The sequence below is a fragment of the Dermacentor andersoni genome, chromosome 3 (genome assembly GCF_023375885.2).
Source record: "Dermacentor andersoni chromosome 3, qqDerAnde1_hic_scaffold, whole genome shotgun sequence".
Lineage (NCBI taxonomy): Eukaryota > Metazoa > Arthropoda > Arachnida > Ixodida > Ixodidae > Dermacentor > Dermacentor andersoni.
In genome coordinates, this window is record NC_092816.1 from 108,669,717 (window position 1) to 108,728,192 (window position 58,476).

Below are 58,476 nucleotides of genomic sequence, written 5' to 3' on the forward strand. Positions count from 1 at the left end.
TTATCCCTATTGACCCGTTTCACGGCGATCCCGTTGTTGCTGCCACGTTTAAGCACGTGGTGACACATACATTCCTTGCCTTCACCGGCTCCGTTTGCCTCCGCTTTAACAATGGGTGTGTATGACGCCAATGCGACTAAGCAAACCTCTGTTTCGAGAGATATCGTAGAGGGTGACGGGGTGGACGACACGAACCTTTGGCCACAGCTTCAGACAACATTCGAAACAGCTTTGGAAACTGAATAAGTTATGTCCAAACGGCTTGAGCACCGTATAGGGTGCTTGTTTTAGAAGCGAGGCTAAAAATGTATTTCCAAACTTTCTGCTCATGAATTGAGTCAGGTTTAGTATGTTTTGCTTTTTCTTCCTTATTTGGCAAATATTTTGAAGCAGCGGCTTGTCACTTACTTTTCTGACACAGTAAATATCCTTGGTGCGGTCACTGTCTGATTATTTCTGCGTAATCCTTCACGGGTGTGCACATTTCCGACATATTTGTTTTTGCTGCGCGCAAGGCTTCAAACGTAGCCGTTTTGTACATTGTAATACCGTTTAGCAAAGCGATATTATCGCTAGCCACTCGCTTACTCTTGTGGACCGTCACGAAACATTCAGCTTCGACCATTCGTGTGTTATCGGTGTAGTTCATCATTTATTGTACGTTTATTGCGTTTATTTATTGTATTGTTTATGGTGCGCATACATTCAAGTGTACGCCCATTCACTTAATGACACGTTGGCGATAGAGTGGGCGCAAGATAGAGTGGGCGCAAGTGCCAGTTGGGGTAGATGTGTGTAGATACTGTGCGCAATACGTACTATGACAGGAAGCGGCGCTGCTCCCTTTGTCACTGTTTAACGAGCGACACTCACTCTTGCCGACGTTCCGAGGCTGAAGCGCTTTCTTTGAAGGTTAGCGAAACAACGCTGGCTGATGCGGAAATTTCTGTCTATTCGAAGAAAACCGTACATCTCGAAGTGCCGGTAACACGTACAGACCATTGCAGCAACGGTCCGCGAACTTGGCTACACAGATTCATTCCATTCCTTAATATGCCAATCACTATCTTTGAAGCCAACTGCTGCACACATACTCAATCCGCATGATTTAATCCGGCATGAATGGAGCGCAGTGCGTTAACGCAAACTCAGTTGCATTTACGGCAGCTGATCGCACAGAGCAAGGTGGAAGGGCTAATGGTTTCGTATTCGTATGATGTCGCCGAGGCGACGTGCGGCGCGCCGCCGAAAGCGCCATCTCGTTTCCTTAGAAGAAACTTGTCCGCGAAAAGGGTCAAAAATGTTTTTTATTGCGATAACCATTATATGGAGACTCCAGGCGCATTTCTGCCGTCCGCGTGTTGTTCCGTACAACGATCAAAGACGATAAAATCATCGCCATGCGCCGTTTGCTGCATGTGCGAGTGAAAGCGCACGAGAGTGAGCCGGCGATCGCGGCTCAATCTCGCGCACGCTTCGTGGGCAGGGTGGTGAGGTAGGGCGCGTTCCGGCCGGCAAGCTGAATCGTAAAAGCCATTTGCAACGCTGCAGCAGCAGCACGAAGGTCAATGCCCTAGCTGGTGCTGCAGCGTTTCTTCCCTGCATCTAGGGAAATATGTCATGTTTGCTTGTGCGAGCGTGACACCGCGCTTGTTAATTTTTCTGGTGGGCCTATGTTTACTAGTTTATACGGCCAATAAAGCTGCTAGCCTTACTTTGTGTAGCTGCCTACTAAATTCCTATCGTAAACGATGCTTCGCCTTTGGGGCGAAAGTGTGACTTTTTTATGTGCAATACAGATTTTTGACATAGCAGTGAACGTGCCGTGTTCGCAGACGAGGTTCTAGATGAGGCGGCCATACTTTGCAGCTATTAACGTGAGCTTTAAACGAATAGCTATCACAAATTGATTAATTAACTATTTTATTAGTGCCTTAGAGGCAATTGTTTAAATGGTGAAATTGAAGGCAGTCCCATTGTATATTGCACCCTCATTTTTAAATGTGCTGAATGTTGTGGCTGCGTTGGGGATACTTGTAATCGAATTTCAACGGTAAATCCCGGCAATATTGAAACCGAACGCCACGGTAGCGCGGAAAAGGCGGCCCCGCTATGATATCATACTGAAACGCCCCGTGACGGCAAGGGCGAGGATACCGAACGTCTCGGCCAGTAGTGGACGTTGCCGGTACATAACGACCTCAGACTGCTACAACAGGATAAAGAAGAAGGGTTTGTGGTAATGCCGTCGGGGCTTTTCTACGAGAAGGCGACGGCTGCTGTGAAAAAGAACTTCAAGCCTGTGCCAGTGAAAGCCGCAAGGATAAAGGCGAAGGCCGTTTCTATGTGCAAGGAGATGGAACTGCACAAACTGGCCACCTCAGTCAACAAACGCAAAGGTGATGGCTTGATCGTGTTTTTTACGGCCAAGACGCACAAAGAAGATATCCCTTTCCGGTCTATCGTGAGTGAAAGAGGAACTTGGCAGAACGAAGTAAGCAAGTCTTTGCAGAAATGTTTATCGCACCTGAAAGCGGACGACCCGTTTGAAACAAAGAACTCGGAAGCTGTTACTAGCTTTATAGAGTCGAATGACGATATTGGCCATGCTTTTTCCATTGACATAGAAGATTTGTTTTATTCTATTCCTCACGCTGCATTGTTTCAGGCTGTTCAGAAATGTATAGAAGTTAATGGCGAAGTGTCTTTTCAGAATTCTACCGGGTTGACTGTTAATAGGTTTTTAGCGTTGCTTGAGTTTTACCTCAAATCTACCTTCATCCAGTTTAAAGAAGACTATTACGTGCAGAAACAAAGTATATGTATAGGATCTTGCGTTGCTCCTATCTTGTGCAATGTTTACTTATCGGAATTTGACAGAGCGGTAAACGAAGGGATCGATCGTGAACAGGTTGTTACCGTGTTCCGTTATGTTGACGATTTTCTTGTACTTTTAAAAAGCAATATATGACGACGCCATCGCAGGTGTACTACAAATTTTTCAGCGCCTTGGCAAACGTTTAACATTCACCCATGAACTAACAAAGGATAATAATATTCAGTTTTTAGACAACGCTATAAGCTTCTGTGACGACCATGTGTGCTGGAAATATAACCCAAGAACCCAAAAGAAATTGTTGCCCTACGATTCGGCTCATTCGAAAACAGTAAAGCGGGCAATAGCCACCCAGTGTATCATATCAGCCTTAAGAAAGTCCTGCGCGCACAAAATACAGGATAGCTTTGACAGGCAGATTGTAAGGTTGGAAGAAGCCAGTTTCCCGCAATCAGTCATTTCAGCAGTAGTGGAGGCAGTGCTTAAGAAGATAACGACGGAAGACAATGTTACTGAAGACGCAAGGGAGCGCAAAAATAAGAAACGTACAGTTGTGCCTTATGTTCACAAGACTTCCCACAACTTAAAAAAGGTTGTGAAACGGTATGGAGTTGAGATTGCGTTCTCGGCTCCCGGCAAGCTCGCTGGGCTATGCTCGCGCATACGAAGAAGTACAAATAACTACCAAGGGTGCGGAACAAAGCACTCCATTTTCCAAGTAGATTGCAGTGTTGGAGTAGTTTATCAGATACCTCTATCATGCGGCAAAGTTTACATAGGCCAAACAGGAAGGTGTGTGAATGTGCACTTGCGTGAGCATGAATTGTCAATTAGAAATAAAACGAATGGGCACCTGCCTGTCCACTGTTTGGCGTGCACGTGCAGAAGAAGATTCATAGGAGGGGATGCAACTGGCTGACATAACTGCACAGTTTCGATTTACTTTTCTTTAAAAGGTCGTCTTCGACCGTTTCATCTACAAAAGAACAGGTTGTTTGCCTGCTTTTCAAATTGTTGCACGAGTTTTACATGACGGGGCCGGAGGGTGCGTTGTCACTGTGCCACAATAGCACGCCAATAATTTACTAACTGTAGAGTTAACTACTGTTCAAAGCAAATAATACAAGTGCTGTAAGGATACAGAGTCCACAGCATATTCATGACTTATTGGTTTCTGTGCAGGAAAAAAAGTATACATCAGGGACGAAATGGAACTTAACGTGCAAGAAATACTCGAAAACAATATGACGACGCTGTTTCTTCGAGCCACAGAGTTAATGTTGTCGTAGAAAATTAATTACGATAGCCTGTACCTTTGCCATATCAAGTTTCATAAGGGAGGTAAGATAACCTTTCAAGATGCATCGGGAAATTCACGCTTGGAAACAGACCAGAAAGAATGCATCTAAACGGCACCGCGTTCAGCACAACGTTAGAACTTCGGGTACGTTGCAGTCTTGTGATTTGCCCTTCCCGAGGTGGAAATTACTTACGAGCTCCGTACGCGGGTGTCTTTTGTATACTACTCAGCAAAAGAAAATTGTGACGACCCCAAAGGGCCATGTGGTCTCGTTGGGATCGAACACGTCGCAGTATGGACAACTCGCAAAGGTGTACGGAGCAAACGTGAAAACGCACTTCATTTGCTGCGTAGCGCGTCGACGAATGCATAGAAATTGGAGAATGGAAGCTGCGGTGCAAGTTCTTCATTCTCCCTTCGGGTACCAACCGAATTTGGCAATCCACTTTTCCGCGCGTTGCACTTGCTGAACGAGACGCTCTTTCCCAAAACAAACCGCAAAATGGCTCTCGGTGCAATTTCGACGGAAATCGCACTTCCGCGGTTCCATGAAAATCGCATCATGTGAAAGAGACGTGACACGTAATCTATAGACATGATATCGTCAGATTGTAACTCTAATACACGAGAAAACATATTGCCGCTACGCGGAAACAAAAACACAAACCAAAAACACGACCGGCCACGGCGTCCGAGTGTGGACGCGCTAACACGCGCAAATCTCGGAGGCCACGGAGCGGTGCGCCCGGCTATTTGCAATACCTCCAGATGGCGCTTGCCTCCACCGCATCGTAGGAAGCCTACATGCAAACGATGTTTTAGGGTGGTGACAAGACCAATATTTTGACGCTATTTACCGCCAAATTTAGTGAGTGTATTTTAGTGCGCATTTTTGTCCCCAATCTCGCTAGAAGTAGCTGCTTTTTTGTCACGCTCTGATTTACCCATGTTGGCACGTGATCTATTAAATTTCTTTAAATTTGTTTTGTGATATTGTGAACATGAAACCTGATGCATCTTTAAATACTAGCTGTATTTTCCTATTATTTTAACACACCAAACTTTTTTTCTATTGCATGTCGTGCGACACGCATAAACAACAGGTTATACGGCAAGGTGGCATGCTCGTGGTAGTATTATCTCAAGCCAAGAATGGGAACTGCATTAAGCATTGTCGTCACCTTCCACTTGTACGTAATATATAAATGATATTTTTTGAAGTGTGTTCTAATAAAGACTGTGCTGACCAGCCTGTTCAACCAAAACGTAGACGTGCCATGTACTGCTCTCAGACACGCTTGATGTCTGTGGCTGTGGAGGCCACAGTTTATTAAAAAGGTTAAATAGTTTCACGTCGCCAACGGTTGTGCGAAACCTGGTTTGTCGGCTGGTCTTGCGTCATTTGTGTCCCACACGTTCTAATTTGTCGGAACATTTAGCTCACCAATTTAGCAGGCGGCAGCAAGTACCCTTACAGAGGCTGTCAGCACCCTAAAATGGCGCTTGCATGGCGCTTGCATGTAGAGACGGAGAGAAAGAGCCCTCGTTCTATTGGCCTCTTTTTCTTCCAGTTACCCTTTGCGCCTCGAGGACTGACAGTGGTGCATCAACTAGTTTAACATAGTACTTTGCAGAAAGAGATAGTTGTATAGTGGCCTACCTGTGTTCTTCATTAACTAAGCAACAGAAAAATTATGTTCAGAGAACGAGAAACTGACAGTAGTAACATAAAACTTCTGTGTAGCGATGTCAAGAACAACCATTGCGCTTCTAATTTCTCGTGTAAGCACCGTTCTCACTGCATGATCATGAATGTATCTTACCAAGAAAGAACTAGTCGCATAAAGTGAGCCATTCAACCAACAAAGCCATCGCAGAACGCAGTACCGACACGCTTAATGTGGTCATGAGCGCACTGACACCCAGCTTGGCTTAATTTTATTTTATTTCTTTATTTTATTTTCACTTTTATGAAAAGGGAGCCGCTGGGCACCGTTTTGTTATAAAACAGCGGTAAGCTGTACTTAGGAAGTTTCAATGGCTTTTACTGCCCCACAATGAAGAAAACATGAAAAAAGTTGTTTGAAATTCGTGAAGTCAGATTCGCGTTTTAACGTTGTGGTTTGGGTGCAATATTCAAGGAGTAAAATCTGACCTTGATATTGCTCTATTATTAAACAATCTATTACCTTGAAACTGAATAAATAGAACCTCTACCATAAAATTTTTTCAGTCTAAATTGATTTCGCGTTTCTCTTCAGTGTCCCCTTATAAGGCTTTAAAAATCGTTTGCTGTGCAAAACAAGAAGCTAGCGCAACAGCTCCAACGAAAGAAGCTATAGTTGGAAACTGTGCACTAATTTTGTCCGCCTTGCGCGCACCGAAATATCAGACACAGTATTTTCAGCATGATAGCTATGAATGTTTATTTCATACAATTTTCGTGTCGTATGGTTGTTTTGTGTTTGCTCTTACTTCTAATATCACTGTTCTTATAAAAAGAAAGTCCGTAAAATCTAACCGCTTGGAAGTGAGATTTTTGAAGTCAGATTAGTATTGCTTTGATGTATACCTAAGATACACCGTGCAAGGTGCTGAGTTAGAGCATATGAAATGATGTAAATTTATTATACGACAGCAGTTGTGTGGACACTCCAGGTTCATTTCCGCCTCGTCGTCACCGTCGTCGGCGTCGGCGTCGCCGTCATGTTCCGTATAGAGTTAAAGTGGGATAAATCGTGGCCGTGCGCCGTATATCGTAGCTGCAAGCGAAATCGTGCTAAGGAGTTTTAAAATTTCTGTTTTCAGTGTAAGCTGTCACGAGCTCATTCTAAAAGCCGTTTCGATTGGCGATGGTGTCCGCCACCGCCTATGCCGCCTGTGTCCGGTGTCCATCGCAGTTATCGCCGGGAGTGAAATTCGGAGGTTATCGAAAAACCCTTTAATACTTACTTTCTGTAGCCGTATTAAATGAGTATGTGAAAAACGCGAGAATGATGTCCTAGTTTGGATGATCCAATGAAACGTACGTGGCGAGCAGGTCACCAGGGGTTCGATTGAAACGTTCCGCAAACCCATTAGATTGAGCGTGGCAAGGCGTGGTGATTCGGTGAACAACGCGGAATTGAGCAATCTGGGCCTCAACCACCTGCGACAAAAACATACGGCTTCTATCGCTCAGCAGTTCCTGAGGTGAACCATGACGAAGAATGAAACGATGGAGCCAAAAAGATGCAACGTCACCGTCGGTGACTGCAGATAGAGCGGCCGTTTCAGCATACCATGTGGGAAAATGATCCATCATTTGCAAGCGGGCGGCAGCTGTGGCGCCGGGCCCGTACAGGTCAATTCCAATACGGTCGAAGGCACGAGCAGGTCCCAGAAGCGGCTTTAACAAACCGTGGGCCGGATGATGCAGGGATTTGTGGAGTTCGTATTGCTGGCATGAGAAAACAAACTTTTGGACAAATCGAAACATTCCTCGCAAGTGGTGACAGCACCGCAGGCATTCATTCATACGTAAGGCGCCTCCGTGCGTACATTGTGCGTCGATGGGGAAAGTCGTGTAGATACGAGAACGCAAAGTCCGCGGGATAACAACCATGGAACAACGACCATCGGGCTGGTAGTTGCTTCGATAGGAGAAATTATCCCGAACGGCGAAATTGGAAGCTTGGCGACTTAGGGAACGGAAAATGGGGGACACAGCCGAGCAGGGAGGGTGATCCAAAAGAGATGCGACCCAACGATCTCAGCGCTGTTCTGACGCGAAGGTGTCGATGTCTACCGAGGAGACCGCCTCAAAGGTGGAAGGGAGACAGTGTCGGCTGGCAGTGGAGAGCGTTACACAGGATCTGCGTCAGTGTGCTTACAGCGTGAGGGTTGCGGCCTGAGACTACGCGTATGTCGCAGTCGTGAATTCGAAAAACCCAGCGAGCAAGGCGTCCAGGCGGGTCTTTTGTAGAGGATAACCAATAGAGTATGTGATTGTCAGTTACCACGTTAAAGGGTGGTCGGCCGTATAAGTAAGTGCGAAGCATTTTAAGTGCCCAAATGATGGCGCGGCATTCTTTTTCTGTAACGGCATAGTTGTGCTCCGCTTTGGCCGGTCTACGACTGACGTAAGCAACGACGTGTTCGCAGTAGCCATGTTTGCGCTGCGCAAGTACGGTGCCAAGGCCAATACCGCTGGCATCGGTATGCACTTCACATGGCGGTATGGGGTCGCAGTGTCGCAGTACAGGCAGAGAAGTGAGAACAAGGCGTAAAGTCACGAATGTGGTGCCGCATTCAAAACACCATGAGGATAGGTCGTTGCCGCCATTTAGGAGTTGTGTCAGAGGTTATATAATGGAGGAAAAATTGCAAATGAAACGTCTGAAGTAAGTGAAGAGGCCGATCAATGCGCAGAATTCTTTGAGTGTCGTAGTGTTTCGGAAACTCTGCCACAGCGCGAAGTTTCACTGTGCCTGAAAAGATTCCATCATGGGATACGACTTCACGTAACATGATGAGCTTGCGCGTGGCGAACTCGCACTTTTTTTCAGTGTGAGTTGAGGCTCTGCGTTCTTCAAGCACATCAACAATTGCCAAACGCCGCGAAGATGCATAACTAAATCGGGGGCGAACACCGCGATGTCATCGAGGTAACACAAACAAGTACTCCATTTTAGGGGAGCGCTGCCGGTCATGAGCCAATGTTCTTCCCCGTGTTTACCGTCGTATGGTCTTGCTAGGGCTGGCCTGGTTGTACTGTCTGAAGCTCTTCAATAACTTGCCAGAGTGCCGTAGCGAGCTGTGTTGGAGTCAGTTGGGTCAACACAGCGTAGGGTGGTAGAGGAAGCTGACGTGCTACTTCCTCCAGAACGAATGTTTGGAGTTGTGAGAGTAGGGGAGAGTAAGTTGTCAGGACGGTCATGGTAGAGAGGGACTCGTCCGCCACTGAGAAGGGCCTGGTCAAATCTCCCTCCTTCTGAACTCGTCGTAGCTTTGGCTCAAGCTCATGAGCTCTGCTACCCTGCGCGGACTCTTGGCGATCAACCTGTGGAAGTGACATCGGCGATGTCTTTCAATATATGTTGCACCTGGTTAAACACGCGTTTAGACAGGTCTAGCACCTCGTCAATATAAAGCGCAACTTGCGGATGACGGGGCGATTGCAAACTTCAGCGAAACTGGTCTTGAACTCTGACCAGCACTGAGTCAGCTGCGTGATTTTTATACCACAGGTGAGCCAAGTCTGCAAGGTAGAAGATAACGTTATTTAACTTCAAGTTATCGTGCCATCGATCGTGCAAGCTCACCCGTTCGTATGAATACAGGCAGTCGTTGACGTCATGCTCATCCGTCTGTGGAGAAGAGTGACACAGCTGGCCACGGACGATGTTGGCGACGTCTGCTGGATAGAGTCAGGCATGACTGGTGGTATAATCAGACACTGAAGTTCCAGGGTGAAGATGTTCCTCACATCCGGGCCCTTCCAGCAATTGTAAACGGGTGTATTCGTCACTTTAGCAGGTAGTGTCAAGAGTAAGCTGGCAGTCAAACGACACAGAGCAGGAATAGCTGGAAGCCCGAACGGCTCACAAATCCCGCCAAGCACTGGCGATTCAGCTGGCTCAGTGGCTGCACTGTTGGCACCGATGCGACGATTTGAGTTCGTGCGCTGCTGCCGCTCGTCGCACCCGTCGTTGTTCCGCTTCACGCTTCTCCAATATGGGTATCCCCCTTTCTTCGGCACCGGGCTCACGCAGACGCAGCGGCACGCGCTCCTGCCGCAGTGGCGTACTTGCGCAGCCTTCCTCGCGAGCCGCAAGAGCGTGCACGCTCCTCCATCGCTGGCGGCCGCCGCTTCGGCTGAGACGTAAATGGGCAGAGTGCGCGCGCTCACTTTTCTGCGCAACAACACCTCGCGCGATAGCATTTACTAAACTTAAAATTCGGCAGACACTGAAGGCTGCTTATGTTAGGCAATGCGAAAGCATTATATCATTGTAGAACTCGGAACGTCATCAACGCGCTCATTTTATACACTCATGACGTGGTGCCACCACCTCCGCACCGTCACGTGCGCCACCCTGTGACGCACGCACTAGTCAACAAGATGGCTGCGATGTGACGTGTGCAATCATGCACGCACTAGACACACCTTTAGACAAACCTTTAGTGAGCCATGGAGCAGCTGTGGCTTCAAGGAAGCGTGCCCATCTCGCACCACGGACCCGAGTTTGATTCCGACCGAGACCGAAACATACTAGAGTTTCTTATCAAAGGCAATAATTTACTTTGTTTACAGGAATCTCCTTGAGAAATGTGACGTGAATCCGAGCATTTTTTGACGTGTTTTGCTCCTAGAGGCCGCGTCGGGCCGCGTCAACGGGCCACATAGACACCTAAGGCTTTCGCCTCAAAATATTTCTCTCTCTCTCTCTCTCTCTCTCTCTCTCTCTCTCTCTTGTTTCTCCTTTTCATTTAGCACAGAGCAACTCGGTTGCAGAGCAATACTCTTGGCCTCACCCAACGCGGTCGTTCCAATAAGGTAGCAAACAGACATCATTAAAATAAAAGGCGTTTGCTATTCTGTACCAATTTTCTCGCAGATGTCACAAAATTCGCACGCGATGATGTCACGATGATGTTAAAATGCCAGTAGATGCCATGAGTAATCTTGACACCCAACTGCAGCGGAATTTCACTAGGCTAAGTTGGCTATAAATACATAGCATATTCAATCAAGGTAATCTTGGCAAAGCCGTAGTGCTGTTAAATGTCTCATTTTTATATAAGCTGCCTTCAAATAGTGCCCAAGCAGACGACGCGAACAGCTGGCCGTGAGCGGTAGTGCTGCGGATATGCCGAAAGTCACCGAACCGTACGCGACTACTGGTGCAGATCTCTCACTGGCGTCAGCTTATCGTTACTGGACAGCCGTTGCTGGTGCCCGTAGAGAACCAGCGACCGTGTTGGTCTGCCTCCCTTGCTCGTACTGTTCCCGCGTATCAGCGAACTTTTAATGTGAAGCCTTCTGTTCCGAGTCGAGCTGGTGCTCTGTATCTAGCTGTCTGCGTTCAACAAGCAGAGCCGCGCGGGTTCCGTCTCCGCACAGAGACGAAAAGCGCATTGAGGTGACCAAGCATAGGTGTACTTTGACCAAGACACCCTTAGCCACAGAACACCTATCTAAACTTTCTGACCTATCTTAGACCGAGCGGACAACTACCGCATTCTGTAGTAAAAGGTAGAAAGTAGCTGGAGCTCGGCCCGAACTGCGCCTGCAGTTTGCCTCCACTCGTGCTTCAAACGTAAAATCTTGCTCGAAGATTGCCGTATCTATTCATTGTCTGAAACTACGCTTTTACGCGGTTAAAAATTTCGTTTTAGTAGGCATTTAACACATGCAGTACTTTTAGTCCACGTGAAGCCATTTTACTATGGTAGAATTCTGAAAAGCATCATAAGATAGAGCTCGAAATACCACCAGAAAGTACCCAAGATCCAATGGCGAATACTGATTTGTGAAAGTTTTCTTAGATGCCAAAATACCAAGGAAAGTTTTGAAAAGTATAGTATTTCAGTAGGAGATCTCATATACGTACAAGTCCGAAAGAAAGCTTGCGTGAGGACTCAGGCTGTATAAAATAATGCATGTTGTTTCTTTCACGGGATGTTTTAAGCAGTGTACCTTTTTTATTGAGCCTTTATTTCTTTTAATGGCGTTCGATTAAACAAAGTAATTATTACCGCTTGCTTTTCTCTCCTGAACAGGTAGTACAAGCCGTTTGCGAGTTTCACGACGAGTGCTACGATGGAATACCGGACAAACAAGATGTAAGAGCACGGACCATTTCACAAATTACTCTGTGGCCGGCGCACTGCTCACTACAGGGCTTCTATAAGATGCGCTACTAAACCAGACGCTAGAGAGGCGCAAGACACCCATGCGCGTTGGCGCAGCCCGAAACTGCCAATCATTCACTTTACTACAGTGCAAATACAGTGCCTTCACTTTACTACAGTGCAAATATTTCTAGACCATTTACAAATTTCATTTTAGGAAGCACTCTAGATTAAGGGAAGACGCTCTTCGAAAGAACATTTTCTGAATATTTTTACTAGAGATTTGAAAATCCGCCCACTTGTAGAGCATTAGAGGCGGATTTAAAATAGCTGAGTAGTTTCTGTATAGCCACTATATTCTTATACTTATTCTATAGTTATGTCCTATACGATGACAAAATAGAGTGATTTTGTGGGCATTTTATTGCGTAATAAGTTTTCGTAAAAATCTTTGTTTGGTAACTTACTTAGCTCTGTGTAGGCAGCTAAGTGCCGATATATGTTCAAACAGCATCTACAACTACAACTAGGAAAAAAACATTAGGACACCTCAAAAATTAGTTTTGCAGTCACATGAAAATAACCTTGTACATTTGGAATTGTCTTATACTAACGAAATTTGGCATACATACTTTTGCATATATGTACAGTGCTCATACCTACTTGAAATTGCAATATCTCCCAGCAGTATTTGCGAAAGTACAAGATTATATTTCAGAGATTCGAGGAACAAAATTAGTTGGAATGCTCTAATCTTTTTGCACAGTTCTAGTAAGTACACGCTGTTTCGCTAGATATCGTCAATTTGTGACCTACGAAGAGCTAAACAAGCTACAGCACAATGTTTTTTGTCAAAGTGCAGTACATAAAAAATGCCCACCAAGGTTACTATAGTTTGGCAATGTGCATCACATAACTCAAACACGATAACAGCTTCACAGAAAGTAATGGAATATTTGAAACGTACACAGAAATCCTATAATTTCCTGTATTTTGAAAGCTGTACTGCAAGTAATAGAAAAAAAGTTGTTTCGAGGAGCACATCCGCTTAAACGCCAAATTTTTTAAAGCAAAATATCACTTTATGTCGTTATTTTCAACAGCAGAAGGCAAAGCCGTTACAATGCAGTTCAGAGCCAGCGAAAATCGCACAAAGTGTTCGAGACAGTGGTGACTGAGAAGCTACGATATATACAATATATACACAATACAATAACGTATATACAATATATACAAGATCTAAGCACGCAATTGCTTAATTAAAGTCTCGAGTCTTGTCCAGAGCTCTTCAGATAGTCCAGAACAGACATTGTAGCTGCTGTTCTTGCTGCGTGGTCCTAATTGGGGACAATGTTGCCCTGCCAATGCCTAGTAACATAGAAGCCAGCGTCTTCTGCTGTGACGTTAGAGAGGGCAGTCGCAAAACAGTTGTAGGTCTTCAGACAATTGGCAGTGTTTACAGGTGGGGCTGTCCGCACGGTAGATAAGATGGGCGTAGCGTCGATCAAAGACGACGCTGAGGTGGATCCAGTGAAGTATACCTCCTTGGCTTATGCTAATTTTAGCCGGGAGGAGAAAATTCCTGCCAAAGTCTGTTACTCGTCGGCGCCTCTACCGATGATCTGCTGGACCGCAATAATCTACTGTGCAATATCCCATGAACGAAGCCAACAAAGAGTCTACTTCGCGAGTATGCTATCTTCACGTCGGTGGCTTTAGAAACAGCGGTTCGTGCTCCCGCATAACCTAGCTCCTTGTTAGCCAAGACAGTGTTCAGGTGCACATTTGAAGGTAACTGAGTTACTGCGCCTCTGCGCAAGCTCGAATACCTGAATGAAGTCTAATGCTAACACATAATTTTAGCCTCTTCTCGAAAAATACTCATTTTTTTGAAGGGCTGATTTTGCATGAGAAAGTATTGTTCATTTATTTACACGATGTCAGGCAGGAAACAAAGCAAACAGCTTTTCGTATCGTAATAAGTTCTGCAATTGTTAAAGACGACTTTCACTACAATTTGTATTGGTGGCAGGTCTCCAGCTAAGTACCCACAATGGCCGCGGCCGAAGCTCATGAAGCCATGGATCCGTCTTTGTCTATCTGCATAGAGCAGTCGCATAGTGGAGGCCAAATGTACCAAAGTGAGTTGCTTGAGGCCATCTCAAGGGGCACGTAACTTCGTAGAAATCACAGGTATTTGAAGGTGTGGTATTGGTCAGTACAGTGCGCATGGTGGCACTTCATACATTAGGGTAGGTGCGAATCCCGGGGAAATTATCTGTTATCTGGTCTTTAATGAAACATCTTGAGTAAGTGCATTCTGGGTGGTTTGCTTGAACTGAAGACAAGGGGTGGTGTGCGTATCGAATCAGCAGCCGAAGGTCAAATCCCGGATGCTCACAAGACACGTAAATTATAATTGTATACTCCTGTGATTCATCTTTGTTGCACATCGAATAAAACTAGAGGATCGTGGAACCTGAGGCCATGAGTGTCGCAAAAACAATGAAATTAATAATCAGCAGGTGTACAACTAGTCAGCAATTGGCCGACAGTCATATAGCCTGCTCGACTATCGCGAACACAACGTTCCATGCTCCCTTCCAAAGCCCTCCAGCTGACGCTTTTTCTGCCGGTGTTAACTCGGTATGTCGAACTAGTTACCTTTGATAGCCCTCCTGCCTTTCCTTGAGTTTCATGCATATAGTTTCATATTAGTATAACTAGAGGTAAATCTGTCGCTGCGATCGTTCAACCATCATAGAAATGATGGGAAGTACAGGCTTCGGATTGGCATTCTGTTGACTGGCGAACTAGTTTGCAAGTATTTTTGGCAGTTTTGGTTTCGCTCCAAACGCAATTGCTATTATTGCAGTGGGACAGTGCAACGCAAAGCTCTCTGCCTTTGTTCGGTTGGTCCGAGTGGCGATAGCGCGCTGGGCCAGCGGCTGGGACGACGTTTGTGTCGCGGTGTGGTGTCGGAGCCCTGAGGAGAAAGCGACGGCATCGTAAGCGTTGAAAGAACGTGTTTTGACCATTTGGACCTTGGTTTGTAAAGTGTGTTAGGTTGGCGCTGTAGCGTTACATGCGTTATGAAACTTCAGAATAGGAAAAAGAAGGCACTACTGACACAAGACATACAGTTTTGCTTCCAGTGGCTTGACAATGAAATTTCAAATTTTATTGAGGGCTTTATTACGCATTGCTTGTTTATGTGCTCATTTAAATGTGTGTTTTAGGCGTTTGAGAACACAAACTTACTTGTGGTAGGAAAGATTGCTGCTTGCTGGCTGTAGTCTGCTGTCGCAAAATGGGTAAGTGCAAAGCCACGCCATAACGCTTCAGAAGCGGTACGTAAATATAAAATATAATGAAGCATACTCATAGGCGACAACAAGCGCCCTAGCTAGCACTGCAGCACATTTGCTTGAGACGTTCAGCAATCGTGACAGCCGACGCAGCCTTTCGAAAGAGCGAGAGAGGTCGCAAGTGCCTGTCCTCTGCAAGAAAAATATTGCGTTCGCAGTGAGCAGGCATCCTATTAGACGACACCTGTAGCATTCCTCTCAAAGGCGCAACACTTTCTCATAATACATCTTTTTTTACTTCCATAAACACTTTATGAGCATTTTATATAAGTACATGCACGGTTGTTATTGCTGTTGCAAAAATAATTAAATAACTATTCTGTGGCGTTAAATCGGGTACAGAATCGCACAAGAATGCATACCCTGGTGTGCCCTGGTGATAAACCATAGTAAACCATGCTTCCATCTCAGAGTCTTAGAAAGTTTGTGTAAGGTGTTGTACATTATATAACATACTGCAGAAACAAAGTTAGATTTTACGCAATAATATTTGAGTATAGCTTCGTTTACTGCACCGCAAGCAAGCGCCACCAGTTTAAAGATCGAAGTCAATCCGAAGCCTGTACTTCCCATCATTCCCATGTAGGTATAGGCAACGCTCATGAGAGCCACCGTAGACACTAGCGCCACATTTCCCTCTAGGGTATTTATTTAGAAACTCTATGGTTTCGTGTCTCTTTTGTATCACTCTTTCTTTCTTTACTTTGATGGGGCGCCTTCTCATGGTGGATCGTTGGCGTATTGTGGTGAAATACCACTAAATCAGGTGCCTCCATGTGGCTTAGAAATCAGAAATCGGAACTGGCACTGCAAGGCTTCTCAAGCCCCCAGGTGATCGCCGTCGATTGCAAGAGGCAGGTAGCGTTTAGCAGTCAAGAAAGTTGCACAAAAGCGTATTGACGCATTCGTGCGTTTGTGAACAGAGTTCGAATTTAACGATTCATCTAACTTAACAGCTCGTGTCTCGAGTCACCTCGAGACACGAGCTTCGGCGAGCAGGAGGGAGATAGACAAAAATTTATTTAATATTGTAATTGGGTTTTCAGCGGCCCCAAGTACAGAGCCTCACTGGCGCATATTGTCAAAGCCGACTGAAATTAATTCCTGCAGGTACCCTCGAGCTTCCGGTGTCGTGACTTGAGTAAGCCACCAGTAAATTGGGGGCAAGGCGTCTTGGCAGCTTGGTGGGAGGGGTGCAGGTGGGGTATTGCACTCTCAAAGTGTATGTGGCACAATGAAGTATTCTCAGCGCAATGTGCATTGTACTTGAGGTTCACTTGTAAAGCCCCATATCACATGGAGTCGACCCGGTGTTCGTAAACAGTTTGCCTACTCTTCTCAGATAATTGAACCCTGTCTTCGGCTTAATTTGGTGCTGATATTGCGAAAAGTATTTCTATCGTCTTGGTAAGTGCGTAAGAAGTTCCGCATCAGCTGTAAGATTGTCTGGTTTGGGTCACGCACGTCAGGTACCCGGTGCAGTGCAGCGAAGGGGGGCTGGTTAGCTCTTTACTTCCCTTACATTCCCCCCCGCACAGGCATTCAGATGATGTCTGTTTTTGTCTGGAGGTATTGGGCTGCGTGCCTGGAAAGTTTCTTCAGAATTTTCCCTGCTTTCGGAATATTTCACGCGTGTTTGAAGTCCGTAAGTATAACTGCGTGTGTGACTCGCTTAGGCTTCTGTTCAATGGCTATAATAATTTTTGTGAGTTTGGCTCAGTGGGCTTCCATTGGTGGCATGTCATCTTGTTCGAATGCTGATGTTGTTGCTGTCTAGAATCACTTTTGTCGAAGCCCTATCATTGGCGCTGGCATCGATGTATAAGTGGTTTTAAATGGGTTTCGTTCAATGTTTTTCTGGTAGCTCTGCACCCTTTGCCTAGACATGCGGCATGTTTCGGGGGGTCCACACGATTGGGAATCAGCGCAGTGTTTAGCAGTGTTGTTATTTTTCGTGGTATGTATCAGAGTTCCGGCGGCGGTGTTGCCGTGGATACAAAGCCCAGTCAGTAAAGAATTTCTCTGCCCAGCTGTGCTCATAAGAGTCTGATCTTTTGTTTCCTTGGGAGCACACTGATCAGCTGCTGTAATGCCGACTGGGTGTCTTCTTTTGTTGAAACAATTATGTGCTTCCGTTAATAGGTGCCCCCGGGTAAACTTGGTGGGCTTGGGCACGAGTCTGCCCTGCTGATTTCTGGTGTCTCTTTAGGTTGATATAGGGAACGTGATATCAAAGCCTAAACACCAGTACTGTGTTCTGTAGAAGCCCTTATATGCATTGGGTTAGCGTTTCATCGTGAAGCGCTTGTTCAGTTTCTTTCAGAAAGTGCTGAATGGCACCTGCTTCACTGTCATGTTGAATACGAAGACCAAGCACCTATCTCACATGGTTGGGAGGTGTGCCTTCCTTCATTATGAATGAGGATATGGGTGGCTTCCACCACCTGTTGTTTACCAGAATCCAGACTTTGCGAAGAGGACGTGATGCTCATGGAATGCGCTGCAGCGTGCATTGCGTTCAGGTCCTGTTGCAGCGTGTTCTGAATGTGCGCTGGAGAGCTTCTTTTCGGAATTCAGGTGGTAAACGTCATCTTCGTATATTCTATGCTTGGCATAGAATATACGAATACACAATATACGAATACGAATATACACTGCAGGGGTCTGAGCATGCGTCACATCGCTAAGTCGAATAATGTCGCATAAAGCACGGAGCTCTGTGGTGTGCCCTTTTCTGGGTGCTGATTATTCTAGGAAGTTCGCTCTCTAACTCCGAATTTCAAGGGACGCCCGAGAAGGTGGTCGCGCACACAGCGTTAGATTTTGTTCCCACAAGTGTTGCAAGAATAGTTTCTCCAGCTTGGCATCATGAGACACGTAGTCAAACGCTTTCTTGAAGATCAATGGTCAGGTTGGCGTTTACTTGTGGTCTGCTCTGACGTTGTGTCCTCGTACATTCGGAGCAGCATATCCGGAGTGGATGATCGCTTCGATAAGCTAACCAACTGTGTGGTAGGTAGTGGATGTTTTTCACGCGCAGTACGAGCCTGTTAAGGATGATATTCCATACTTTTACCCAAACACGAGGTCAGGGATGAGGGTCTCCGTTTAGCTATCGCAGGCACTTCGCCTGGCTTAGGCATGAAAATGACGGATACTTCCTTCCGTTCCTATAGTAGAGATCCATCTTCCCAAATTCTATTCATCATCCAATATACTACCATTTACGCAATAGTATTCCCAAGGTGCTACTATCGGGTAAATGCTAATTCTTCGTTAATATCTTAAGAAGCCAAAAAACAGACACCAAGGACAACATGGGGGAAATTACTTGTACTTGCTATTTGAAGTAAATCATATATAAATAATAGAAATTAAAGTGGATGAAGAAACAACTGGCCGCACGTGAAATACCAATCCACGTCTTTGCATTGATGCTCTTACCAACTGAGCTACCATAGCGAAATTTTCCCCTCCACTTTCTTGGGTATTTGTGTTTTACCACTGGAAATATCCCTGGGAGAGTTAGGCAGTGCCACCACCCACAAACCTTGGCGGCGGATGTGGAACGTCCTTTCTGCCGCAGGCGTCACGAGTACATGATCTATTGGGGTGACGGCAACTGGTAAATAAACCCACACCGCTACTCTGAAGGGATCAACGTTGCCAGATTCGAGAACCTCGTAATGTAATGAACGAGAAGAAAGGGAACCTAGGGGTCCAATTTTTATTAATCATATCATAAGACATAGCTACATATCAAAAAACCTTGACGGTGGATGTAAATAGCTCAGAATGTGGAACACAAAACAGCGCCGCGGTAGCTCAACTGCTGAGAGCATCGCGTGCGTAATGCTAAGATGTGGGTTCGTATCCCACGTGTGGCCAGTTGTTTTTTCATGTGCTTTCATTACCATTTTTCTTTTCATTTCTTGAATGCAATTAGTAAGTGCAAGTAACTGTCCCCATGTCTTCCTCAGTGTCTCTTTGTTCGCTTCTTATATGGTTAATCAAAAACGAGCCCCTCAGTTCCCTTTCTTTTCGTTCAAGATTTTTTTCATGAAACTTTCTCCACCTTGCGGGGTTCTGCCGAACTCATTTACAACCTTTTGTCACTCAGTTCAAGAGATTCTTGCTCTTAATTTGCTTATAACGACGATCTTTTTAGAATAGGCAGTTCACAGTTCCAGTCTTTGAATCATAACCGTGACTTCTTTTTTTCAAAATGCAGAGAAAGGCGAGAAAAGTTATGGCTGGTGATTGCATGCTCAAGAACTTCCTGCATCTCTATGTGAGTGTACCTTCTTTCTTGCGTATAGGTTAGTAAAAAACTTTCAATGTCATTTACCAGCCTGGCCTGTTTGTTTCAAAGTACGAGGGCTTCATATTTTCATCCTCCATTCTATGCCAGCACTCATTGGTTATTGAAATAAAGCTAGGAAGGAATATCTCCAGCACGAGTGATGTAGGAGATCCGGATTAAGAAATGAAGGCATACAGCCTTCATACAGCCTTCAGCACCTACGAGAAACTTGGATGGTGGCCAACAGAAGTGTGTAGCCTGCGGTTGGAACATGAAAACCTTTTGCTACGCCTATAATGACCATGTTTCCGACGTAGTACCTATTGTTAAGAACGGCCTGCTGAGGTGCAAGTTTCGCCAGCCAGGTGCGAGATCGGCGTCGACATTTCCTGGAAAGCCACCGTCACCCTCTAGCCAAACGGCGTCACTAAGTCTATTGTGTGCGCCGGACAATGCGCCGCGTCCGCCACTCTGCGTCGCGGGATTGCCGAGATGAGTTCGACGAACCAGGCTTTGTGACTGAACACGCCACCGCCGACCCGGTCTGTCGTGAGAGAGGGAAGTCCCGAGGGAACGTCTTCGGAGGCCTCTTCCCACGCACCGTTCCTGACGAAAGCCCCGAGTTCTGCGAAGTCCGTCTGCCCACGGTGGAGTACGTGAAACCGGTGCGGAAGCCCTCCCGCTCAATGGCGGCTTGTCTACGTCTACTGATCGAACGTTTCCCTCACCTAGGGATCGACGGAGGACCGAGTGTTTATAAACCACTGTTGTGCGGCTGCTCAGTGTACTTTCTCTCGCAGTCGTGCTAGACGGATGAACTTCAACGTCCTTATGTAGATACTGTAAATAAACCCATATTCCTCGTTCTCGATGAGAAGCAGTCCTTCCCTTCAACAACGTCCTCAGCGTGGATAAGTTCGACGACGGCATGGGCCAGCTACCATATAATTCATGCCCGACTCCAATCTTGACAACTGGTTACGAGCGGTGGGATTGACCTCCCAATCCTTACACCGTGTGCGGTTACCTGGTGGAAGTGCGGTTTTATGAAATTTGTAGTGGACCATGCTGTAACAATAACCAGGTCGCATTGTTTAGCGGCTTAGTGCACATTGGTATTATGCTGTTATGGGCTCATTCAACAGCTGTTTCCACCACCGCCGCAGCCGCCGATGTCCGTAGCAGCTATCTCGGGGAATGAGGAAACAAATCCAGTTCCCGCCGGGCTCGAACCAGTGTCCGCTGCGTGGGAATCAGCTACTCTACCACTCAGCCACGCCAGCCTTTGTTTTTCTTTCTTTATTGCCAACTTTGACATTATACACAAACAATACACGAAAGATAAAACGTGTCAGCAATGATTTTGCTGGAACGACATATTAAGGGGAGGATGATGAAAAGGAAGGAAGGAAAGGTAGGAAGGTCAACCAGACGCACGTCCTTTTTGCTACCCTACACAGGGGAAGGGGTTTAAAGGAGCAAAAGAAAGGAGAGAGAGGGAAGAAGGTACTATCGGTGTGAGTACATGCGGATGTCCATAACTTCACGCCTATAATCAATGACTGAGGCCAGTCGCTTTCATGAAACGTAGCAATGCCCGCATCGCTTTGGAAGCCTTCGACGCATGGGGCCATGGTCCGAGAATCTTAGTCTCTGATGATGGTCTGTTATCTAATTGGCTTAACACCCTCTGAAGAACGTCACGTTAATATAAAAAGTTATTCAATGCTGCCAATTTACCTAGCATGTCAGTCCATGTTGGCTGCTCAGGAAGTGCCCAATGGACATCCCTGAACCATACTACACCTTCAATGAAGTGATCGCGTGTAGGTCGCAAATTGATATCAGCATTGTTGAACTGCGTTCTAGCTGTTCACAAACTGTGGAGCCCTGGACAGACAGTTGACGCTGGACGACGCTGGACAGACAGTTCAGATCGTTCTCGTGAAAACGACGTGAAGAGACTTCGCCGCGTAGACCCTGCGGTGCATGCTGCCGAAAAAACGGAAGTCACGTTGTCGGGACTAAAGTGTGAAACGGCGGAAACCTGACACCATTGCCAATGGCAATTTGTTGCGTCGGAAACACCACGGAGGCACACAACTCGTACACTGTTATGCGAATGTTTGTTTGTTTATTAAATGCCTGCAACGTCGTTTACGCCTATGTCTATCGTTTCGATCTCTTCTGAGTCCATCATTTCAAAGCTGTCATCTGGGAGGATGTCGGCTTGCAAATCACGACCGGTGAACTCCTTGTGCTTTAGTGGGTCCACATCCAGGATGGCTGCTTTGCAGCGCCGAACTGTCGCAGCGCCGTTTGTCAATCAGGAGGAGACGCGTCTTCCATGGCGGTGTCGGGGGGTAGTTGGCCATCCTCATCATCCACTTCACTCGGTTGATTTGTACTTGCTCGGCTTGCCGTGGCAAGATGGCGGTCACGGCGCTCCCGAGCATCATTTGCATTGGTAGCCGGAGATGCAGCGAGTCGCTTCAAACGCATTGCCTCTCTTGCCTTGGCCCGTCGCGTCCTTGGACTCTGTGGTGTCGGACGCGTCTCGCCGCCCTGATGCATGCGACGTATACGCTCAGGCGTTCAGCGGCTGCCGCACGTCGCGTGTTGGGAGACACTTGTTTGGCGAGACGAGGCATCCTTCCCACACGATACTGCAAAGTAAACTGCCGCCATCGCCGCCGCCACACCACACCCAAGCAGACGGTCGCCACGCGCGCCTCGCGACAGTGACGTCAGGCCACACAGCGCCCAATCGGGAGGCCACCTAAAGCGCCTGAGGACAGAGACGTCATGGCGCTTCGTTGAATACACGGCCGCCACGCGTGCCGACGTGATGAGTCATCGCACGTGGCGCCCAACCACCCCGACACCCGCACTTGACGACTATATTGGTCCGTACAGACTGGACGAAATGGCACGCTGTGCCTTATTCTTTTTTCTTTCTTTTTTTGCGGCATATGTAGGTTTCCTTTTTTTTTTCTTTACAAATCCGAGCTAGCGCGTTCGTAGTTCTCATTGGTCTTGTTTCTTCAGTTAAAAGGTCACATAGCCCAAGCTCTACAAGAGCCGCCGCCTTTCTACTTGAACGGCTAGAGGTGAAAAGTGACGCAAGCTTCTTTAAAAGCGGTCCATAGGCCTCTTGCGCCGGACCTGCCAACAGGGCGCCCGAACGCCAAGACGGCGCCCGGCGCCCGGCGCTGGCGTCGACCACTCTCGACAAATGCCGCCAACCGCATTGCAGCCTACAGCGGGGCAGCATTATACTGAACGGGTTTTTTACGAGAAACTCGCTAGCAGGTACTTCGGAAGGAAAAAAAAACGTCCATATGCGCGCACAGAACGAAGTGTTGGCGTGGCCCGTGTATCAGTACCAAGCTAGGAACAAAATGGGGGCGCATTGGCTTAGCGAGCTCACTGTACGTCAGTTATAGTTATTCAGCTGTTCGTAAGGAAAGCGCATCTGTACGGATGCTCTCGTTAATGGGAGGTGCCTGGAGTATATTTAAAACCGCTTTGCTGATTACTTCAGTGCTATACGTTAATGAAGCTCTTACAGTAACCGGCACCGCTATCTGCTTCCGAGCACGCTCGGAAGCGCGTCACGTAGGAATGGGTGCACCGATCAGGCATTCTATCATATTTCCTTACACCCATTCTTTTTCTCACGTTTTCTGTTCTCAGTGCAAAATGAATGAATACGTGCACACGATACCATCCCTTTATTTTGCAGTCCCGTGCACGCAACTGGCCGTGCTGGCGTGTAAAACGCTATTCGATCAAAAAAAAATCTTAGTATCGCTTTAAATTTACATGTCCACATGTTCAAAACTGCAGCTCACATCCATGCATACTGGGTAGGCAGCGCCTACATGATCACTCTTTTTCTGCCAGCTTTTACCCGCTGCCACGTTGCTGTGCCCGCTGCCCAGATATGATAACTTGTCGCAGATTCAATCAGATAGACTACTTTTGAATACTTAACTACTCTTGCCGATGCACTACGCGAATGGTTTGGGAGCTCACTATATGTTGGGTTTACGAGTGGCATTGAAGAAATACAACACTTTACTGTATACATCTTGTTTCCCATTTCTCCCAGCTTGCGGTCATCAGACGTGGGAACAAAAGCACATGTTATTTATTCACATTGTTCAAAAACAGTTTCTTATCGGCACATTAATTCAAAAATTAATAGAGTGCGTTAGAAGAGGCACAAGAATGGCAGCATACATTTATGGCACTGCAGCCATTTATAATCGACTTCACTTCAGATGCTGCCGTGCACTTCGTTTCTCATCATGAGACTTATTCAGACCATTGATGTAGAAATGCATTCGTGTGACAACGTAAGAAACCGATCAACTTCGCGGTTAATACCTTCCAATGTTCACCACAACGAACACCACCAATGCTGCTCCTGTTGATGACTGCCAACAGATCCATAATGCTGTCTCTATGTAGCTAACTCTTGCTAAACCAGCCAGTGAAAATGTCTTCAAGTTCACTGATAAACACGGAAAGCTTCAGTGAAGGGCAGAGATCAGCGAAGTCGCAAGATTTTGTGAAAACGGCAATATTTAAGCACTTTCCATCTGAAGCAGGCAGCAGAAGCTGGTTCATGCATGCACTACACTTTGTTTTCAGTACACACTTCCTTGCAACAAAGCCTGCCACATAATCAGTAAGTCTTGGGTCACTACAGTGAATAATGTTTGGGTGGTCCAGTACAGTCAGAGAGCTGCTATCAAGCGAACATATGGCTCCTTGATGATCTCCCTCATCAAGCAACAAGTCAACTGCTACTTGTACGAACTATAGATATATAGCAGTCTGGTGTTTAACTGTCAAAAGCGAGCTTGTACATTACTCTCGAATGTTTGATCCAATGACGCTCTTGGCAAGATTGTAATAGCTAAGACAATTATTGCCAATTAACGCCACTTTTCGGAGCCGGAGTTTATCGTGTCAAATATGCATGCAGGCTGGGCAACATCGTCGGAACTGCATTAGGGACAGGCGTTGCGTCCCCCTTGGCATTCGAACTTCAACATCATTATCGATATGCACGTAGTCTCCCGCAATATAATGCGGTTCAAGGGGCAACTCGCGCACACCGCAATTGGCGTCAAGCGGCTTAATTGTCAAGCCGATGGAGGTTACGTTCCCAAAAAAGTCGTCGTTCTTCGTCTTTCGGGGCTTTAAAAATAGATAACTTACAACTTTGTTGCACACGCGCCTATCCAGTTGTGCAACCTGGTGCGTAACAACGGTTTAGACACTGCCATTTTAGCCGTTTCACGAGTCTAAACAAGCACACGACACGGAAAAACTCACGCCGGCCATGCCGCAGTATAAACTAAATGGGAAGAGTGGGTGATGACAGCGCCACCGCTACTTTCGCCACAAGCGGGGACATGGGCAGGGCAAGCAAGGGGAGCGCGTTTCGGTCGCGCCACTAGAAAGCCCTCTAGTTCACTATATCAATGTGCAGGATGTGAAGCGAAGCTGCGTCTGCGCGCCGCGTTGCGGCTCAGTCGCCGAGACCAGTGCCGCGACGTCACCTTGCATGCGAAACAAACTTTACCCAAAAGCCGAATTACGATGGTCCTAAAATAGGGGGCAGTGCTCGTGGTGAACCTGGTGGCATTGTTTTCAACTACAAAGTAGTTTCTGAATTTCAAACCACTGCCCAAATTTATTTTGGGACGACAAAAGCAACCCGGAGTCACACAATGCCACAAGTTTAGAAGCTTCTGTTTAGCGCATTTTCGCACGCTCTAGCCAATAGAGCTGCATTTCTGGTATATGTCACCGTATCACGATAGTGTAGAAGTCGTTACGACCTCGAAGAATTTTTCTCGACGGCTCAGAGAAACGTCGGACTGTTCTGCTGTAAGATCTCGGCTACCAAAGAAGCAGTTTTGCTCTGTTGAACAACTCAACCGTCAGCTTTTTCTGACAGTGTCACAGCAACGAAAGTCATCTCTGGCCAGTATCGCCTAACGAGGCTTCTGAATTTCGTGACAGCGCTGCAAGTTCAAAACAGACAGACAAATAGGCAGACAACACCACGCGTGTGTGTGCTCGTCTTGCTTAGCAGACTTGCACTTCAGAAGCTGTGCACCACTGACTAGTCCAACGTTGCACACTACTGCATCAACTAAAAAAGAGTATTTCAGTCAGTGAAGGAAGAATTGCCTCCTTTCTTTTCAGCCTGGATTTTATTCAGTAGGGGGCACGGAGGGAATGCGGATCTTCATGAAAATGATGGTAAGAAAGCTAAGTTCTTTTTTAAGAACACGTACCTAGTTACAGGTTCTATTCTGTTTTCTTTTTTTTTCATGTATGTAAACAAGTGCACACACCAAAAGAAAATACAAGCAATACTAAGCCAACTAACCGCAAGTAACAGCTTAACGTAGGATAACAATATTTCATGCCATCTTGCGCTTTTTGAATCAAGCCTATATGCTTCCGGAATCATTGTAGTCGAGTAGTTCAAGCTGGTTTCCAGTCATTGTCCAAGCGATTCTTGTGCGATTCTATGAGTTACCATCTAAAGTTCACTGAATTCTCTCAAATATATTGCTTCTCTGAAGCACAGTAGCATGCCATTACAATTACAAATGACCATTTTAATTGCTAAATTGTTCAATGATTAGTTGATTTATGTTTAAAGACTTCTTGATGGGCAGGGAGGAACGCAGATGGGGGAGCATTCTATTTATCCCAGCTACCGGAGGTCTTTTATTGCGAACGCCAATCAAAGTTCACAAATGTTCCTGGCCCGGCTCACTCCAGTCGGTACATGAAGCCGCTGCAGCGGCACAGTATCACACCCGGTATCGAGCCCTTGAAGTAGGTGTATAACTACTACGAGTTGTCAAAGTGCGCTATCGGGCTCATTATTTGAGCAAAACGCTTCCAAAATATGTATTGTTGAGGCCCATCGCTATCGGAAGGCAACCTTCCCGCGGCACCAGTGAATTAAAAGGAATCAAAAACATGGCCGGAATTTTTACAGGAAATTAGTGGCCTATAAAGGTCATCCAGATGTTCTTTAGATGTGAACTTTCTTTCTATGGCAGCTGACGTCATGAGCATTGGTTCATTGGACGGCCAGCAAAACGATTTCTCAGTTAGCAGCACTTAGACCGGGGTTAACGAGGTAAAAAAACTTCTTTTAAATACGTAGCCTGCGCACCTCCGCACCATCTTAATTTTGTTTCAACGACTTTACCACGTGTCTGTATTTCACTTGACGCCCTTGTTGCAAGCGAAGATTACGACTTACACAGTTCTGTTATAAAGCTCGCAATGGCATCGTAGGCTCTGAGCAAGCTCCACAGGCACGCAAAACATTCCAATGTCTTACATAACGACATGAATAGCGTAGCTACCCGTCAACTTTGTCTTTAATACAGGAAAATAAATTGTGTGAGATATGCTAAGATCTTGCGACTTCCTAGAATGTAAAAGATTTTTAATTGTGATCAGGCGTAGGTCAGCGCCAGGACAGTGCAGCGGCATCAGGCCTAGTTGTATTGTTTTTTACTCCTTAGATCTGCTTTATTACTCTTTGTTTCTATTATTGAATACAGAACACTGCTCTAGAACTCGAATGTAACATGCATTGAAGCGCGTTTACACCAAGTACAGCGGCGAGCTGCTTCAAAACAACATACCATTAGTTTGATTTGACGATTTAAACGATCCACTGCTAATATTGCTTCTCACTCCGTAATCGATTTAGACCTTGACGGCAGGTCACTGAGAAGGCAGTCCTACTCCAGCGGAATCTCAGGAATCCTTAAAATACAAAAACTATCCTTAGCATAAAACTATCCAGTGAGAGGCACATAAATTTTGTTGTAATGTCTGCTCTTCATACCAGCTGTCGTGGGGGGGTAAGCCGTTGTATGCGGGAGTTGGCATGCGTTGTCATGTGTCAATTGAGTTGGGAAGCAGCCGCCGGAAGAACACAGCAATAATACGAGCTAAATTACGACCTAAGTAATTGTGGTATTCTGATATCCCAAAATACCCGGGTGAGTTCGCTCACGTGGCGCATAATAGCGCTAGCAGCACTTGCGCTATGTAACCTCTACTTATCAGAAACTCTTGCTTCTCAAGTGCTAAAGCTTATGCGACCTTTAACTGGCCAGCAGTCAAAATAAGCAAAAGACGTATGGAGATATGGTGGGAGAAAATTAGGGGACAAATTGGTACGGGATACTCGCTGGCACACAAAACGTGGCGAGATTGGCCAGAGATAGGTAAATTTCTAGGTCATGATATGAGAACACATGAATAGCTAACACAGAGGCGCTATAATGTAAATCTATTCCAAACTGTCTTGTTCCAATTCTGCAATCAGCCTTCCGCGATTAGCCAAAAACCTTTTTGGACTATCCCTATTTCACCTGTCTGTCACGCGACGTCACGAAAACCGCGATAGCTCTCCATCTGATATGACGTGTACACACGGATTATACATGATTGGAACGAACAAAATAAAAAGTTATTTCTTATTCGACGCCTTTTCGCCATTAGCCCTCGGTTATTGGTCAAGAGCTTTCGGACTCCCACCACTTCACCTGCCTGTAACGCGACGTCAGAAAACCTTGAAAACTCACCGCGTCAAAGTGGCGTGCACGCGTTAAAGATGCATTAATATGCCGAACAAAAGTGATTTCTTTTCTGAATAGCCGCAGGCTGCCTGGTTCTGAAAGGAATAAAAGATGGCTGCCGCCGATCGCTCAGGCACTGGCTACTCGCACCTTCCGGAGAGCATGGGTTTATTTGCGTATAATAACGCTTTCTGTGTTTACCTATAAAGTTTTCGAGCACTTTTGACACGATTACGACCTCGCTCTGCCATCTCTTCTCTTCTGAGGAGCCGTTTTGGCGGCATTCTTAACCTTGCGTTGCACGCCGCAGCAATTTTCGACCAGCCACAGCAAGCGAAGTCAGAGAAAGCGGACCAATCGTAGACGCCGGCAGGGCCCTCTTCATCCGGTTATGTATTTTGAGTGCGCCGGCGCGGCCCCATCGAAACCCTCTCCACTTGAGCGAGCTCCTCGCCTCGTGGCAACCATTTACAAACAAAAAACCCCTCAATCTAGGCAATGTCATTCGTTTTGATAGCAACGTGACCTCCTAAAAACTAAGAGGGCGTTTGATGTTGCTGTTGAGGCAACGCTGCGGGTCACCACCCCATGCTTACATCGGCGGTTACGCAAATTTGACGTCAGGAGATTGGAACAAAATCACGTTGGAATAGTTTTACGTTGTAGGACCCCCCCGGAAGGCAGGTTAGGTGACTACATATTGCCACACCTCGATTCAAAGGGGCGGTCAGTACAAATCTTAATTATTTCAATCATCGCGTGTCAATGCGGCCATACGCGAGGGGAAGCCATCCCTCTGTCTTAAACCTCTGGGCGCAAGCCCACTCACCAATCATGAGGATTCACCTTTCTGGTTCAATGGTCGAACATTGGAAGACGAAAGTTCGCGCAAGTCACACGTTCCTCGTAATGCTGCTGAGATATGGCAAGGGTCTTATTACGGACATATTTTATTTTAATGTTTGTGCGTGAACGCGCTTTTGTCTGTTCGCAGGCATGCTTCCGCAACAACAAGGAGCTGGAATTCGAGGACGCTGGCGTGACCAACGCTGCCATGCATTGGATTTATGAAGTTTTGAGGAGCGACTCATGAAGATTGCTCAGGGCTTCCAGCGGATAACAAGTTTCACAGACTCCGGCGTCTCTGTCTTCAAGTTAGTGTAATTATAGACAACGTGTTGGGTATGTCGAAATTGAGATCCGGAGCCGGAAATGGTTTTGCCACGGTTGGTAATAAACACATTTTTACAGGGTTTGCCCATTTTTGCCTGGTCTCATAATTTGTTGGCTAAAGCCAGAAACCTTTTTGTGTATTCTTCGTGCAAGGCTGAAAGGTAACCTCATGAAACAGTCGTGCCTAAATGGCGAAATTACTTAATATAATTCCTCCGCGTTCTTCGTGAGTGGATGCTGATGAAAGCCTGAATTCCAATCTAGTGTTGAGAAACACTTTGCGCTAGCTAACGAACCTAGCGCTTGATACCATAGGTATACTGCGCACCTTTCTCTCAAAACTGATTTGTTTAGCTGCGTCAAGTAAACGCATATCTTGACGTCTCCTGAAGGTTTTACGACTGGAACATTACCGGTGAATCGATTGGCCCGTCAACTTTGCGAACGATGCCCGTTCCCTCCTTCCCCACCCATTCTCTAAATTTCTTTTTTCGCCTGGCCTCTCAGTGGATTCGCTATAAGGAGTGGTGCGCATATAACAAATGGGACGGCTTCCGACTTCAGTCTGATGCGATATTTGCTTGGAATTGTGCCAAGGCTGCTGAAAGTTTGCAGGCGGGAGGCCTCGTTATTATTCTGCTTGCTTAAGGGCTTCGCGAACTCAATTATCCCTAATGTTTCGAGACCTGGCAAATGGAGAAGAATATGGCGCTGAGGAAGATTTTCCCTTCCATTGAACTTCAGCCTCGAATTCGCCCAGAACATTCAGGTGAGCCCCACTTGCAATAGTCAGAACCTCGTCTGCCCTCCCTAGACTAGTGGGTAAGCCTGGAAAAGATGGCGGTACTACAGGAACTTCCGCGCCCGTATCCCCCTTAGCGAAGACTGGTACTGCATTAATTCTTACTTGAACAAATTGTGACACGAGCTCGATGCATTGACAGTGAGCGAGTGAGAACTATTTGGAACCTGCCAATTGGGAGGTCCGGGCCTGGGGCCGCCTATAGATGGCCACTGGGAGCTGTTGCTCCCATACAGCCTCCACGGCTCGCTGGACGGCCCATAATTGGTCTTGGAGTTCTGAGTTTAGCAGCGCGGCCGACCACCGCGCCCGTAGATTTTCCGAGGAGACTACTATTTTATCTTGATATAATTTGCACCCCCACAACGTGTGTTGAAGGGTCACTCTAGCAGACTTGCATAGCTTCCATATATCGCTCTCGTATACCTCAGAGTATAAAGTCGCTACTTGTATGGGACTCGTATAGGTTTCTGTTTGTAATCGCCTCCAAACAATGGATTCGGCTCTGTTCAGTTTAGTGTAAGGCGATGGCAATATTGGCCTCAAATTTTCATAGAATTTGGTAATATCGCTAAATCTTTTTAATCTGTCTTTTTCTCTGCAGATCTCCTTCTCTGCGTAAACAGTGACATGCATTGACAGCGCCCCCCAAAAATATTGCCCGAGTACATGAGCACCAAAGAGACCCGTACCTACCGTTGTTCTGAAGCTTTCTTGAGGCACAGCTTACTGAATTGTCCCTTGTTACCGCAGCTGTGACACTTCTGTGCCTTCGCTGGGCAGGTAGCCCTCGCGTGCAAATTGACGCCACAGAAGTTGGAGTGTTCGTCCTAACGTGCTGAACCTTGGTTTCCGGAGACCGCTGTTTCTGCTGATGTCGCATGGCAATAACGCCAACCTCGCCGCGTTCCAGGAACAAGGAACCGTCGTTGACGCCTTTGGATCCGCGAAAGTCTTGTTGCATGTAGATCATTTCCTTCAGCCGTGTTTTCGATAGCGTCGTTGAGAGAGTGAGCTTGCCGTACATTTGAATAGATTCAGAAAGCCTGTCGTCTCGAAGACCGAGGACAAAACGGTATCTGACGAGGTGTTCCTTGGAGTCGCCAAAGTCACACCGCTAGAAGGCGTAGCGCAGTCATGAAGGGGTCGACGGATTCTCCGGGCATCTGCTGCCGCTTGTGGAAGCACGCGCTTTGGTACACCAAGTTGCGCTACTTGATGGTGTACTGGTCCAACGCCGTTTTAACGACGTTGAACTTCTTCGCATCATCGGTCGAAAGGTTGAACATAGAAAAGATGTCTCGATCCTCTCGTCCCATTGTGTACAGCAAGTCACGCACTTGTGCCTCCTCCCAGAGCTCGTTCAGGTCTGATATGTAGCGATAGTCGTCGAACGTGTGGCTGCACGCCGGCCACTCTGACATGTTGTCGAAATCCAGCTACGGGAGCTCTTGAAGGCCGCGCACTGTGCAAGCCACGGTGCTTGCTGTCGGATGTGTCGGTAGGTTAACTTCCTGACAATATGTCGTGTCGCCGCATGCTGCAGTAACCAAGTGGCCTAGCTATCAGCGATGAAAGAACAAGCAGGTCACGCCCAGTTCCCGAAGACATGCAAAAGAGCCCCCGACGTTTATTCCCCGCCGTATATGTGCGCCCCTTGACGTCATCCCCCCGTTGCTTCCGTGGGAACAGATACAGAAGATGCAACAGCGCAATGCAACTCTTGCGTGGTAACAGCGCGCAAGCATTTGTTAGCATAGATCGCACTACTAAGGAAGCATGGCAAAGACGGTATGACGAGATACATGATAGTGTCTGCGTAACGACAACGCAATGATGATGATGGCATCAGAACGATGGCATAATCACCATTGAATGACGACAGCATGAATACGACAGAATGATGAAAGAGGAATGACGTCGATGGACCGACGATGGGGGTGTGATGGCAACGGCATTACGACAATAGGATGAAGATACTGACATGACGATTGTGAAACGACAGCATGACGACGATGACATAACGACAACGGTACAACGACGAATGCATGACGACGATTGTATGGCGACGATACAGTGTCAATGATAGGAAGACAACGGCATGCGCATAATGTGATGACGACCAGTGTATGGTGACAATGGCGTGACGATATCACAAAACCTGTCTGATGACGATAGCTTGACGATGATGGCACGAAGAGAGCCGGAAGGCGTAGCTGGATGGACGATGATGGCACGATCCCGACTACATCACGACTAAGGTCTGATAATGGAGGCATGAGAGCAAAGGATGGTGACTGCATGACAGGTACGTCACTATCCCGATTCAATGACGACTGCATGGTTGGAATGACAAAAATGACCTCGATAGAATGATGAAGGCGTATGACGAGGATGACTTGATGTCGTTACTGAAGTGATGACAATGATAGCATGACAGCATGACGACGACAATGGCATGACGGTGACGCATGACGAGAGTCAGATAACAAAGCTGAAATGATTACGATTCGATGACCACGACAGCATTACGACACTGAACACGTAAGTGTTGACCAAGCTATTTTAACCACTGGCTCGGAGTAGAAGGCGTGGCGACGACAGCGTGGTAAGAGTCAGTTCACGAAGCTGGAGTGACGACAATGAACGACCACGACGGCATCTCGACCAGGAGCACAAACCTAGCGACTGAAGCAATTAAACAGGCCACTGGGTTGGCGTAAGACAGACAGACAGACAGACAGACAGACAGACAGACAGACAGACAGACAGACAGACAGACAGACAGACAGACAGACAGACAGACAGACAGACAGACAGACAGACAGACAGACAGACAGACAGACAGACAGACAGACAGATAGATCGATAGATAGATAGATAGATAGATAGATAGATAGATAGATAGATAGATAGATAGATAGATAGATAGATAGATAGATAGATAGATAGATAGATAGATAGATAGATAGATAGATAGATAGATAGATAGATAGATAGATAGATAGATAGATAGATAGATAGATAGTGCGCCAAGCTCGCAGTGCATACAAATATGCGAGAACTGGATGGGTACTATCTAATCGCAGCCATTTCATGTCTCCCACTTTTGATTTAGCGGTCGCAGACGTACAGTCGGTACAAAATTTAAGGACCAGAGTTGACGTTTAATTGCTTTATCCTTCTCCGCCTAAGCATAAAGGATGAAATCAAGTGTACTGCCCACGTGTGAGCACTTGACTATCGCCATGCTTTCATACGATCTCACGTTGCACGGTTGTGCTAGAAGAAATCTCTTTTTTTTTCCATATGTCGTGGTCTCTAGACTTTTGAGCTCGACTGCAGATAACAACTCTTTGCGACCGCTACGCTTGGTTTGCCTACCGAGCGCACGCATGCTAAGATTCTTGTAGGTTTAACGTTACCGGCTTTGCGCGGTTTACGTAAATAGCTCAGCAACAAAGCGCCAGTCCCGGCCGCCTGCTTCGTCACTTCACTTTACAAAGAAATGTAAAAATAGGTATTCAATTTAATATATGGATTGTAACAGCTTCGGTAAAGGGAGATGGGATCCTTCAGAAAGAGTCCAAGCTAAATAACGCATACCCCTGTGGGCTCGCTAGTCTGTGATGGTGCGTGTCGAAACGGCAGTGTATACAATAAAAGCATACAAATTTTTTTAGAAGTAACGCTGTTGCCGAAACGCTTGTCAACGACGATGCGTGTCGAATCGTCAGTGCATATGTGTAAACTAAAAAGTAAAACATAAAAATAATTGAAAATATTATAAAATAAATTTTGAAAGATGAAAAATAAAGAATATAAAAAATCTAAAGGAACATAAGAAATGCAAACCAAAATGTAAGAAGACGAAAGAAACAACGAAGTTATGCGTTTGTGCTTTTATTCAACCAATATAGTGTAACCATAATACAGAATTTATTATAGCTATTCAGCACTACAGCTTCGCTGCTCTTCCGTCCTCACATAGGGGAAGGGCTCTGACTTTTCTTTCTTTTTACTTTTTCAGTGCAATATTCTTCCGCTGCGAGGGTTATCACAGTGAGAAGTTGAGTGCCTGTTGAGCACTCTAGCATAGAATGGCTGGAAAAAAGACGCAGTTTCGTCCAAAAGGCGAAGCATCGATTATGATAGCAAAATTAGTGGACAGCTATACGAAAAAAAGGATAGTAGGACAGGCTTATCGGCCGTGTAAACTTGTAAACATAGGCATGCACAAGCACAGGTGAAGGCATCCACCTCGATGACCGCGGAAACTCGATATCAAAACCGAGGAGTAAGGAAGCGCGGCAGCAGCAGCGAGCAAACTGACCTTCGTGCTGCATCTCGCATGAACGCGAATTACGCCACAAAAGCACGCTGCCTGGGCGCGCGTTGCCGCCCGCGCCGACCGGGGTGGAACACCCCCTCCCCCCCCTTCCCCTACCTAGCCACGCTGGACCTTGTCCGCGTTGCCGATGGCTTTCAAGATAGAGCGGCCGGGCGGCCGCCCGCAGTAGAACGCGCCCCGCTGCTTACTCTACTCCTGAAGCCCTGCGCACGACGGAAGACGGCACGCTTCCTTCCCGCTCTCACCCCTTCCGTGCGCGAGATTGAGCCGCGATCGCCGGCTGAACCTCGCACGCTTTCACCCGTACGTACAGCATACGGCGCACTGCAATGATTTTATCGCCCTTGGTATTTACATGGAACCTCACGCGGACGCCGACGGCAGAAATGTGCCTGCAGTGCCAATATAATTGTTCTCTCAATAAAAATACCCCGTATAGGGACTTTCAGTCCCTATTCTGAAACATCCCGTAGAGGATTTTCAGTGGAACATAAAGTTTACGGCAAGCAGTGGCAATTTTATCGCCCTTGGACTTCAAACGGAACCTCACGGTGATGCCGACACTTGAAGTGTCCATATAATTGCTATCGCAATTATTAAAAACATCACCTACTGCACTCTAACATGGTACACACGCGTGCTAAGTCAACGCGTGTTTGTCCCCTAAGAGTCATCGCCTCGTGTAAAACCAAGGAAGGGGGTGTTTATGTCTAAATTATCCGCCGGCTCCTCGCACTGTCATCCACGAACCTGCAAGTTTCGTGCGCAGCAGCGTGATGCTTGCCCTGCCGAGCGAAGTGAAGAAATACCATGGCGATCATGGCTCAAGTGAAGGCTGGAGACGTCAAATCTGACCGCACCTTCCACGATCTACTTCCAATGACAAATCTCTGAAAGGTAGAACGACACCCAGTTCTTGAACACACGCCCGTTGCTGCTGAAACACCACAAACGCACAAAAGCACTTACTCGATGTTAAACCCAAGATCTCCCCGAAACGTGCAGATCTGGAGAACTCCATCAATGTCTTCATCGCGCGAAATACGCACGGGCGTAGCGGTTGACACATTCTGTGCTCTAGGCGCGAATCGCAACGTGACTACATCCCACTCTGCAGGAGCGGTCTAGGACATATGCGTACCAGGTGCGCACACAAAAACGTGGCGTATGCCTTGAGCAGTTCTGCGTTCTGAGAACTTAGGCGGAAATCGACAGAAAAGTTTTGCAATGTTTGTGTACACCGCATGAAGTCTAATACGGCGATGGCAATATTTGTCAGGTTTGTTGAAACTGGGGGTCTCGTTGATTTGTAATAAATAGATGCACGGGGACTAATCAGTCTCCTTACACATGTGTTTGTACAGAATATATCACAATATACATATAAAGATCGTGATGACTCTTTTATTCTGACACGACAGTCCATACTCAATCGCGCAAATGGGAGATTAATGTTCTAGCACCTTCAAATGTTTCTACATATATAAGAATCGTTTACATATAAAGGCGAAAGCCTTTCTATGCTCATGCTGAAGTTTGTGTCAGCAGACCTGACTGCCGGAGGATCCGCCGAAGCTTCATCACGCCATAGGAAGACAAATTAAAGACACATTAAAGAAAGAAAAATTATTGATAGTGACAGTGAAGGGCAACGTTATAATAGAGATTGGTAGAGGTTAATAATGACTAACAATGACTACTAATGGCTTGTAATGACTACTAATGAATAAAGAGAAAATCAGACATCCACCCGTTCGTAGCAGTTGCTACAAAGGACACCCATACGGGTTACTCGAAAGAAAAACCTCATAGTTGAAGAAAAATTCGTCCTGGGTCCGGGACTCGGACCCGGGACCACCGCCTTTCCGGGGCAGTCGCTCTACCATCTGAGCCAACCAGGCTGTTAGCAGATGGCAGGGCGAAGTCGCATTTGTGGACGACACGAAGCGTGTTGTCAACGAATTTTCTCTTTATTTCTCTTTATTCATTACTTCTCTCCACCTTGTGGGTTTCCATAGAACTACTACGTCGAACACTTGCCTTTGCTTCGTGTTGTGAACAAATTCGACTTCGCCCTGCCATCTGCTAGCCGCCAGGTTAGCTCAGATGGTAGAGCGGCTGCCCCGGAAAGGCGGTGGTCCCGGGTTCGAGTCCTGGACCAGGACGAATTCTTCTTCAACTATGAAGCTTTTCTTTCGAGGAACCCGTATGGGTTTCCCTTGCAGCAATGCTTCGAACGGGTGGATGTCTGATTTTCTCTTTATTCATTACTTCTCTCCACCTTGCGGGTTTCTACAGAACTACTATGTCAAATGACTACTGATGACTCTGAAATGACCAATACGTCTAACGACTGCTTGTAATGAGCACAGCTGATTAGAAATGAGTAGTAATGATTAAATGACTACTAATGATTGGTAATGACTACCAATGACTACGAAATTCATATGTCAATATGTCTAACGACGGCTTGTACTGACTAAAAGTACAATGACTAAAAGTGCTTACTAGTAGTGGCTAGTAGTTACTAGTAGTAGTGACTAATAATGACTGAAAGGATTGGTAATGACCTCTAATGACTATTCAATGACCGATATGTCTAACGACAACTTGCAACGACTAGAATTAATTAGAAAGGACTAACAATGCTTAGTAATGAGCAGTAATGACTAATAATGACTGAGATGACTTGTAATGACTACGAAATGACCAGTCTGTCTAAGGACTAAATGTAACGACTACAATTGATTAGAAATGACTAAATATGCTTAGTAATGACCAGTAGTGAGAAATAATGACTGGAATGACTTAATTTTAATGACTGCTAATGACTAGGATATGACCAACATGTCTAATGACGGCTTGTAATGACCACAATTCATTACAAATGACTAAAAATGCCTAGTAGGGAGCAGTAATGACTAAAAGAAAGAGGAGAAAGAGAAGAGGCAAAAAGAAATAGGTGAATGATAAAAGGAGGAAGAGTTGGCTTTCGCCGTTCACCTCGTAAGAGAGATCTTAAGAGACCCTGCAATATTTTATCGTTAAAGGCTCTCAAGTCCATAAAGCAGTTTTATGTGTGGTCAAGATTTATAAACTATTTTATCTGCTGTTTCCTAACTTAATTATATAGCCTTTGTGGTCTCGCGGCCCTCACGTGCATAATGTTTGGGTAGTAATTTACGTATTAGGCTCCTTTCTCTACTTACCATTCTAAAAACAACGCAGCTGAAGTGAAAAGGCTATAGTTGGTAAAGAACAGACGCCCTTAATAAATCAGTACTACGGTACATGTATGGGGTTCCAGAATATTTCATGCGATGTATGTGTTCAAAAAGCAGCCTGCTAACAATGGCGAAGCCCCAATAAAGGGTCATCAATTTTGAGGGAACTTCGCCCTGCACGCAGTGACAGAGAAAACCAACGCTGTTTCAAACAAAAGCCATGCCTCAATCCCCATCTTTGCGCTTCGCAGCTGACAAGAAGAATGTCATTCTATGAATTTCATTCTGAGCACTCGGTGGCAGTTGAGTCAACAGCCGTGGCGGTCAGCGCTCGAGCACGTAACGATCATCCGAGCGCAGCAGACCGATAGCTAGGTTACGGGTGTTTCTCAGTGCACTATCATGAAGTTGGTGCTATGTTTGCCCGCAGTCTTCGTGATGCTGACTTTTCCCGTTACGTCTTCTCGGAATGTGTGCTCGAAGCCTCCAGGTAAATTTCTTTTTTTTCTAGCGCCATCACTGCTGAATTATCTTGAGCGCAAAGTAATTCACAGACGCTGCCGTTCCTGCTGAACGAGCAGGCCAAAAATAAATTCGGCTCAGACCCTCTTTGAAGCAAAGCACTTAATGCACGAACTGAAAAACATTGTGGACACAAACTTATTTCTGATCCAGATATATCGGCTTTGACGAAAATTGGAGGGCGCTCAAGAGGAAGCTTTAGCTCTTGTGCGCCTATCTAAATGCATGTAAAATGATAATTCGTTTTTCTCGGCAACCACTACACCAAATTTCACGAAGTTTGTTGCATTTAAAAGAAAAACTTAAAATCTAGTGACTATTGGTTTCGAATTTTTGAGTTACGTCGTCAATGTTTTATTGAAAATTGGCAAAAATCAAACATTTTCGAAAAACGATACTGTCAAGTTTACAACTCTGTAACTCAACAACAAAAAATGATAATACAATCCTGTGAATTGCGTCTAACAGAACATCTAAAGCGGACAAAATTGATTTGTTACATATGAAAATAAAAACATTAGTAACATGGAAATACAGCTTTTGCAGAACCCTTGTAGCCACCGTAACAAATTCACGTAAGATGTAAAATGACATATCAAATTTGTCCGCTTTGAATGACCTAATGGATGCCGTTTACAGAACCGCCATAGCTGTTCTTGATGCAGAGCTATGAGTTTGTAAACTTCATGCTTCTATCTTTTTCAAACGGTGGAATATTTAAAAATCTTTTTAAAAAAAATCAGAACATAAATTGAAATTCCGCTTCCAACAGTCACTAGAATTTATCTTTCTTCCTGAAATGCAACAAATTTCATTAAAATCTGTCCAGGGGTTATCTCAGAAAAACGTTTTTGCGTTTTAGATGTATTCGAATAGGCCGCGTCGGAGTTGGGCCCGAGCTAAAGCTTCCTCTTAAGCTTCGCCTTTAAGAGTGGTACGCGACAGCATTCAAACATCCTTGACTGCTTCTCACGATTCCCGGCAACTGCAGCTTATGTAACCATGATGTTTACCGGGAGATTCTGGCGGCGAACCCTATCTACGAAGGCGAGCTTTCTGGTGGAAACGGGGTCTCTTGCGTGGGCCGATTATGGAGGTAGAGCACAGCTGCACTAAAATAATTTCATCATTTTCAGGTTTCTGTTGCTGTTTCGCACTTATTTAAGTCTGAAAGATTTAATACAAGAGGCATGCACTGTCGGTGTTTTGTTTCATAACATTTGTTTGCGGGCTGTCATTCTGAAAGTTCGGAGGAATAAGCTTTTCATTAATGTAATAAAAGGTAGGAGCAACTTTAGCGATATAATGGTGTGGCAATATAACCAGCATATACCGCATGTCGTATAGCAAAGCGTGCCTTATACATATAGTTAAATATATGCGGCAATTTTCACTCACGGACAACCCTGCCAACGCCGCCACCGAAACCTGATTTTCTGCGACACTGAGCCATTAACGCTCTCGCGTTACAATGTTCCCTCATCTGCAGAAGCATGAGCTTTGCTTTCTCTTGGACTACAATTGTCACAAGGTTGATAGGTGTCTTGCCAAAGGCGGAATGAGAGTGTGAGGCATAGTTTAGTAAATATATTGTCACAACACAATGCAACTCCTTTTTAAGGTGCTGGACTACAACGGCTGTGTTCAATCCATGGTTCAAGACGTCCGGAGTACTCCTTACAATGACACGACTTCGTGCTGCAGCGCTCCCAAAGCGCTGTTCGCCTGGTCTTAGGAGACCTATTCAAAAAAATTTGAAAATGGGTTCGCCATCGCAAGAGCCGGGTTGAACGGATGTTTTGGTGCGGATGTGGAAAACTTATCGAACACCGTGCTAGTGGAAATATCACACGCGTAGAAAACGTACAGCGCACAAATATTTTGTAAGGAACCAACAGAATATCTATTTGATAACGGGAATGTTCTTGCCAACGACCAAATGCGTCCGATCCCAATCGCAGCTATATTGCCAGCAGGCTTTTCACTGCCGATCTGTTCGGAGAAGACATCTGATCTGGTTCCGAACGCTGTCAAATCTACCGTCGCAATTCTACTACACTTATACTGCACAACAATATCGTTTTAAATGTGCTGGCGCACCATTTCCCTAGCTGTAGTTGGTAATTAGTTAACAAAATGCGTCTTTAATTGCAAATTATTGTAAGGCACACGGGCAACGTTTACATGCTGAAAAAACGCGTCTGCTACATGCCTGCCTGCAACACAGGTGTGGCTTATCGGCGTTCAGTAGGAAGTCTGATACCTATATTAACTATTTTATGACATGATACCGATTTTTTCTACGTTTGGGGGCATGAACCAGTATATGAGAGAAAAACAATGCTCAGGCGGAGTAATTGTCGGCTTAAAATTACCAGGCGAAATCTCCTTGAACAGACATGTTAACATCATGACCACCATTTCGGCCACCATGCATTCAATTGATAACACACATTCCACACCATCGCCACCGCCACCATCATACTGGCGCTTCAGTAACACAGTGAAGATGGCCTTACAATATTCATTGAACTGATTTGTTTTTAATTTCGCAAGTGGCTTCAACATTGGTGATTTAGTCTCGCGCTGCGTAAGGTATATTGTATAACTTTACGCTATAGATGAGCAATGTGAGGCGTGCTCTTATGCAGCGATGTCGATGATGCTGAAGGTGCTGAGGCCAACGTCCAAAGTTCTGGTAGAGTGTGCGGCAGATGTCATCATCTCTTACAGGGTAAACGCCAGCTTTCTCACAAAGGTGAGTGCCTATCTCTAACCATTGATTACCCACATCCGCTTTCCTCATAGGCAAAGCGCCTTTCCTTTTGGCAACAGCGGACATTCCACAGTAATAAACGACCCGCATGAGCAGATATCCAAGAGGAGATAAGTAGCTGAGCTTATTGACGTTATTCCGATAGAACAAAATAGAAAGAAACAATCGCCTAGCACACAGAAGCCTGAAAAACCGGACGTAGTGCAGTGACTGCTTAAGAGTCAGCGTTGAAGCCATAAGAATGTCAGTTTTATTGTTCAATCTGCTATAATCGCCTCTCTATGTATGCTTTACTTGTGCTTCAGATATACCTTGTATTTTCTTAGTTGATGTTTGCGTAGGTATTCCGTTCGTTCATGTACACGGCATGCTAATTATATTGCTGGACTGCAAGTTTTACTTGCTGTTGAATTGACAGCACGACATTACTCGTGTTTTCAATAAAGATAGTAATTCCAGTTTTCTCTGAGCTAAAACTAAAGCCTACATATTTCACTCCATTGCCACACGTATTTGCAAGCCCCTGTAAATGCGTTGCATTGTCCGCTAGTAGAACTATGTCATCAGCACTCATTAACTCAAAGACCCCCCTTGCACCTCTACCCACTACTGAAGGAAGATAAATCATGACGTGATTTACTGTTTACCTGTCGTTTTTCTATATCCTCCCCATAAATTGTGAATAACACTGGAGAGAGAGGGCACCTTTGCTTCTTCCTCGGTAAATTTCCACTTGTTAAGTGCATTACCAGACTTCCCATGCAAGTTTCACTGGGTTGTCCCTATACGGGGACAAACAAATGAAACACGGCCCCAAGAGAGCGCAAATTCTTGTGTGGTATCCAACAGGAAAATTTCCACTTTTGTGTATTGTACACCGCGGCATGCTTAAGAATGAGCGCTGCCTTTCTTATTTTCGTCCTTTTCTTTTTTTTTTTTTTACAGCGAAGCTGTATATGGCTAGTTTCCAATGAATCGATGTCAGTCGATCAAAAATCGTGGGCCGATCCCGAACATATTGCAATACAGGGCCGACCCGCGGTGGAGGTGAAGCAGGCTTTAGGCATTCCGCCAATTTGCAAAATAAGTTTAATACCTTATGTCCAAATACAGCCCGTATCACATATTAAGCTGAGGAGAACAGATAGTACACTTTCAGACTCGTCGCCCATGCGTACGTTAGCCCCACCCTCTCTGCGTTCCGAGCGCTTATTTTCGCTTCCTTCCGCTATCCCGTGGTGGCGGTCCCGTAAGCGTGCTACCCGCCGGGACCGCGAGGCAGAAAGAAATGGGAACCAACCCTTGGCCCCGATCCCGCACACTTGGAACGTTACACCGCAGCAACGGCCAGATTTCAGAGGAAATTTGTGGGGAATCAATTTTGTGCGACCTGTGATGTGTGTGACCGCTTGCGGTTTTCGAGTGGCCTCACAACCATTACTGCTCTGCGGAACGTCGACCAACGCACGATCGCCTTGGCTAAGGTGAAGGAGTGTGTGCCCTCGGAGTGCGGTGAAGTTCGTGTTTCTTCTACGTGCCGGGATTCGCTAGTAAAAGGTGTGCCGCGTTTGGCGACCGTACATGGGCATATATACCCCCGTCATCTTCCGAGGCTCGACATCACGGAGAAGCGACTAGTCACGCCTCGCCTTCCATTTATGTGCATACGGTGTTTGACGCACGGCAAGGAATACTTTGCCATTGAGTGGTCCACATACACATCATCGCTGGCCATCCACCTTCATAGAGTGGAATGGTGGTGAATTTTTTTCGATTCAGTTTCAGGCCTGCGTTGGTCAAGCGCGTAAACACATGCCTAAGGCGGAGAAGGTGCCTGTTGAAATCGGTGGTGAACACGGTCATGTACAGTACGTGGCATAAACACGTGCTCCATTTTATGGTAGCGCTGCCGGTTTCGGACGCATGTTTGTGCCGACGTTTGCTTTTGTATGGTTATGCTGGGGCCAGCCTGGTTATGCTGCCTGGAGCTCTTCAAGACTCACCGAGGCGTCGTAGCGATATATGTAGGAGGCGTTCGCTGCTGGTGTTGGGGCAGCCCCGCGAAAGGTAGTAGCGAAAGCTGACATGCAACTTCCTCTCGCATGAATTCTTGAATTTCTGTGAGCAGGGGAAGTAAGCAAAAAGGATGGTCATGGCGGAGAGGGCCTAGTTAGCCACTGAGGGGTGCCTGGTCAAATCTCGCTTCCTCCTCAACTTCTCGTAGCTTTGGCGCATCTTCAGGAGCTCTGCTACGGTACGCGGACTCTTGGCGATCAACATTTGAAAGATGTGATGGCCGATGTCATTCAATATGTTTTTGACCTTGCCATTTTGGAGCATACAGACATCCACACGTTTGCACAGGTCTAGCCCTTTGTTGCATACTGCCCACTACAGTGGACAGATTTGAGCGATTTTCAGAGCAAGTTTAGTGCTTCCTAGAGGCTCTTGTGCATAGTGCCAACTTCAGTGGACAACCGAAGTTTTCTATAGCTGGGCTAGGAGGCGCCACCAATCGCCGTTTTTACTCACCTCTGCTTCAAAGACTGCGTTCTGTTCGTTCCAGCGGGTATGCCACGCCCGTCACCCCACTTTGACTTGCAGCACTCGTGACATTGCGTTTTCGCACATATAATTTCCTACACGGAATAGAAGAGGCCTTCGGAGGGAACACCTGTAAATATTGTGGCAGAATGAAGACAAGTTCATTCTGCGGAAGACATTTTCTAAAATGCCTAGTGTAGTGGACAGCATGTATGACAGGTACAACAAAACGTCCGTTAGAGCATTTTCCGCGCGGTGTAGTCCTGGTTCCTTTAACTTTCTATTCAATTGTTTTTGTTAGGTGCCTCATATTTTCAAGCAGTAACACTTTGGGCGTTATATTATTTAGCGCGCTATTATGAAGAAGCAATTGAATGAGTTACGCGCAGATCCTTTCGCAACAATATGAAGGCCACCTGCCCAAGAAAGTTTATTTGCCGTCGCGTGCGTCGTTGCAACGTCATTCACTTCGCCTGTTGAAAATAATGTATTGCACAAATATGAAAATGATGGTCGGCAAGTGCAAAGCGACAAATAATTGCACAAAATGCACGGTATCACAGGCGTAGCCAGGGGGGAAGGGGGGTGTGGGAGTTCCCACCGGGCTCGAGTGCTCCTCTCCTCCCCACTCCGTAATTTCTGCGAATCAGGATATGTGGCATAATGCAACGTGCCACAACACTCGCATGTGCAGTCACCCCGTCGCCCCCCAATAAATAAATTATAGGCAACGTCACTGCAAAGTATAGTTGCGCATTACCGGCAAAAGTGACTGCTTTTTCTTCGTATTCCACAACGCAGGGTAACGTGCGCCGTGTCTAGACTTTTGTTTTCAAGTACGTTTGTTAATGTGATGGCAGAATGTTTGCCTGTTGAACCAAAAGCAAGCTGTCGGTGCGTACGCTCACCTGAGCTAGAGCGCATGTTGTCCACTGTAGTGGACATTCTGTATCTTGTGAAATAAGCACTTGAAAGCACAGAAAACAATTTTCTTCGCTTTCTCTCGACGCGAATTGATAGAAATGTAAAAGAAAACACAATTTACATGTATATTTTCTTATGGGAAGCAGAGGCCTAAACCTCGTAAATGTAAGGCGCAACATGTGGACGACGGTGCTACCAAAAACTTCAGTGAAACTGACCTTGACGCTGAGCAGGACTGAAAGCCGGCTTCGTGTTTTTATAATCGTCCCCAATCGTCCCATCAATCCAAACCATTTACCTTCGTGCCCCTGCCATCCAATTACGGCGAACGTCTCGAGATCCAGCGGCTCAACCACAGGATTTATCCTCCCCCTCACAAAAAGCTCAGCACTGAAAAGGCACTAGCTCTTAGGCTTATCCAAACAAACACATTACCAAACCTACTCAGATAAAGTGAAATACACCCACTAACATATCGCGGCATCTGTCCCTGGTGCATCGACGCACGCCCTACACACTTCCACATATTGGAAGGGGGGGGGGGGGGGGGGGAGGAAAAGATCAACAAGACGCCTAGCACGCCACTTGAGCGGTGGGAGCTACATCTCACTGGCGACACCCTAGTGGGCCCAGAAGCGCTCGTCCAGCAAGTCCGTCGAGCAGCTATGGCCAGTGGAGTCCTAGAACGAGGACACCACCCACTCGACCTAAAGTGCAACGACCTCGATGTGGTAAATAAATGTGATATATATATATATATTACAATTTTGCACAAAGATTACTGTGTGTACAGATTATCTGAAACTGCGATTTTTACGATGTCGAAAATTTCGTTTTAGTAGGCCTTTAACACAGGCAATGCATTTCTCCACGTGAAACCAGTTCACTCTGATAGAATAACTTTTTAAAGTATATTAAGATAGAGTTCGAAATGCCACCAGAAAGTAACCAAGTTTCAATACTGATTACTGATCTGTAAAATATTTGTTACATGCCAAAATACTCGGAAACAATATTGAAACAATTATGTTTAATAGATCATTTCATATACGTACAAGTCCGAAAGGAACATTGCGCTAGGACCAAGACTGTCCAAAGTGTTTCATCTTTCTTTTTCGTGCAATGCCTTCAGCACTGTACCTTTTATTTGGCCTTCATGTACTAACTTTCGATTAAGCAAAATAGTTACCACCACTTGCATTTCTCTCCTGAACAGATAGTACAAGCTGTTTGCGAGTTTCACGACCAGTGCTACGATGGAATACTGGACATAAAAGATGTAAGAGTGCAAACTATTTTGCAAATTACTGTTTCGCCGGCGCAGTGCTCGCGTCAAGGCTTGTATAGGAAGATGCGCTGCCGCACAAGACGCTGAAAGAGGCACAAGACACCCATACGCGTCGGCGCACCCCAAAACTGTCATCTACTTGCGTCCACTTCACTACCGTGAAAATATCTCTAGGCCCTTTAAAAATTTTATCGGATGAAGCACTCTACATTAAACGCAAAATTTTTTACTGCATATAATATTTGGTGCCGTTAATTTCAACAGCAGCAGGCACAGCCGTTGCAGGGCAGTGAAGAGTCAGAAAAAATCGCACAAAGTATTCGAGATAGCCGAATGGACGACATAAGAAAAAAAATAAACTTGCTAACGTTGTGTTGTAATATAACTAGGCAAAGTGGTTTTGTTCAGACAGTGCTTTTGATTTCTGAACTAAACTAGAGAGAGAGTGAGAATTTATTAAGGCATAAGCCTAGAGGCTAGTTTTCTCGTGCCTGCTAATCTGCACAGGGGGAAAAGGAAAGGGAACAAAAAAGAGCGATGGAACATGATGATGAGAAGAAGAAGGTATGCATGTATACAATGTCTAAGCGCACAGTTCTTTAATTAAAGTCTTAAGTCTAGTCCAGTGCTCTTCAAATAGTCCAAAAGAGCTCTTGTAGGTACCGATGAGCGGGCTGAGCCCATTATTCTGCTGCGCAATATTTCATGAACGAAGCCAACAAAGAGTCTACTTCGCGAGTATGGTATCTTCACGTCGACTGATGCGGAAGTAATTCTTGCTTCCGCATCAGCTAGCTCCTTGTTAGCCAAGACAAAGTGTTAAGGCACATATTGGGATGTAGCTGAATGACCGCGCCTCTGCGCAAGTTCTAATACCTCCACAACGTTTAATGATAGCACATAATACTAGCCTCTTCTGGAAAAAGAATCAGTTGTTTGAAGGGCGGATTTTGCACAAGGAAGTGTTGCCCATTTTCGAGGTGTCAGGCACGCAATAAAGCAGACAGCCTTTCTTATCGCAAGAAGTTTTGCAGTTGTTGAGGACGACTTTCAATCCAATTCGTAGCGGCAGCAGTTGGCCAGCTGAGCGATCACAACAGCCGCAGTCGAGACTCATGAAGCCACGGATCCGTCATTGTCTATCTGCTCAGAGCAATAATGTAGCGCAAGCCAAATGTACCAACGCGAGTTGCTTGGGGCCAGCTGAAGGGACGCGCGACTTCGTAGAAACCCCAGGTACCTGAAGGTGTGTCATTGGTCCATGCAGTGTGCACGATGGCACTTCATAGATTAGGGCAGCTGCGAAGCCTCAGCAAATCATATGTATTTTAAGTAGTGAGACATATTGACTAGGTGCATCCCGGGCGGTTTACTTGAAATGAACGCAAGGGGTGGCGAGCGCGTCGAGTGAGCAGCCAAAGGTGAAATAGCGAGTGCTCACAAGACATGTATATTTCAATTGTACAGTTCTGTGATTCATTTTCGCTGCGCACCAAACCATACTACTAGCTTATCGTGGACGCTTAGGCCATGAGTCTTGCGAGGACAAGACGATTATTAACCAGCAGGTTGGCAAGTAGTGCGTAACTAGCGGACAGTCATATAGCCTGCACGACTAGTGCGGATACAGCGTTCCATGCTCACTTCGAAAGCCCTCTAGCTGACGCTTTCCGTGGCAGTGTTAACTCGTTCTGTGGAACTACTTACCGTTGATAGCCCTCCTGGCTTTCTGTGGCTTTGACGTCTTTTTCTCTTTCTTTTTCTTGACTTTGATTCAGCGCTTTCTCATGGAGGATAATCGGCGTGTTGTCTTGAAATCCCAGTAAATCCGTTGTCGACCGGTGGCTTCCAACTAAGAAATCAGAACTCACACGTACTGCACGGTTTCTCTAGCCCCCAAGTGATCACGGTCGACTGGCAGAGACAATACCGCCAGAAAGATATATAGTTGAGTTGAGAAAAATGTATAGAATCATATTGACGTGTTCGTGTGTTTGTGGACGGGGTTTGTGTTTAACGGTGGTTCAGTAGCCCCGAGACGCCAGGTTCGGCGAGCAGGGCGGAGAAAGAAAAAACTATTCAATAAAGTGGTTGGGCTTTCATTGGCACCAAGTCCAGAGCCTCGCTCGCACATTTCGTCAAAGCCGACTCAAACGAAGACCGGCAGGTACTCTTGACCTAACGGTGTGGTGGCTTTAATGAGCCACCTGGAATTTTGCGGGCAGAGCGTCCTGGCAGCTTGGTGGAAGGGGTTCAGGTGGCGTACTGCAGTCTCAAAGTATGTGCAGCATGTTGGGATATCCTCCGCACTATGCGCATTGTGCTTGGGGTTCACTTGTAAGGCCCCATAGCACATGGAGTCGAGTCGGTGTTGGTTATCAGTTTGCCTATTCTTGCCGCATGACTGAACCCTGTCTTCGGTTTAATTTGGTGCTGAAATTGTGAAAAATATTTCTTTGCTCTTGGCAAATGCGTAAGAAGTGTCGCGTAAGTTGCAAAGTTGTCACGTTTCGGCATGTATATCGCAGGGGAGCTGGTGAGCTTATTCATTCCCTTACATTTCCCCGTGGCCAGGCATTCAGATGATGTCTGTTGGTGTCTGAAGGTATTGGGCGGCGCCCGTAGTAAGATTCTTCATAATTTGCCCCGCTTGCAGTATCTTGTACACGCGCTTGAAATGCGTAAATATAATTGCGTGGCTGACTCGTTTAGGCTTCTGTTCAATGGCTATAATAATTTTTGTGAGTCCGGCCCAGTGGGTTTCCATCGGTGGCATGGCACTTTGCATAGGGAATGGGGTTGTTGCTGTCTACAACCACTTTTGATGAGGCCCTATCATTGGCGCTGGCACCGGTGTATAAGTGCGCTATGAATCCGTTTCATTCAATGTTTTTCTGGTAGTTTCGCACCCTTTGCGTAGACATGCGGCACGTTTCTGTGGGTTCAGGCGACTGGGAATTGGCGTAGTGTTTAGAAGTGCTGCTGTTTTTCGTGGTCTGGTGCATAGTTCCAATGGCAGTGTTGCCGTGAATACGAAGCCCAGTGACTCAAAGATTTTTCTGCCCAGGTGCGCTTATAAGAGTCTGATCTCGTGTTGCCTTCGGTGTACACTGACGAGCTCCTCTAATGCCGACTTGGTGCCTTGTTTTGTGTGAACATTCATGTGCTTGCGTTGATAGGTACTCCCGGGTTAACCGGTGCCCTTGGGCGTGAGTGCCCAGCTGATTTCTGGCATCGGTTCAGGCCGATGCAGGCAACGTGAAATCTGAGCCTGAACATCAGAACTGCGTTCTGGGACTTTTATATGTCCCTTAAATGACCCTTATAGGCCTTATACAACCTCATTTATGCATTGGGCAAGCGTTTCATTGTGAAGCATTCGTGTAGTTTGTTTAAGAAATGTTGAGTTGCGGTTGCTTCACCGTCAGGTTTAACACAAAGCCCTAGCACCCATGTCGGTTGGGAGATGTACCTTACTTCTTTATGGAGGGTTACATGGGTGGCTCCCACCATATTTTGTGTAGAAGAAGTAATTGAGACTTTCCGAAGAGGACGGCATGCTCATAGAATGCGCCGCTGCGTGCATTGCGTCTATGTCCTGTTGTAGCGCGTTCTGAATATACCCTGGAGAGCTTCTACAGCGAAGCTGTATATGCCAAGCCGAAACGCTCACGGTCCAACCACGGAATCCCTCCAGTGGAAGGTGCGGCGCGCCATTGGCTTCGCCGATAGTGACGTCGTGTCTCTCTCGCAGCAGCGCGTGCGCAGGAGTCTCTTCGGCTTAGCAATAGGACGGCAACGCTTAGTACGTTATTCCGAGGAGCAGCTGGCGTACGAGCCAGCAACAGCACCGAGGGCAGGAACAGGATAGGTCTCGTCGGCATCCCGCCAACGCCTCGGCAGAACATCGGGCCCCCGATGCGGAGCGCATGCGGCAATGTCCGGCCGATCCCGCGGCTTGAGCGGCCGAGCTAGTTCGCGAAGCGGAGCTAAAGCGCCAACGTAACGACGCCGCGGACGAGCTAGTACGCCAGCGGCGACGTCACGCCAAGGAACCGGAGTTCAAAAATTTGTCACTCTCTTTAATTAAGTGAAATGTGCTGCCCCGTATGTCACTTGATAACAACAGTGCATAACTGAGTCAAAAACACTGTGATTAACGCATTACGAAACGCAATACGTAAAATAATTTAGATAGACTTTGATGAACCTGCTGGATTAACAGAATGAACCGCTCATTGCACCCCTCCATGATGGTGATCATGCGAAGCCCAATGTGTGGCATTTGAAATAAGCACTGTGATGAACCCATGCCAGAGGTGTCCGTAGCCTCATTAAGAAACAAATACGTAATAATAATGGAGAAAGAGTTTAATGAACCATCGGAATTAACCCAGCTTTAAACACCGAGGCCGCCCCATCTCAGCTTCGCTCGTTTACATCTTCACGGGGTGCGTGGGCGGTGTTCTTTTTTTCTTAATTGACATGGTAAACGTCATCTGCGTCTATTATATGCTTGACATTTGGGATTAGCTGCAGGGCTCTGAGCATGCGTCACATTGCTTGGTTCGATAATGTCAGGGAAAACACGGATCTCTGTCGTATGCCAGCTATGCATGCTGATCATTGTAGGAGGATCGCTGTCTAACTACGAATGTCAAGGGACGTCCTTGAAGGTAGTCGCGAGCACAGCGTTAGATTTTGTTCCCGCAAGTGCTGTGTGGATAGTATCTCCAGCTTGGCATCATGAGACATGTAGTCAAAGGCTTCCTCGACGATCAATGGCAAGGATTGCCTTTACATGTGCTCCACTCTGATCTTTGTCCTCGTGTTGTTACGAGAAGAAAGGGGATTAACCAAGGGACCCGTTTTTATTAGTCATATCACTAGAAGCCAACAAACACTGACACAAAGGACAACATAGGGGAAATTACTTGTGCCTAATAAATGAAATAAAGAAACGATAAATTAAGGGAAATGAAGGTGGATGAAAAAACAACCGCTACCACCAACGGCGTCGCGGTAGCTCAGTTGGTACAGCATCGCACGCGAAGTGCGAAGGTTGTGAGATCGTTCCACACCTGCGGCAAGATGTTTTTTTTTTATCCACTTTCATTTCCACTAATTTATCGTTTACTTCATTTATTAAGCACAAGTGATTTCTCCTATGTTGTCCTTGGCGTCAGTGTTTGTTTGCTTCTTATGATAGTCCTCGTGTAATTGTAGCAGCGCACCCTAAGTAGATAGATCATTTCAATAGCCTAGCCAATAGTGTGGTAGGTGGCGTACTTTTTCCACGCACAGTCCGAGCCTGTTAAGTATTGTATATTCTATGTTTTTACCCAAACAGGAAGTCAGGGACAATGGTTTGAGATTAGCTATTGCGGGCACCTCGCATGGCGTAGGTATGAAGATGATGGATGCTCCCTTTCTTTCCTATAGTAGAGCTCCATCCTTCCAGATATGATTCATCATTCCATGTAATATCATCTACCCGATAGTACCTCGAAGGTGTTACTATCAGGTAGATACCAATTACTCGTTCATGAAACTTTCGCCACATGGCGAGTTTCTACCGAACTCGTTTGCCAACTTCTGTCATTGAGTTCAGCAAATTCTTGCTCTTAATTTGCTTATATTCGCGATCTTGTACGAGTAGCCATGCTAACAGTACCAATCATGGAATCATTGCTGTGACATTTTTTCTAAATGCAGAGAAAGACGAGAAGAGGTATCGCTGGTGAATGCATGCTCAGGAACTTCCTGCAGCACTATGTAAGTTTAACGTGTATATTTTTTTCTTGCGCATAAGTTAGGTTAAAATTTCTATGTCATTTACCAACCTGGTCTACTTGTTTCCAAGCGAGAGTGCTTCATATTTTCGTCCTATACTATATGCCAGCGCTCACTGGTTTTCCAAATAAATCTAGGAAGGACTAATTTTATCACGAGAGATGTAGGATATCCGGATTAGAAATAACGGCATACAGCCTTTCTCCTCAAATTGGTCCCACCGATACGAGAAACTCGGATGGTGGCCAAGAGAAGTGTGCAGCCTACGGTTCGAAAATGAAAACTCTTTCCTGCACCTACAATGACCATGTTTCCGACGTAGTAACGGTGTGCGGTAGCCTGGTGTCGGTGCGGCTTTATGAAGTTTCAAGCGAGCCACGCTGTAACAATAACCAAGTCGCATTGCTTAAAGGCTAAACTACAGCAGTGTGGTATATAGAATTCCACCTGCATAAAATCACTGTTATCAATCGATGTGGCGTGGACGCACGAATTTCAGGTGTCGCGTCGCGCCGAAAAAACGTCGAAGAAAAAAATGCACAATGCGGCTGTCACTGAACGATGCGGTTACCCGGGCATGTTTGCGAATTTGAGCTTACGATAATGCAAAAAAGAAACGCGTCCTTCTTAAGTCGGCGCTCCTCCAGGAGCAGATCGCTTTAGCACTACCAGCCGTGCTTCCGTTACCCAAGTAGCCGAATTACGATTATCCTAAAATGGGGGGAGGGGGGGGGGGGGGGGCTCTGCATTCGTGGTGAACCTGGTGTCATTGTCTTAAACTACCACCAAGTTTGTGAATATCAAACCACTGCGCAAACTTATTGGGGAGGAATAAATCAACCAGGAGTACCACATTGAAACAAGATTTGGACAAGCTTCTGCTTAGCACATTTTCACACACTCTAGACAATAGAGCTGCAATTCTGGTATATGTCGCCGTGTCACGACTGCACAAATGTCGTTACGACCTCGAATAATTTTTCTCGACGGCTTAGACAAACGTGGGACTGTTCTGCTCTAAGATTTCGGCGACCCAAGAAGCAGTTTTGCTTTATAGAACTGCTCAACCGTGAACTTTTGCTGACAGTGCCACAAGTAACGAAAGTCATCTCTGTCCAGTATCGCCCAACGAGGCTTCTGAATCGCGAGAACGAGCTGCAAGATTAGGACATACAGGCAGGGAGACGACACCGCGCTTGTGTGCTCTTCTCGTGCTTAGCTGGCTCGCACTTCTGAAGCCGTGCATGACTGACTAGTCCAACGTTGTGCACTACTGCATCATCTAAAAAAATGTTACTTCTGTCAGTGAAGGAAGAATTGCCTCCTTTTTTACAGCCTGGATTTTATTCTGTAACAAACACGGAGGGAATATGGATCTTCAAGAAAATGATGGTAAGAGAGATAATTTCTTTTTAAAGTAGCCCACCTAATTATTAGTTATCTTATTGGTTCACGCAAGTAAACAAGTACGTACACAAGAATAAATTATGAGCAATACTAGGGGGAGGGGGGCAGCCTAACAGCAAGAGGGCTCAATATACGATAACAATATATGGTGCAATTTTGTACTCGATGAATCAGGCCTATATGCTTGCGGAAGATATTGTAGTCTAGCCGTCGAGGCTGATTTCTTGTCATTGTCCAAGTGATTCTTGATCTATTCTATGAGTTACCATGTGATGTGCACTGAAATGCTCTCAAGTACATTGATTCTCTAAAGCGCAGTAGCACGCCAGAGCAATTACACATGGCCATTTAACTGCTAAATTGTGCAAATATTAGCTGATTTTGATTTATGTTTAAAGCCTTCATAGTGGGCTTGGAGGAACGCAGAGTTGAGAGAGCATTTTACTAATCCCAACCACTGGAGGTCTTTTATTGTGGACGCAAATCAAAGTTCACAAACGTTTATGCCCCTCGTCACCCCACTCGGAACATCCAGCCGCTGTAGTGTCAAGCAAGCACACCCAGGATGGAGCGCTTGCATTAGGTGTACAACCACTACAAACGGTCACAATACGGAATCTGGCTCATTGTGTGACTAAAGCACTCCCAAATTGTATATTCTTGCGCCTCGCGCTATCAGAAAGCAACCTTCTGGCTTCCCCCGTGTATTACGCGGAATTAGAACATGGCCCGACTTCTCCCAAAAATTAGCCACCTAGAAGGTCCTCTAGATGTTCTGCAGGTGTCAACTTTCTTTGTATGGCAGCCGACCTCATGAGCATAGGTTCATTGGACGGCCAGCAAAACTGTTTCACAGTTCAGAGCATTTAGACCATAAATTCAAGGGGTAACAGAACTTTTTTTTATATACGTAGTGTGCCCACCCCCATATTATCTTCAATTTGTTTCAACGACTTTAACACGTGTCTGTCTTCCACTTTATGCCCTTGTTGCAATTGAAAATTAGGAGGTATACGGCTATGTTATGAAGCTCGCAATGGCATATTTCGGCGCTGAGGAAGCTCCACAAGCAGACAAGATATTAAAATGTCTGACAGAGCGATAAGGTCAGCGTAGCTACCCGTTAACATTGTTTAAAATAATGTGTAGAAGACAAGTTAGGATCCTGCAGCTTCCTAGGATGCAAAAGGCTTTGGTTCATCATCAGGTGTAGTGTCATTGGTCAGCGTCAGGACAATGTATTGGCATCAGCCATAGTGATATCATTTGCACCTTAGATCTGTTTTATTACTTTTTGTTTCGGCTATTGAATACAGAACCCTGCTCTGCAACTCGGACATAATATGTACATAAGTGCGCTTAATCTAAGTACAGTGGTCAAGTGCGTTAGGACCATATACCTTTACTATGGTTTGACCTACAGACGGTCCACTGCTGATGTTGCTTCTCACTCCATAATCGATTTAGACCCATACTGCAAGTCACCGAGAAGGCAGTCCTACGCCAAGTGATTGTCTGGAATCTTTAAAATAGAAAACGAAAGTGAGCTTGTCCTGCGGTTTAGCATGAATCTATCTAGATAGTGGGAGATTATTTTATTTTACAATGTGCTCGTCATCCCAGCTGTCTTAGCTGGTAAGGAGTTGTCATGCCACATCATGGAGTTGGGACGCAACCGCAGGCAGGGCACAGCAATAATACGGCCTGAAATAATAAATCATAGTGATATTCATATATCCTAAAATACCCGGCTGAGGTCACCCATGTGGCGTATAGTAGCGCCAGCAGTACTTGCGTTATGCAGCGTCCGCTTATCAGAAACTCGGTGCTGAATTGCTAAAGCTTATGGCGAAATTAGCCAGAGAAAGGCATATTTCTGGCTCCCGATATGACAACACCTGAGTCGCTAACACACGTTAGGGGACTACATGTTGCCACACGACGATTCAAATGGGGAGGTCAGTACAAATCATCATTATTTCAACCATGGTGTATCCACGCGGCCGTCCGCGAGGGCAAGCTATCCCTGTCTTGAACCTGTTGGCACAGGCCCACTCGCCCATCATGAAATCTCACCTTTCCTGTCGAATGGCAGAACCACGAAAGGCGAAGGTTCCCTCAAGTCACACGTTCCTTTTGATGTTGCTGAGATACGCCAAGCGACTTGACATGCACATTTTTTTTTTTATGTTTGTGCGTAAAAACGTTCTTGGTCGTTCGCAGGCATGCTTCTGCAACGAAAAGGATCTGGAATTCGAAGACGCTGGCGTGACGAACGCTGTCATGCATTGGATTTATGAAGTTTTGAGGAGCGGCGCATGAACTTTGCTTAGGGCTTCCAGCGGATAACCAGTTTCACAGACTCCGGCGTCTCCGTCTTCAAGACACTATGAAAATAGACAACGTCCTTAGTATGTTGACATTGAGACCCGAAGCGGGAAGAGGTTTTGTCACGGTTGGTAATAAACGCCTTTTTACAGGTTTTACCCATTTTTGTCTGCTCTCAAAATTTGTTGGCTAAGGTCAAAACATTTGTGCGTTTTTCGTTATTTCTGCCGATTGTTCATCAAATATGTAATCTCGTATGCAAGGCCTTCAGGTAATGACGCCTGAGCGCTCACAGTATCCGCACCGCCGACAGAAGCCTCTCCCGAGTGCCAACTTATCTTGTCACTAGCTCTGAAATCTGATACTATTCAAAAGTTGCATGCACTTGAACGCCGTGCACTGTATAAGCCATGGTACTTCCTGCTTGGCGACGTCTCGTTTCCGTACGCGAGTGTGTGGATAGGTTAACTCCCTGATAATATGACGTGTCGCCGCTTGCTGCAACTACCAAGCTATCGGCGATGAAGGAATAGGCAGGTCATGCCCAGTTCCCTGTTCACGTTTATTCCAAGCCGTACATGTAAGCCCCGTGACGTAATGGAGGCATAACGTGACGTAAAGGAGGATAACGGAGGCATGGGAAAGAAGGACAATGATTGCAGGACAACGATGTCATAATCACGAATTGACTTGGCGGGACCCCGAAGGGGGTATGTCGAGGATGACTTGATGACGCTACTGAAGTGAGGACAATGATAACACGACAGCGTGACTATGACAGCGTTTGTGAGACAACGATGGCGTGGTGAAGACGGCATGATCATAGTCGGATGACAAAGCTAAAATGACGATGCGATGACCACGACGGCATTATGACCCCGAATACAAGCGTAGTGACCAAGCTATTTGAACCATTGGGTCGGTTTAGAAAGCGTGACGACGACAGCATGACGAGAGTCAGATCACGAAGCTCAAATGACGACGATGAACGACCACGACGGCATCTCGATTAGGAGCACATACCTAGCAGTGCAAGCTGGTAAACGCCACTCGGTTGACGTAAGAAGACAGACAGACAGACAGACAGACAGACAGACAGACAGACAGACAGACAGACAGACAGACAGACAGACAAATAGATAGATAGATAGATAGATAGATAGATAGATAGATAGATAGATAGATAGATAGATAGATAGATAGATAGATAGATAGATAGATAGATAGATAGATAGATAGATAGATAGATAGATAGATAGATAGATAGATAGATAGATAGATAGATAGATAGATAGATAGATAGATTCAAAACATCTGAATTTTAAAAAAGAATGCTATTCGCATTCAAATGCACATACGAATGCGATGCAACGGGCTACAACATTCAGTCAGTCGCACAATTCACATGTCCTTAATTTAGAACCTAAGCAGTGCATTTAAGGCTTTGAGTGCCGATACCCGTCTGGACCAGTGTCTAAAGACTTTTCCCTCCGTCAAGGGGCGATCGTCGTTTCTCGAGCGCAGTCACGAGCACTTTGTCGCCCGTCTGTAACGGGAACCTTTAATTGCTCGATCAGTCCTATTGTACCTCGCAGCAAACCCCAATAAAAAAATATTTGCCATTCCGCTCTGTGAAGGTGGATGACCGGCGTAGCTATGGCTGTGGCTTAGCTAAGGTTAAGCCCAGGATGCGAAGCATACTAGCCTTTATTTTAGTGGTTGAACCACTGTTTAGCCTGGTGAACTGCTGTTGCTTGGCTATATTTGGTTCGGCTAGACGAAGAAACAACTCATGCGTTACTCTGCTTCGCCTTCAAGAGTGGAACGCGACAGCGTTCCCGTCGACCCGCCAAGGGGTGTAAGACAATGGGCTACGGCGCAGCGACTACGCGCCCCGCATTGGACGCGGTGAGCGTCGAGCAACGCAGCGTTCGGCGCGGCAACGAAATGTGCGCCTGAGCAAGCGACGCACGCCTGAGCCTTAGAAACAGCTCGTTTCTAAGGCAACACCGCATTCACTAGAGGCGCTTTTGTACCGCTTTGAAGCATCGTGCTCATGGCTCAGTGGTAGCGTCTCCGTCTCACACTCCGGAGACCCTCGTTCGATTCCCACCCAGCCCATATTGCAAGAATTTGTTCCCTCACCCAATCAGCTCTTTTCTTATCCCTTAACGTTACACCTATCATTCGTTGCGTCGTCCTCAACTTAAGTAGAACCCTTTTCGTAAGCCTCCAGGTTTATGCCCCGTACGTGAGTACTGGTAACACACAGCTGTTATACACTTTTCTGTTGAGGGATAATGGTAACCTGCTGTTCATGATCTGAGAATGCCTGCCAAACGCACCCCAGCCTATTCTTATTCTTCTGATTATTTCAGTCTCATGATCCGGAACCGGGGTCACTACTTGCCCTAAGTAGATGTATTCCCTTACCACATCCAGTGCCTCGCTACCTATCGTAAACTGCTGTTCTCTTCCGAGACTGTTAAACATTAGTTTAGTTTTCTGCAGATTAATTCTTAGACCCAATCTCCTGCTTTGCCTCTCCAGGTCAGTGAGCATGCGTTGCAATTGGTCCCCTGAGTTACTAAGCAAGGCAATATCATCAGTGAATCGCAAGTTACTAAGGTATTCTCCATTAACTCTTATCCGCAATTCTTCCCAATCCAGGTCTCTCAATACCTCCTGTAAACACGCTGTGAATAGCATTGGAGAGATCGTATCTCCCTGCCTGACGCCTTTCTTTATTGAAATTTTGTTGCTTTCTTTATGGAGGACTACGGTGGCTGGGGAGCCGCTATAGATATCTTTCAATATTTTTACATACGGCTCGTCTACACTCTGATTACGTAATGCCTCCATGACTGCTGAGGTTTCGACAGCATCAAACGCTTTCTCGTAATCAATGAAAGCTATATATAAGTTTTGGTTATATTCCGGACAAAAGACATACCACAATAATTGTTTTCTGTGTAGATGCTCGCTGTAGATGCTCGCTGTTGATGTATGCTACTTTGGCTGTTACTTATCGTTTTCCAATTCGTTACCCCAGCCTT

At 46.0% G+C, this 58,476-nt stretch overlaps 2 long non-coding RNA genes and 1 other non-coding gene across 5 annotated transcripts; 2 read left to right on the plus strand and 1 right to left on the minus strand.

Moving 5' to 3' along the window:
* The first annotated feature begins 2,215 nt into the window (after positions 1-2,215).
* LOC129386350 (uncharacterized) lies at positions 2,216-29,524 on the plus strand. 2 transcript variants are annotated; one of them, XR_011893048.1, is made up of 3 exons: positions 2,216-2,399; positions 11,901-11,963; positions 29,283-29,524. It is a non-coding gene; the product is annotated as an uncharacterized lncRNA (long non-coding RNA). The 2 variants fall into 2 exon arrangements; XR_008613762.2 differs by lacking the exons at positions 2,216-2,399; positions 11,901-11,963 and adding exons at positions 19,572-19,631; positions 25,872-25,928.
* Positions 29,525-42,129: 12,605 nt separating this feature from the next.
* LOC126540514 (U2 spliceosomal RNA) lies at positions 42,130-42,319 on the minus strand. Its single transcript, XR_007601556.2, has one exon. It is a non-coding gene; the product is annotated as a U2 spliceosomal RNA (small nuclear RNA).
* A 3,432-nt stretch (positions 42,320-45,751) lies between these two features.
* Positions 45,752-55,576, plus strand: LOC126539733 (uncharacterized). Of its 2 annotated transcripts, XR_011893049.1 has the most exons (4): positions 45,752-45,883; positions 51,608-51,667; positions 53,021-53,077; positions 55,316-55,576. It is a non-coding gene; the product is annotated as an uncharacterized lncRNA (long non-coding RNA). The 2 variants fall into 2 exon arrangements; XR_008613760.2 differs by lacking the exon at positions 45,752-45,883 and having other exon boundaries at positions 51,422-51,667.
* The last annotated feature ends 2,900 nt before the right edge of the window (positions 55,577-58,476 follow it).